This window comes from Anomaloglossus baeobatrachus, chromosome 8 (assembly GCF_048569485.1).
Source record: "Anomaloglossus baeobatrachus isolate aAnoBae1 chromosome 8, aAnoBae1.hap1, whole genome shotgun sequence".
NCBI lineage: Eukaryota > Metazoa > Chordata > Amphibia > Anura > Aromobatidae > Anomaloglossus > Anomaloglossus baeobatrachus.
The window spans coordinates 255,261,728-255,333,816 of record NC_134360.1 but is presented as its reverse complement, the minus strand read 5'-3'; the positions used below and the strand labels follow the sequence as shown (position 1 = coordinate 255,333,816).

The window sequence follows — 72,089 nt, the reverse complement described above, 5'->3', positions numbered from 1 at the left end:
ATATATATTTACTTAGAAAATTGTTTAATATTTTTTTCACCCACTGTATGTAAATCTCTGCCTTTGTTTATAAGGCTCATTGGTGGCATTGTATGATATAAATTGTCATCAGAATTTAACCAGAGATTGTGCGATTTCCCTATTTAGTGCAGCAGAAAACTTTGTTGATTTTGCAATAGGGCCTTTTTCTTTAGAGACCCGGATTGTTCCTAAGAGGTTCATTGCCTGCACTGCTTATATTCCTGCTGCTTAACGCTAGCTATTTCTAGTCACTGGAGGAGTGCTCCGGCTTTGTGACCTCGTTGTTATTGCCATTCTGTCCCGAGGTGAGGCCACTCCACCCATTAGGTGTTTTGATGCTTGTCCTGTTGGCCATATTGCTGACACTTCCATGGTTTATTAGGAAACTGGACAAAAAAAGGAAAACATCACAATAATCACTCTACAATATCCGCATAAAGTGCAGACAATTAGCAATTAAGGAATAAAACATAATCAAGTATGAAGGATAACAGCAAATAAATATAAACACATATTGTGTAACTCGTGTTGAGTGACGATACAAGTATTACCGGCATGATTTCCACTTTTCTGCATTACATAAGAGAAGATGAACACAATTGCTTGCGTAAAGTGAATATCCCCTTAGGGATAAGCCACCATGTTACCGGGAGCGGTTCTATCCAGCGTAAAATCAACAATTCAGTGTTTCACTGCACAGTCCGTCCTTCCTTGTGTGAGTAAGAAGAGGATGAGCAAATACAATTAGAAACATTAAACGAAGTGTAAGACGGTCAATGGTAAAATCGTGATGATTAGATATTAGCTTCAGTGATGTGAAACCCTGGAATGTAAACCCAGCATGCCAGGTGCAGTGAGGGTTAGGCTATGTGCGCACTGAGCGTTTTTCGCGGCGTTTTTCGGGTGCATTTTTGGGCTCAAAACTGCATGACTTTGCTTCCCCAGCAAAGTCTATGACTTTTCAATTTTGCTGTCCGCACACAACTGTTTTTTTTAGCTGCATTTTTAAGCTAAAAAAAAAAAATAAAAATGAACATGTCAATTGTTTCCTGCGTTTTACTGCGATTTTCACCCATGCAATGCATTGGAAAAACGCAGAAAAACACAGAGATCAAAAACACACCAAAACGCAGCCAAAAACACACCGAAACGCGATAAAAACGCATTAGTTTTACAGTTGGGTGTTTGACGCGGGTGTGTTTTTGTTCGTTTTTTGAGGCCAAAAATGCAGTGTTTTTGAAAAGTGCAAAAACGTCATAGTGCGCACATAGCCTTAATCAGCCATAATAAGGGCTGGTTTTTTTGTGAACAGTCAAAGAGATGGGGGGATGGCTGTTCACATATCTCCACATCAGGGAGTGGTACAGAACCTAAAATGGAGACCAGTAGTCTCATATGCTGTGTGTGTGTTTGGAGGTGTGCAGGTCTCCAGCAGTCTGACTGTCCTGAGTGGGTGAATCCTGCACAAATTTGTTATTTTGTTTTCCTTTTTGTTACATTGCACCGTAAAAAGGCGTTCTTTAACATTGTTTTGTGGAGCCGTTTATAAAGACCGCTAAAAAACACAGTTAAATAGAAACTGTTCCTGTCTCTACCTCTACAAGCAGCCGAGAGAGTGTTGTTTAATGATGAGCGGACTCGCAGAGAACCAGGACTGGCGGGTCTAACCGGTTTATAAAAAAAAAAAAAACCAGTTCCTGCCCGGGATTGGTCCCAAATATCTGGACGGACAGCGGTCCCCACATAAGTCTATGGGGACCAGAATCTCGGCAATTAAAATTGGTGGTAGAAGGGAAGGGGGATAGGAGCAAGCAGGCTGTACTTACCAAGGCTCCTGTGCGGCTGTACACTGCTTCCAGGTCGCTCATTCACTTCCAGGGCCGCTCATTATCTTCATTGAATATGCACTGCTTTCCCCGCCCACCGGCATCTGTGAATGGTTACAGTCAGAAGCACCCCCACCCTGAGTGACAGCGTGTCAGCTCACTGCTCCCAATCACAGACGCTATGTGCACGTGGTATAAAAAATAAATAAATAAAATAAATTGGAGTAAGCATTTTTAAGATGATTGTGTTTATTTACTTTCACTTACAGATTAGTAATGGGGGGTCTCAAAGATGCCTCCCAATACTAATCTAGGGTTTAGTGGCAGCTGTGAGCTGAGATTAACCCCTTATTACCTTGATTGCCACCGCAATCAGGGCATTTGGGAAAAGCCGGGTAAAGTGCTGGGATTGCCACATCTAAAGGATGTGACCATCTTGGGTGGCTGCAGGCTGCTATTTTTAGGCTAGGGGGCCTAATAACCATGAGTCTCCCCAGCCTGAGAATACCAGTCCCCAGCTGTGGGACTATCATGGCTGGGTATCAAAATTGGGGGAGATCGCACACTGTTTTTTTTTTAATTATTTAAATAATTACAAAGAAAAAATAATACATGCAGTCCCTCTTATTTTGATACACAGGCAAGATAAGTGCAGGACTGGGGGCTGCAGCCTGTAGCCGTGGGCTTTTTCTGTGCTGGGTATCATAATATGGGGGGACTCCAAGCCAATTTTTTGTATTTATTTTTATTGAACGATATAAACCCGCAAACAGGGTCTGTGATTGGAAGCGTCAAACATGCTGTCACTCAGCGTGGGGGGCATCTGACTGCAACCAATCACAGATGACGGTGGGCGGGGAAAGCAGTGCATATCCAATGAAGGTAATGAGCAGCCCTGGAAGTGAATGAGCGGCCAGGCAGCAGTAACAGCCACACCAGTGATTCGGTAAGTACACCCCGCTTGCGTTATTATTTTCCTCTTTATTTCTCCTTTATTATTTTGTGTTACCCGAGTGCTGGATCTGGTTCAATACCCGGAAATCCCCGAGAATTTCGGGCCCGGTACTATGTGCAGGTCCAGACTTTTACAGTCCAGGTCCGCCCATCACTAGTAGTGTTATCACAATAGTTTCATATTCCTACTTACCTCAGTTTCTTGGAAAATATCTTGGAAAATTAACTCACTCAAAGACCATGAATAGATGATGAAACCTATTGGACGTCACTCCTCAATTTATTCATTACTTATCCCAAAAAAAGGTCAGCAATAAAAGGGCATTACTGCCTAGTAAAAGCTGTGACAGCAAAACAGTGCTATCAGCAACCTGTTACAGTAGATGTAATCCTCATATTCTTCTGGAAGACATGTAGACATGTAGACATGGGTTCAGACCTCATTTTGACATTGATTTGTATTTCTGCATATTGGAAAATTAGACCCTAGATCCATGACACCCTGGGTACAATAGAAAAGGATGGGGTCATTACTACATAATGGGGGAGGGCAACTTGTATGTCTTTATAGGATTGAGAACACTACAAGGGCCCATACATCTGACCAACATGCGGGGGGGCTAGGTCCAAATTTTGCACCAGGGGCTATCGAACTCTAGTTACACCTCTGACTGTAATATATTATATTTTTTAGACATAGTTTTATTGTTAGGGGAACAAAACAGAAGCACTGAACTATACATCACAGTGTCCCTATAGCACCTGGTAGTAGCTAGTTTATGGTGAAATTATGTTCTTTTTACTTCCAGATTATGGCCCCAACAGTGCCCACTGGAACCTTCAATAGTTTAGATTTTCTTCTGTAACCAAAGCCATCAGTGTGTTTTACAACAATAAGGTTGCAAAGTTCTGGAGACAACTCATTAGCTTTACCCATCATGAGATGTTTCTTGTGTGGCACCTTGGTAATGAGACACCTTTTCATAGGCCATCAGTTGAAGCAGATTATATTCTTTTTTGCTAGGTGGCAGTATTGATTTCTAATTACTGATAGGTTTCTGCTGGTGTCATGACTTCCCATGCCTTTTTGTACCTCTCTTTCTTCACGTGTTCAATACTTTTTCTGTATGACATTTTTTGTTATTACAAATAACTTAATTTATGGACAGCTATGGTTTTATTTCTTTGCCTGCGTGGATTGGATGGATTGTTACCTACATCTAGTGAGAAATACATGTCAATAGCACCTTAAGTAATATATTAAGTTAGAAAATTGGTGACATGTTCAATACTGTCACGCTTCCCGGTCCCCTGGCCCCGTTCTCCGGTTCCCGTGGCCCGCTCCCCGCTCCCCGGCGGCGTTCCATACTTACCACTCCGGTCCCGGTCTCCTCTCCCCCGCCTGCAGCCTCCATGTGTCCGGCTCCCCGCTCCCGGCGCTCCTCTGTGACAAGGGACTCCCAGCCGGGCGCTCCTGCTTCCTCCTCACCGCTTCCTGGACTGGCTTCTGGCACACAGGCCTCGCGCATGCGCATTAGGGCGCGCGCGCGGTCATTGACCCTTTCTTAAAGGGCCAGCACCCAGAAACAGGATATTGCATAGACAGGTTCAGGGTATATAAGGTTTCTCTTTCCTGGTGGGCGGGGCCTGTTCTACGTGTTTAGCAAGCTAGTGTTCAGGTCCCCGTATTGCTTTGCTCAGTGCTTTGCCGTGTATTAACCCTGTCCTGTCTCGTAGAGCCTATCCTGCCACGTCAGTTACTCCGAACCAACTCCATCCCTGGACCCTGCCGGTGACTTCGGCGGATGTTCCACCACCTCTGCAGCTCCGCCAGTCTCCAGTCTCTGGCTCCGCTCGGTGACCCGTTCCATCGCTCAGCAGGTTCCGGATCCCGCCTGACCCTATCACCCGGCCTCAGACCCTGAGCCTCATCACCCGGACTACCATCCCGAACTCCGTGGGTTCAGCATCATCCACCTCTCCTGCTTCTCTACGGACTGTCCAGCTACCTATAGTGCTCCGGCTGCCGTGCATCAAGACCCTCTGGCGGGGTGACCAGCTTGGCTGCCTTCTCAGGGGACATCGGTGTACGGTCCAGTGCTTCCACCACCCGGACGTAACAAATACTTAATTCACCCACTGTATGTAACGCTCTCCCTTTGTTTTTCAAGGCTCATTGGTGGCATGGTATGATGTAAATCACTGTTAGAATTTACCCGAGATTGCCTGATTTCCCGATTTAGTGCAGCAGAGAACTATGTTGATTTTGCAATAAGGCCCTTTTCTTTATTTCTTTGGTGACCTGGATTGTTCCTAAGAGGTTCATTGCCTGCGCTGCTCATATTCCTGCTGCTTAATGCTAGCCACTTCAAGTCACTGGAGGAGCGCTCTGGCTCTGTGACCTCTGAGGTTCCAAGGGTAAGGAGTCACACAAGGCTGAGCTTTCTTATGGCCTTCAGCTCTATCAAAGAAGGCAAAGAGTGTCAAAGAGTAGTCTTTAAAAAGCCACTTTAATTTTTCCATGCTGAGGTTTAAAAGTGGGATCTGAGCGTTGTATTGCCATTCTGTCCCGAGGTTAGGCCGCTCCACCCGTTGGGTGTTTTTTGATGCTTGTTCTGTTGGCCGTATTCCTTGAACACATCTATGGTTCATCAGGAAACGGGTTAAAAAAAAGGGATACAGTAAAGTAATCGCTCTACAATATCTGCATAAGGTGCAGACAAGTAGCAATTAAGGAGTAATACATAATCAAGTATGAAGGATAACAGAAAATCGTAATATACTCATATTGTGTTACTCATGTTCGGGTGACCTCATGCTCGGGTGGCCTCATGCTCGGGTGACCTCATGCTCGGGTTACCTCATGCTTGGGTGACCTCATGCTCGGGTGACTTCATGTTCGGGTGACCTCATGTTCGGGTGACCTCATGTTCGGGTGACCTCATGTTCGGGTGACCTCATGTTCGGGTGACCTCATGTTCGGGTGACCTCATGTTTGGGTGACCTCATGTTTGGGTGACCTCATGTTCGGGTGGCCTCATGCTCGGGTGACCTCATGCTCGGGTGACCTCATGCTCGGGTGACCTCATGTTCGGGTGACCTCATGTTCGGGTGGCCTCATGTTCGGGTGACCTCATGTTCGGGTGACCTCATGTTCGGGTGACCTCATGTTCGGGTGGTGTAACTACAAAAGAACATAAAGACAGAATTTCTTACGTAAAATGAATATAGCCTTAGGAGAAAGCCACCATATTACTGGGAGCTGTTCTCTCCAGCGTTTGAGCAACAATTCTATATATAATTGAACAATCTGTCCTTCCTCGTATGCGGAAAAACAAGATGAGCAAATATAATTTGGAACATTAAACATACTTTCATCTTCCAATTTACCTGTCTTTCTTGGAAAAGATCTTGGAATATAAATTCACTATATCTTGGAAAATAAACTTCCTCTAAGATTTTGCATGGGATGATGAAGCCTATTGAACAGCACTCCTCAATTTATTCCTTACTTCTTCACAAAAAAAGTCAGATAAAAGGGCATTACTGTATAATAAAAGCTGTGAAGGCAAAACAATACTATCAGGAACCTGTCACAGGAGATGTAATCCTAATATTCTTCTGGAAGACATGGAGACATGGGTTCAGGCCTCATCTTGACATCGACTTTAATTTTTGCATATGGGAAAATTAGACCCTGGATCCATTAGACCCTTGCTACATTAGAACAGGAGGGAGGACATTATTACATAATTGGGAAAGGGCAACGTGTATGTCTTTATTTGATTTAGAACACTACAAGGCCCCATACATATGACCAACATGCGGGTATGTGCGCTAGGTCCAAGTTCTGCACCGGGGCCCATTGAACTCTAGTTGCACCACTGACTGTAATATATTATATTTTTTGGACATTGTTTTATTGTTGGGGAAACAAAAGAAAGGTACTGTACTGCACATCACAGTGTCGCTATAGCACCTGGTGGGGGCTAGTTTATGGTGAAATTATGTTCTTTCTACTTCCAGATTATGGCCCCAACAGTGCCCACTGGAACCTTCAATAGTTTAGATATTCTTCCGTAACCAAAGCCATCAGTATGTTTTGCAACAATAAGGTTGCAAAGTTTTGGTGGAATTCATTAGTTTTACCCATCATGAGATGTTTCTTGTGTGGCACCTTGGTAATGGAAAATCGACAGGGTATATAAACCTGGAGATTACATGGTGGCATGAGCCCCCCTCTCTTAGGGTAGTTTTTAATGCTTTAGGTTGCTCAGTTCTGTTAGAATCGTAGTAGGTGTTTTTTGGTGGTTAATTTTGTTTGACCCTAAAGGGTTAACGTTGGCTTTACAGCTGGTAACGCGGACAGGCTGGAACTGGTTTTGTTCAGCCTGTTGCGCGCCCAAATTTGTAAATTCTGATTGGGTAGTGATGGTTTTGAGCGGGAGTAATTTTGTATAAATAACAGCTGTTTTTGGTCAGCTGTGTCAGAATCATCTGTGAAGCAAGAAGAATCAGATGGACTCCCTGCTTCAACAGCTGCTCCGGAGAGCCGGCGAAGAAGGCTGGCTGCGGTCTTGCCTGAAGTCCGGGGTGTCGGCGCCTGAATCGGTTCCAGCGGAGATGTCGGCAGCGGAGCCAGCGGCGGCGGATGAAGTCTTCCAGGTGGAGGGCGTCGGCGAGAATCGGCTGATCCTGAGGAAGAAGAGGAGAAGGGATGAAGCTGACTTACCGCCGGCGGCGTCCAGGAGGTCGGATGGAAGAGCAAGGAAGGAGTCATCATCGCGCGGAAGCCGAGGCCGGAGTAAGCAGCCGGCTGAAGTATCGCGAGAGGGCGGAGTCGCGGTGGGCGGTCGGTCGGCAGCATCGCGAGAGCCGAGACGGGGCCGGTGTGATCAAGCCGGCGAATCAGCTCGCGACTCCCAGCATCCTCGGCCGCCGGTGTCATCAGGCGGCGCTGTGTCAGCGTCATCGGCAGCAGCGATCTCCTCTGCAATGGCGGCGGAGCCGGCGCCGGGTCAGTGTGCTTTACCGCTCCCCTTGCAAAAGAGCCTATCTGGGGATGCGGTGGAGCTGCTGGCCTGGAGCGCTTCGGAGGGATCCGAAGATGGAAGAGAACCTGCTGGACGGTCGTCTGGAGAAGATATCGTGGGAAGACGGACTGATCGTGTTGGTGAGAATTGTAACTCATTTATTTGTGATAGGGATGTGGTGAAAGATGTTGTCTTGCAGACAATGTCTGAGTTTTTTACGCATAGTGGACGGCTACCTGGGGGTCCTATGCCTGGGTTGTCTCGGGATGGGATCCCTGGGGTGGCTGAGCCGCACTTAAAGGAGGCACTGGTGTGTGAGGTCTCCCCTTTGGGATTTCACCTCAGTGCGTCCGTTAAGGAGAAAATATGGAAGTTAGAATTTGTGGATGTGTTTTCCCTTCTTCCTGTTGCTAGAGAGCCGCAGCATAAACTCGAGAAGGCTGATGTTAAACAGGAAGCAGAGAGTGAGAGGAAGAAAAATATTAGATCCTTTCATTCCTGGCTTCAAGCCTTTGGTATTTATGCTGCGGTTCTTGGGGAAAAATTCCCTCATATGTGTAGTGGGTTATTTCAACACCAGGATAGTATATTGGAAGCATATCGTAATTTTGGTGGGCTTGCCTGGCTTAATTACGATGAATCTTTTAGACAAAAGCTGTCTGTGCATTCCTCGTTAAAGTGGGGTATTAAAGATGTAGGCCTTTGGCTGAATTTAATGCTGCCACAGAGGAGCACTTTTTCTAGACAGCCAGCAAGTCAAACAGTTAAGCGTGGGGTGTGCTTTGCTTTCAATGAATCTTCGTGCAAATGGCAGAACAATTGCCGTTTTCGGCACGAATGTTCATTCTGTGGCGGGGTGCACCCCTTGTTTAAGTGCTTCAGGAAGCATGGTCAGCCCGGTGTATCGGCGTCTGGAGGCAGGGAGCATTTTTTCAAGGGCCCCGACGCCGGTGAGCCTGGAAAGAATGCTTCCATGGCTAGGACGCTTCCCAGACCGTCAGAAAGCGGAAATCATTTGTAATGGTTTTAAGGAAGGTTTTTATGTTCCTTCTTTTTCAGGTGTAGGTTGTACTGTTACTAGAAATCTCAAATCTATCAATGTGCAACTGGATGCTGTTAGGTTGCACATTGATAAGGAGAAAGGGTTGGGTAGGGTAGCAGGCCCTTTTCAGTCTCCCCCTTTTGTTAATTTTAGAATTTCACCATTGGGGATTGTCCCTAAGAAGGAACCGAATTCATTCAGGGTAATTCATCATTTATCCTATCCCAAGGGTGGTTCGTTAAATGATGAAATTGATTCTAGTGCAGCGTCAGTCAGCTATGCATCTTTTGATTTAGCTGTGGATTTGTTAAGGAGGTCTGGTAGGGGTGCATTACTGGCTAAAGCTGATATAAAATCTGCCTTCAGGTTACTGCCGATTTGTCCTTCAGGTTTTAATTCTTTGGGTTTTTATTTTGATTTTGGTTATTATTTTGACAAATGCTTGCCCATGGGATTTTCTCTTTCTTGTTTTTATTTTGAATCTTTTTCCACTTTTTTACATTGGGTAGTTCAGGATTCAGTTGGAGAGGGTGGGATTTTGCACTACCTGGACGATTTTTTGTTTGTTGGGGATCGGCTGTCGGGGAGTTGTGCAAAATTGTTGTTTAATTTTATTCGAATTATGGAATTTTTTGGGGTGCCGTTGGCGGAAGATAAAACAGTTTTTGCTTGTACTAGGTTAGAGTTTTTGGGCATTGTCATTGATTCGGACAAAATGGAGTTGAGTCTTCCCCAGGAGAAAATTGTCAAATTAAAGGGTTTGATTGTGGTTTTGTTGGGTAGGGAGAAGGCTACTTTACGAGAGTTTCAATCTCTGTTAGGTAGTCTGAATTTCGCCTTGAAGATCATGCCAATGGGTAGGGTTTTTTCTAGGAGGCTTTATGATGCTACAAAAGGGGTGACGTCGGCAAATGCACATATCAGAGTTTCTAAAGAAGTGAAGGCAGACTTGTGTGTTTGGTTTGAATTTTTGGATTCTTTTAATGGGTTTTGTTGTGTTCAGAGTGAGTTTGTTTCATCTGGGGATGTAGATTTGTTCTTTAGTGTAGCGAGCGGTTTTGGTTATGGTATTGTTTTTCGTTCTCACTGGTGTTATGGGAGATGGCCTGTGGAATGGAGGGAAAAAGGGATATTAGGTAGGAAGGTGGTGCTTGACCTATTTTTGGTCCTTGTAGCGGTCTTTTTATGGGGTGAATTGCTGGCCAATAGGCGTATTTTGTTGCTTTCTGATAGTCAGGGTTTGGTTTTTACGGTAAATTGTTTTTCTTCAAAGTGTCCAATATTGTGTAGTCTTTTAAGGAAATTGGTTTTCTTTTGTCTTAAATATAACATTTTTCTTAAGGCGTCTTTTGCTTTGTCTGATTCTAACCGTGCGGTTGATCATCTCTCGTTTCAGAGATTGGAGGAATTTCGGGTATGCCTACCAGGGGCAGATTTGCAGGCAACACTTTGCCCGTCCCAGCTATGGGGGGCAATTTGGAGTTAATTCCATTTTATATCAGAAATTCTGTAGCAGAATCTACTTGGAAATCTTATTCTGCTGCGTGGTTGAAGTGGGTCCAATTTTGTGGTGTCAATGGTTTTGAGATCTTTTCTGGCGAGGTGCAGCCAATTTTGTTTTTTATTAATACTTATGTTGCTGATGGGTCTGGCTATGCTGCTATTCATAAATTGTTATCGGGTGTTTCTTTCTTTTTTAAGTTGAATGGAAGGGAATCTTTGTTAAAAAATTTTGCAGTGGGTCAGTGTTTAAAGGGTTTGAGGAAGCTGTCGTTTGCGCCGGATAAGAGACGGCCGATTTCTTTTGAGATATTAAGGAGATTATGGGATATTCTTTCTGAGGTATGTTTTGATCGTTTTGAGCTTATCTTGTTTAGGGCTATTTTTGCTGTTTCCTTTTTTGCAGCTTTAAGAGTGGGTGAAGTGGTTTCTAGTAGCAAAAATAGCACATCTGGTTTATTACGGGAGGATATAGTCATAAAACGTTTGGTTGTTTTTATTTTTATTAAAAAATCAAAAACAGATCAACTCGGGAAAGGTGTGTCTTTAAAGTTGAAAGCTATACCGGGTTGTTCTGTTTGTCCGGTCAAAAATTTATCTGATTGGATTTCCATTCGCCCGGACATTTCAGGGGTTTTATTTTTACACAAAGATGGTTCGTCAGTTTCTCGGTTCCAGTTCTCTGCAGTCTTAAAGAAATGTTTGTTGAGGCTTGAATTGGATGGTAAGGCTTATTCGTCTCATTCTTTTAGAATTGGGGCTGCAACTGAGGCTGCGGGTGCGGGGTTGGGGGTAAAAAAGATTCGCAGCATTGGAAGGTGGACTTCCAATAGGTACAGATTGTATATACGTCCTAACCTATTGTAATGCATGTATTTTTTCTTCAACTATCCTAGGCCCTTTAGTCATCTGGCTGTTCGGGCATTCATTCATCCATTGGGCCCAGATGAGAGCTTCAAGTAGAAACTATTCTGAGAATCTTTCCTTTAATCTGGACTCTGTGAATGTTTTTTGGTTCGGTATTAGAGGTTTAAGAATTGAAAGTTTGGTTTCTAGTGTAAAAAAATTCATAGGTCGTTATCCGAATCCGGATTTATTGGTTTTTCACATAGGGGGAAATGATCTGGGTAGGATTAAAACGTTAGAATTGTTGGGTCAATTGAAGAGGGATTTTTCTCTAATACAGTCAATTTTTCCAGCTTCTTCGTTGATTTTTTCAGAAATTGTTCCTCGACTTATTTGGAGCAGTAAAAAGTTAGTTTTTATGGAGAAAATTCGGAAAAGGGTTAATCGCTCAATGAGCAGGTGTTTCCAGCAAATGGGTGGTTTTTCCTATAGACACATAGATTTAGAGGGTTATATTCAAGGTTTGTATAGGAGTGATGGGATACATTTGTCGGATGTTGGTTTAGATATTTATAATGTGGGAATCCAGAATGCAATTGAGCAGTGGCTGTGTTGTTTTGGGGGGCCTGCTCATCTTTGATTCTCAGGCCGGTTGGGAAAAAATCACCCAATTCTTATTGGGTGGATTTTTGGTATGTTATGTATATTTGGATTTTTTGGAGTAATTCTTGGTATTTTGGTATATTTATTTATTTGAAGAGATTATCTTATTTATTATAAAGTTATGTAACCATTAATAAAACAGCACGGCCATTTGCCAATTTATTCTGTAGTCATGTGTATTTATTCATTGTTGTGAATGAGCTTGAATGTGGGCTTTATGCTACCATGGAAAATCGACAGGGTATATAAACCTGGAGATTACATGGTGGCATGAGCCCCCCTCTCTTAGGGTAGTTTTTAATGCTTTAGGTTGCTCAGTTCTGTTAGAATCGTAGTAGGTGTTTTTTGGTGGTTAATTTTGTTTGACCCTAAAGGGTTAACGTTGGCTTTACAGCTGGTAACGCGGACAGGCTGGAACTGGTTTTGTTCAGCCTGTTGCGCGCCCAAATTTGTAAATTCTGATTGGGTAGTGATGGTTTTGAGCGGGAGTAATTTTGTATAAATAACAGCTGTTTTTGGTCAGCTGTGTCAGAATCATCTGTGAAGCAAGAAGAATCACCCACCCGCCCTCCCTCTTTTTTGTTAGTCGTGTTTTTGTCGTGTTTGTTTTATTAGATGGGAAAAAATCACCCAATTCTTATTGGGTGGATTTTTGGTATGTTATGTATATTTGGATTTTTTGGAGTAATTCTTGGTATTTTGGTATATTTATTTATTTGAAGAGATTATCTTATTTATTATAAAGTTATGTAACCATTAATAAAACAACACGGCCATTTGCCAATTTATTCTGTAGTCATGTGTATTTATTCATTGTTGTGAATGAGCTTGAATGTGGGCTTTATGCTACCATGAGACCCCTTTTCATAGGCCATCAGTTGAAGCAGATGATATTCTTTTTTGTTAAGTGACAGTATTGCTTTCTAATTACTGATAGGTTTCTGCTGGTGTCATGACTTTCCATGCCTTTTTGTAACTGTCTTTCTTCACGTGTTCAATACTTTTTCTGTATGTCATTTCTTGCTTTTAGAAAGAACTTAATTTATGGACATCTATGGTTTTATTTCTTTGAATGTGTGGATTGGATGGATTGTTACCGACATCTGGTGAGAAATTCATGTCAATAGCACCTTAAGAAATATATTAACTTAGAAAATTGGTGATGTTCAATACTTAATTCACCCACTGTATGTAACACTCTGCCTTTGTTTTTGGGCTTATTGGTGGCATTGTATGATGTAAATCGCTGTCAGAATTAACCCGAGATTGTCTGATTTCCTGATTTAGTGCAGCAGAGAACTATGTTGATTTTGCAATAAGGCCCTTTTATTTATTTCCTTGGTGACCCGGATTCTTCTATGAGGTTCATTGCCTGCGCTGCTAATGTGGCGCCCTGGACAAGCCAGGGACCACAGGTAACAACACCCCCACACCCCCACCCCCAGCAGTTCACAGCAGCCATCCCCAGTGAGACCTGATTTCTTCCTTGGGTTCAGGCAGACCCACCAGGTGGGCGGAGTCAGGCAGATGGGCACGCCCACCGAGGAGTTTAGCTGGCCTGAGGCAGGAAACAAGTTCAGACAAGTCCAGGCAGAGGAAGAGAGAGGAGGTCTGCAGGGAGGCAGACGCAGACTGGGGCCTAGGTTGGAGCCTAGGTCCCTCGTGTAGCCAGTGAGGCAGACGGTAGTGGCCGTCTGCAGGAGTTGGGAAGACAGTCTTGGTGGAACCGTAGGTAGCCGGGGCTGGGCGGTGGCCCACCGGTACTGAATCGGGGAGCCAGCTGGAAACCGGAGGGCAGGAGGAGCGTACACGAAGGGGCAGGAAAGGACTTACACAAACCAATCTGGGGTCAGGAGAAACACCGCGGCCATCTGTGGGACCCGTCCATCCAGCCGTTTGTTTGACCAGAGACTCTGTGTGAATTACTGGCTGAGTGAGTACCACCGTGCCGTGCGGCACAGCGCTGCCCCCGCGACCCTGCACCTCACCAGGCCCCGCAACCCGCCTGCCATCCATTCCCTACCCCTCACCGGGCCCCGGGACAACCAACACCCTACCCACGGAGGGGAGAACCAACATCCAAGCTGCTCCCTGTCATCGCTCCCGGGATCCCTGTCCAGAGCAGCGGTGGTGTCACAACCTCACCACAACCGTGGGTGGCGTCACGGACAATATCCAATCCCCACAATCAACCCCCCTTTTCACTCACGGGCGAGGAGCGCCGCTCGAGGCCCCAGGATCCAGCACACCGCTCGAGCCACCACCGAGCAGCAGCAGCAGTAGCCGTGCCGGACCCGAGCAGTGGGTGAGCGCAGCGCACCTCCTCCGCCCGCGACAACTTGGCGTCACGAACAGGATCTTACCGCTCTGCCGTCTGGTAGAGGTGCGCCTTGTGACCGCCGGAGGTGTCCGGCCGAAAATTTGGAGAAGCCGCCATCTTGGGCGCGAAAATTCCCGCTCGAGCGTCTCCTCGAGCATTGGAGGCGCGAAGGCCTAAACCCCGCCCCTATAAAGGAGGGGCTGGAGAAAGACTAAGGGGGACGGAATGGCGCCTAGCCGCATGTGAACCGCGGCTGTGGAAGCAGGGACGCCAGGACTCTGCCAGTATTTGGTTCCTGGAGCACCGCTGCACGAGATGTCCCGTCCGTCCGGCACCGCTGATGACGACGGAACCGGTAGTCCGCCCGGCCGCGACGGAGATGACGACGGCCCCGGCAGTCCGCCCGGCCGCAACGGCAGCGAAGTACCCATCCCGTTAACGAATCTGGGCAGCCTGGTTCTGGACTGGGGTCAAGGGGTGCTGCCCATTTCTTAAGGGGCAGCATCAGGGCCAGGTTGTTTGGGTGGGTGACTGAAGGACCCGTTCCGTTGCTATTATTAAAAGTGTTTATTGTTGTTGCAATGGTTGAAGTGATGTGCCTCCCGTTGTGGGAAGATTGAAAAAAAAAAAATGCATGTGTGAAAATGTTTAAAAATGTTTTATTCTTTTTCAGTTCGTGAAAAATAAAACCGGTGATGGACGGGCAGCCCACGGACGGTCTGCATTTTACTAAGGGGGAATGTGGCGCCCTGGACAACCCAGGGGCCACAGGTAACAACACACACACATCCCCACCCCCAGCAGTTCACAACAGTCATGCCCAGTGAGACCTGATTTCTTCCTTGGGTTCAGACAGACACACCAGGTGGGCGGAGTCAGGCAGTTGGTCTCCGCCCATCGAGGAGTTCACAATCCTGGAGGCGGGAAAACAGATAGATAGATAGAGTTTGGAGGTGAAAGTGAGCAGAAGTGAAGTGGCAAGTGAGCACACTGAAGTCGGTCCGGGTGTGTGGCCCGGACGGATCAGCAGGTTGGCAGACGGTGGTGACCGTCTGCAGGAGTGGCCTATCCGAGTTTACCGCAAGGACCATGAACGGGCGGTGGCCCGGCGGTACCGGACCGGTATACAAAGAGAAGTCAGCACCATCTGGCAGGGGTTTACGGACCCTGACAAGGTTTTGAGTCGCCGTGAATTTGTCAAATCCGTTAGCGAAGGGAACCTCCTGGGTCTCCCAGCAGCCAAGTCCCGACAGAAGGCAACAGTCCAACCAAGAGGGGGAAACACAGCCACCGCCAAGGCTACCGTTCCCAGGGCCAGAGCCTGCGGGCAAAAGGGGCTCCTCCGGCCCATATCCAAGCCGGGGAGCGGGTTACCGGTGGGAACCCATTGGAACCGTTACACGACTTAGGTGCAGGGAAAGGCAGTCACCATCAACCTGCCGGGAGAAACAACACCGCAGCCGTCTGTGGGACCCATCCATCCAGCCGTGTGTTTTACCGAGAACTGTGTCCTCATCATTGGCTGAGTGAGTACCACAGTGCCGCGCGGCACAGCGCTGCCCCCGTGACCCTGCACCTCACCAGGCCCCGCAACCCGCCTGCCATCCATCCCTACCTACCCCATCACCGGGCCCCGGGACAACCAACCCCCCTACCCACGGAGGGGAGAACTAACATCAAAGCTGCTCCCTGTCACCGCTCCCGGGATCCCCGTCCAGAGCAGCGGTGGTGTCACCAATATCATAGTATCATAGTATCATAGTTTTTAAGGTTGAAGGGAGACTCTAAGGCGGGCTTTGCACACTACGACATCGCAGGCCGATGCTGCGATGCCGAGTGCGATAGTGCCCTCCCCCGTCGCAGCAGCGATATGTGGTGATAGCTGGCGTAGCGAAAGTTATCGCTACGCCAGCTTCACACACACACTCACCTGCCGTGCGACGTCCCTGTGGCCGGCGACCCGCCTCCTTGTTAAGGGGGCGGGTCGTGCGGCGTCACTGCGACGTCACACGGCAGGCGGCCAATCAGAGCGGAGGGGCGGAGATGAGCAGGATGTAAACATCCTGCCCACCTCCTTCCTTCCGCATATCCTACGGAAGCCGCAGTGAGGCCGGTAGGAGACGTTCCTCGCTCCTGCGACTTCACACACAGCGATGTGTGCTGCCGCAGGAGCGAGGAACAACATCGGACCGTCGCGTCAGCGTAATCATGGATTACGCCGACGCTGCACCGATGATACGATTACGACGCTTTTGCGCTCGTTAATCGTATCATCCAGCCTTTACACACTGCGATGTCGCATGCGATGCCGGAAGTGCGTCATTTTCAATTTGACCCCACCGACATCGCACCTGCGATGTCGCAGTGTGCAAAGTGCCCCTAAGTCCATCTAGTTCAACCCGTAGCCTAACATGTTGATCCAGAGGAAGGCAGAAAAACCCCAATGTGGCAAACAAGTTCCAATGGGGAAAAAATTTCCTTCCTGACTCCACATCCGGCAATCAGACTAGTTCCCTGGATCAATACCCTGTCATAAAATCTAATATACATAACTGGTAATATTACATTTTTCAAGAAAGGCGTCCAGGCTCTGCTTAATGTTAGTAGTGAATCACTCATTACAACATCATACGGCAGAGAGTTCCATAGTCTCACTGCTCGTACAGTAAAGAATCCTCGTCTGTGGTTATGATTAAACCTTCTTTCCTCAAGACGTAGCGGATGCCCCCGTGTTCCAGTCGCAGGCCTAGGTGTAAAAAGGTCTTTGGAAAGGTCTCTGTACTGTCCCCTCATATATTTATACATTGTGATTAGATCCCCCCTAAGCCTTCGTTTTTCCTGTCTTGGTATTGCAGCCCCCCCATTCCTCTAATAATCTTGGTCGCTCTTCTCTGCACCCTCTCCAGTTCAGCTATGTCCTTCTTATATATCGGTGACCAGAATTGTACACAGTATTCTAAGTGCGGTCGCACTAGTGACTTGTACAGAGGTAGAACTATATTTTTTTCATGAACACTTCTACCTCTTTTAATACATCCCATTATTTTATTAGCCCTGGCAGCAGCTGCCTGACACTGGCTTTACCATCCCCCCATACACCCAAGTCTTTTTCTGTGCCTATTTTACCAAGTGTTCTACAATTAAGTACATAATCATAAATGTTATTTCCTCTACCCAAGTGCATGACCTTACATTTATCTACATTAAACTTCAATTGCCACTTCTCAGCCCAATCCTCCAATTTACATAAATCTCCCTGTAAAATATCACCACAACCGTGGGTGGCGTCACGGACAATCTCTAAAATCCCCACAATCAACCCCCCTTTTCACTCACGGGCGAGGAACGCCGCTCGAGTCCCCGGGATCCGGCCCACCACTCGAGCCACCACCGAGCAGCAGCCGGACCCGAGCAGTGGGAGAGCGCAGCGTCACCTCCTCCGCCCGCGACAACTTGGCGTCACGAACAGGATCTTACCGCTCTACCGTCTGGTAGAGGGGCGCCTTGTGACCGCCGGAGGTGTCCGGCCGAAAATTTGGAGAAGCCGCCATCTTGGGCCCGAAAAATTCCCGCTCGAGCGTCTCCTCGAGCAGTGGAGGCGCGAAAGCCGAAACACCCGCCCCTGTAAAGGAGGGGCCAGAAAGAAACTAATGGGGACGAGATGGCGGCTGGCCGCATGTGAACGCGGCTATAAAAGCAGGGACGCCAGGACCCTGCGGCCATCTTGTTGCTAGTTCCTGGAAAGCACCATTGCTGAGATGTCCGTTCCAACTAACAACAGCGAGACCCCCGCGCCCAGCACAGCGGCGTGGGTGGAGGACCGGACCACCCCGCTGAGTCATCGTCTGCAGGCCCGCATGCAGCTCCTCTTGGAGGAGTGGGAGGCCGACATGGTGGACGTGGTGGCTGCTATGCGGAGACGCGAGGTGGAGGAAGATTTGGAGGAACGGGTAAGAGACCCACACCCCTGTATTCCCGAGGGATCGGCCACTGCGGCTGAGGGGCCCGGCCTACACCCGCTCACCCTGCTGCCTCCCCGCCACTAGGCCCGCTACCTGTCCAACCGGTAGCGGTACCCTGCCCGTCCGCCCAAGCGGACCGACCGGCTGCAGACGCCCGGGGCAGCCCTGAACTGCTTCCCCAGGGGCCACCGGAGCCGAGGCCCCTTAACGAAAATGTGTTGGAGGCCCCGGCAGTGATTGTACCGGGTTCCGTGCCCAAGCTCGGGACCGTGGCGTGGATGAGGGCCAGACTAGTTGAATTCAACCAACGTCAACAGAGTCAGATCTTCCGGATGATGGAGCAGTGGACCAGCGAGGTGGAAGCGCTGGTTGCGACTGTCCCGATGTATGCGATGGGAGCCGGCATGATGGAGCCGACGGGCGGCCCACGCTTCCATGTCCCACAGGGACCGGCCACTGCGGCTGGGAGGCCCGGTCCAGTTTCGACTCTTGCATCGTCCCTGCCATTGCCTTTGGGGCGCCCCAGTGTTGACCGACCTGATCTGCTGCACCGTGCTACGGTAGTGGAGCCTGATGTGCCGAGGCCCGAGGCCCGAGGACCCGGAGACTGCGGCAGCTGGCGGCAACCCGCCTGACGCAGGCGCCGAGCCCACCTTTGAGTTTGAGGGGGCGAGTGAGCGTCCCCGCTATGAAGGAGACCCAGTGGTTTTCTACACCCCGCGCACCGATGGGAATGGATATCGGGCACCCCTGTCACAGCAGGCATGTCACTGCATGTTTGATATGCTGGTGGCGGAGGATGGGGCTGCCTCAGCCGAAGAATCAGAGTAATGGCAGCGGAGTACCGTTGTCGTTGTCCCCGTTGGGACCAACTTTGTGTTGAAAGTGCCGTTTGCAAGTTTTGAAAATGATAAGTGAATGAAACCGAGAAAGTTACCTGATTTGCTGCTGATTGAAACCGGTCGTTGCCGGCAACTGGTCCCCGTTAGGACCCCCTTTACAATTATGCATAGGAATTACTACGAACAGGCCCGAGAACTAGCAGGGCAACCACAAACTTGTGACATGTAAATAATTATGTTTTTGTTGGATAAACCGTAACCGCCTCCGGAGAGGCAGATTGAAGGAATGGCCCGCAGTGGAGCAGGCTGGGGCCCAGCCACCACCGGAACCGGTGGCGATCCTCTGGAGGGGTTCAGGGGTCCCCATGGACGTGGGTCCCCTGAAAAGGACAGATTCCGCTCGGGCAGCTTGGTGCAGGACTGGGGTCAAGGGGTGCTGCCCATTTGCTTAGGGGCAGCATCAGGGCCAGGTTACTTGGGTGGTAGAGAGCGGAAGCCATTACCGTTTCGCAACGTTTAAAGTAAGAGTACCTCCCGATGTGGGAAGATGTTATTATAATTGTAACCTGTTTTACCGTTTTTTCTATTTTTCCAGTTTGTGAACATAAAACTGGTGATGGACGGGCAGCCCGCGGATGGTCTGCATTTTACTAAGGGGGAATGTGGTGCCCTGGACAAGCCAGGGGCCACAGAGAACAACACCAACACACCCCACACTCCCGGTAGGTACATCAAAGTCAGACACAAAACCCTTGTTGCCTTCCTCCAGGGGCTGATGTCCACACCAGGGGGTGGAGCCAGGCGGTTGGTCTCCGCCCATCGAGGAGTTCACAGTCCTGGAGGCGGGAAAACAGATAGAGTTTGGACGTGAAAGTGAGCAGAAGTGAAGTGGCAAGTGAGCAGACTGAAGTCGGTCCAGGTGTGTGGCCTGGACGGATCAGCAAGGTTGGCAGACGGTGGTGACCGTCTGCAGGAGTGGCCTATCGGAGTTTACCGCAAGGACCGTGGACGGGCGGTGGCCCGGCGGTACCGGACCGGTATACAAAGAGAAGTCAGCACCATCTGGAAGGGGTTTACGGACCCTGACAAGGCTTGGAGTCGCCGTGAATTTGTCAAATTCGTTAGCGAAGGGAACCTCCTGGGTTTCCCAGCAGCCAAGTCCCGACAGAAGGCAACAGTCCAACCAAGAGAGGGAAACACAGCCACCGCCAAGGCTACCGTTCTCAGGGCCAGAGCCTGCGAGCAAAAGGGGCTCCTCCGGCCCATATCCAAGCCGGGGAGCGGGTTACCGGTGGGAACCCATTAGAACCGTTACACTACTTAGGTGCAGGGAAAGGCAGTCACCATCAACCTGCCGGGAGAAACAACACCGCAGCCGTCTGTGGGACCCGTCCATCCAGCCGTGTATTTTACCGAGAACTGTGTCCTCATTATTGGCTGAGTGAGTACCACCGTGCCGCGCGGCACAGCGCTGCCCCCGCGACCCTGCACCTCACCAGGCCCCGCAACCCGCCTGCCATCCATCCCTACCTACCCAATCACCGGGCCCCGGGACAACCAACCTCCCTACCCACGGAGGGGAGAACTAACATCAAAGCTGCTCCCTGTCACCGCTCCCGGGATCCCCGTCTAGAGCAGCGGTGGTGTCACCAATATCACCACAACCGTGGGTGGCGTCACGGACAATATCAAAAATCCCCACAATCAACCCCCCTTTTCACTCACGGGCGAGGAACGCCGCTCGAGTCCCCGGGATCCGGCCCACCGCTCGAGCCACCACCGAGCAGCAGCAGCTGGACCCGAGCAGTGGGAGAGCGCAGCGTCACCTCCTCCGCCCGCGACACTTATATTCCTGCAGCTTAATGCTAGCCATTTCTACTCACTGGAGGAGTCACTGGAGGAGCGCTCTGGCTCTGTGACCTCTGAGGTTCCAAGGGTAAGGAGTCACACAAGACTGAGCTTTCTTATGGCCTTCAGCTTTATCAAAGATGGCAAAGAGTGTCAAAAAGTAGTCTTTAAAAAGCCACTCTAATTTTTCCATGCCGAGATTTAAAGGATCTGAGCGTTCTATTGCCATTCTGTCCCGAGGTTAGGCCACTCCACCCGTTGGGTATTTTTGATGCTTGTTCTGTTGGCCGTATTCATTGGACACGTCTATGGTTCATCATGAAACAGGGGGGAAAAAAGGGAGACAGTAAAGTAATCGCTCTACAATATCTGCATAAGGTGCAGACAAGTAGCAATTAAGGAATAATACATAATCAAGTATGAAGGATAACAGAAAATCGTAATAGACTCATATTGTGTTACTCATGTTTAGGTGACCTCATGTTCGGGTGACCTCATGGTCGGGTGTCCTCATGTTCGGGTGACCTCATATTCGGGTGACCTCATGCTCGGGTGACCTCATGTTCGGGTGACCTCATATTCGGGTGACCTCATGCTCGGGTGACCTCATGCTCGGGTGACCTCATGTTCGGGTGACCTCATGTTCAGGTGACCTCATGGTCGGGTGACCTCATGTTTGGGTGGTGTAACTACAAAAGAACAGAAAGACAGAATTTCTTACGTAAAATGAATATAGCCTTAGGAGAAAGCCACCATATTACTGGGAGCTGTTCTATCCAGCGTTTGAGCAACAATTCTATATGTAATTGAACAATCTGTCCTTCCTCGTATGCGGAAAAACAAGATGAGCAAATACAATTTGGAACATTAAACATACTTTCATCTTCAAATTTACCTGTCTTCTTGGAAAAGATCTTGGAATATAAACTCATTATGATGAAGCCTATTGAACAGCACTCCTCAATTTATTCCTTACTTCTCCCAAAAAAGTAAAAAAAAGGTCATTTCTACCTAATAAAAGCTGTGAAGCCAAAACAAGGGTATCAGGAACCTGTCACAGTAGATGTAATACTAATATTCTTCTGGAAGACATGGAGACATGGGATCAGGCCTCATTTTAACATTGATTTTTATTTTTGTATATGGGAAAATTGGACACAGGATCTAATTTTTAATTTTTGTTCCATGTGTTCCATTTTACCATCAGTGTGTCCTCTGTTTTTCATGTGGGTCACTGGGGAGGAGCTGTTGTATTTGGGCACAATGATGGACACTATTTTTGTATTGGGACGCAAAAGAAAATGTCACTATTCTATGGGGGCCATAGAGGGGGAAACATTTCTACTGTGAGGGAGTCCCAACAAGAGACGTCACTACTGTAAAATATCATGTTTTTGGGCATACGTTTACTGTGCGGAATCACTCGCTTGAGGATCACTCTCACTTTAAATGTCCTGCAAGTTTATTAAACACCCATAAACTTACACTAAAGCAACATAACATGAATCTTCTTGCGGCTTCCAAGGAACACAAACGCAGGTTGCAGACTCTTCCTGTGTAGCGATGATCGAGGGACCATGTGCATGGTGCAATTACGGTACACAAGACGAGGTTGCAGAAACAAGGGTGCAGCTTTATTTATGTGCTGCCCCCATGCCAGCAGCCGGTCACTGCTCGGGCCCGGACCTTCAGGGGTGGTGGCTTGAGGGTCTCCAGACCCGGGGACTCGCGGACACGCCGAATAAATGAGGGGATGTAGATGTACGTGCTAGGCGGTAGTAAGTTCGTGACGCCACCCACGGTGTGCGGTGAGGTGGGACACCACTGCTGCTGTAACAGGGCACCCAGGGAAGATGTTGTGCAGCAAGTTGTTAACCCCTCCGTGGGCAGGGATGTTAGCCCCGGGACCCGGTTGGTGCGTGCAGGGGAGATGGCGACCGCAGGGTGTGCTGGTGTACTCACTGTTAGTAAAACACACAAGTCGCTGGTAAACCAAGGTGGCGGTGGCCAGTGCCACGGCCGGTTGCGTTCGGGATCCCCCACCCGGCTGGTGGTCTCTATACTTTTCCTGCACTGTTGTGTAAGATGGACTTTCCCAGTATAAAACTCAGGAGTACGCTCCCGGCTGGATGTGGCCTAAGGAGCCGCGCCCGCAGATGCTGGACCGTGGGATCTATGGGCCCTGGCAGTGACCTCTTATCCCTAATCGGTGGGCTGTTGTCTTCTATGAGGGACTTTGGGTGGGACAGGACCTCTAGTCCTTGCCTCAATCGGTTAATTAACCACTTCCACTTGTTTCTGGATCTTGGCTTAAGGGTCCGAATACCCCCCTTTGTGCTACGGTTTCTGGGTCGGTTCCTTGTGTCAGTACCGGCGGGCTACAACCCTGGCCCGGTCCACCACGGTTCCACCGAGCAGTCTTCCCATCTCCTGCTGATGGAGACCACCGTCTGCCTCCTAGCCAAGGCATCAGGGCTCCTACCCTGGTACCGTTCAACTTGAACTTCACTGCTGGAGCTACCCCTAGCTCCAGCCCACACTCCTCTCCAAACTGAACTCTAGACAAATCTGTTTACTTTCCCGCCCCGGGCTGTCTGGACCCCTGGGTGGGCGTGTCTCAACCGCCTGGTCATGCCCACTGGTGTGTCTATCTTTCCCTAAGGGGGGTGACTAGAGTTTACTGGCTGGCTGTGTATTTCTTAGTGAGGGAAGGTGTTATGCGGGGGCCTATTTGTGACTACCTGGTTTTGCCAGGGCATCACATTTACAAGCAGGAGGTAAACAGTTATGCAAGCAAACGGGGGTATGCAATGCAGCAACAGTAAAATGTAACAAGCTTCAAACCCACTGTGGGACAGAAGTGATCCAATCATCCAGAACCGGCCGGCCTTATTGGAAACATTCTACAAAGTGTTCGACAAGCCAGGGAGAGTTTCTTCAGCCGCTTCCTCGCTGCTCAGACTCTGCCAAGGGAGTCTCACTGTATGCCAAACGATCCAGAGAGAAGAACCGGGAGAACAGTTTGCTGCACCTGGCTCCTTCATTCCGGAGGTCCATCAAACTGCTACCAGTAACCTCCGCTGCTTCCTCTGAGCCCATGGATGTAGATCAAGTGCGTCCGGCTAGTCATTGCCGTGAGATCCATTGCACCAGTGAGAGGTGCTTCTTCTGCGGAGGTTCTACGCACCTGATCTGATTCTGTCCTTAGAAGCGGGCAAACGGCCCAGCCTAAGGTCGTAATCCTCCAGTGCATACATCGCAGCATTCAGCATTGAGTGTTGTGTGTCGAGTTTAAAGGGCCGATAGCCAGCAAGACGCGAATGCCACCCGTGCACTGCAGTCCATGGGAATCTGTCCAGGGGCCATAGAAAAAGTAACCGTGGGCCGCATACCGCCCACAGGTGAGAGGTTCCTCCCCCAGAAATGAGATGGAGGTAGGTTGTTTTTCAACCTATATAACTATATGCGAACCCTACGGCTAATCAGCGTCTTCATCATTCTCTCTACCTTTTAACATATTCCTGACATTCGGGGAAAGTAAGGGCGCAGCAGTTCTCACTTCTCCCAGATGTAAGTGATTTGTCTGTTTTTTTCGCATTAGTAATCTTGCCATTTCCACACTGGTCACTTAGACTATTTTAGGCCCCCTTCACACGTCCGTGATACACGTGCGTGTTTGGTCCGTTTCCGTATATACCGGAGACACGGCCAAACGTGCACCAATGTTATTTAATGTTTGAGGACACATGTGCGTTTTTCATTAAGGTCCGTGGGTCCATGTGCGTGCTACATTTGTGTCTCCGTTTTGCACGGAAGCATGTCCGTTTTCAGCACGCAACACGCAGCACGGACCCAATGAAAGTCAATGGGTCTGTGCGCACGTCCGAGTGACACGGACGCATCTCTGTTTGCTCCCTGTACGTTTTTTGCTTTTTTCATGTGATGTCGGTCTTTTTTCTTTTTCTGTTTCATTCTCTCCCTCAGTCCGTCGGTCTCTCTCTATGTCTGTCGGTCGGTCTCTCTGTCTTATCTGTCCCTCTCACAGTCTGTCGGTCAGTTCCCCCCCCTCTCTCATACTCACTGTTCCCCGATCTCCGGCGCGGTGCTGCACTGCTGTTCTCTAAACTCCGGCGGCTTTTCCTTTTTTGAAAAAGCCGGCCGCTCATTAAACAATCTCGTATTCCCTGCTTTCCCCGCCCACCGGCAAATATGATTGGTTGCAGTGAGACACGCCCACACGCTGAGTGACAGCTGTCTAACTGCAACCAATCACAGCCGCCGGTGGGCGTGTCACTATGGAGCAGAGAAATAAATAAATAAATAATTTAAAAAAACGGCGTGCGGTACCCCCCAATTTTAATACCAGCCAGATAAAGCCATACGGCTGCAGGCTGGTATTCTCAGGATGGGGAGCCCCACGTTATGGGGAGCCCCCCAGCCTAACAATATAAGTCAGCAGCCGCCCAGAATTGCCGCATACATTAGATGCGACAGTTCTGGAACTGTACCCGGCTCTTCCCGATTTGCCCTGGTGCGTTGGCAAATCGGGGTAATAAGGAGTTATTGGCAGCCCATAGCTGCCAATAAGTCCTAGATTAATCATGTCAGGCGTCTCCCCGAGATACCTTCCATGATTAATCTGTAAGTTACAGTAAATAAACACACACACCCGAAAAAATCCTTTATTAGAAATAAAAAACACTAACAAATTCCCTGGTTCAACAATTTAATAAGCCCCAAAAAGCCCTCCATGTCCGGCGTAATCCAAGATGCTGCAGCGTCGCTTCCAGCGCTGCTGCATGGAGGTGACCGGAGCTGCAGAAGACACCGCCGCTCCTGTTACCTCCACGCAGCAAATGAAGACAGCCGCGCGATCAGCTGAGCTGTCAATGAGGTTACCTGGATCCAGCAGTGGATGCAGCGGTGGCCGCGGGTAACCTCAGTGACAGCTCAGCTGATCGCGCTACTCACCTCATTTGCTGCGTGAAGCTGACCGGAGCGGCGGTGAGTAGCGTGATCAGCTGAGCTGTCACTGAGGTTACCCGCGGCCACCGCTGCATCCACCGCTGGATCCAGGTAACCTCAGTGACAGCTCAGCTGATCGCGCGGCTGTCTTCATTTGCTGCGTGGAGGTGACAGGAGCGGCGGTGTCTGCTGCAGCTCCGGTCACCTCCATGCAGCAGAGCTGGTAGCGACGCTGCAGCATCCTTGATTACGCCGGACATGGAGGGCTTTTTGGGGCTTATTAAATTGTTGAACCAGGAAATGTGTTTGTGTTTTTTATTTCTAATAAATGATTTTTTCGGGTGTGTGTGTTTATTTACTGTAATTTACAGATTAATCATGGAAGGAATCTCGGGGAGACGCCTGACATGATTAATCTAAGATTTAGTGGCAGCTATGGGCTGCCAATAACTCCTTATTACCCCGATTTGCCAACGCAAAAGGGCAAATCGGGAAGAGCCAGGTACAGTTCCAGAACTGTCGCATCTAATGTATGCGGCAATTCTGGGCGGCTGCTGACTGATATTGTTAGGCTGGGGGGCTCCCCATAACGTGGGGCTCCCCATCCTGAGAATACCAGCCTTCAGCCTTATGGCTTTATCTGGCTGGTATTAAAATTGGGGGGGAACCGCACGCCGTTTTTTTAATTATTTATTTATTTCTCTGCTCCATAGTGACACGCCCACCGGCGGCTGTGATTGGTTGCAGTTAGAAAGCTGTCACTCAGCATGTGGGCGTGTCTCACTGCAACCAATCATATTTGCCGGTGGGCGGGTAAAGCAGGGAATACGAGATTGTTTAATGAGCGGCCGGCTTTTTCAAAATAGTAAAAGCCGCCGGAGTTTAGAGAACAGCAGTGCAGCGCCGCGCCGGAGATCGGGGAACGGTGAGTATGAGAGAGGGGTACTCCATTCAGTCACTCAGGGGATTAGCGGTCACCGGTGAGTCCATCACGGGTGACCGCTAATCAGGACACGGCACAGACAGAGCCGCGGTATGAGGATGAAGTCGGGTGAAGTTCACCCGAGTTCATTCTCAGCGCGCGACTCTGCTGTCATCCGGCATGTATCAACGACATTGTGCATCACACACGGACATTTCACACGGACAACACACACACACGTCAGTTAAGTTTCACGTGCACACACAGCCATTCCACACGCACACACGGCTAGCATACGCAGTTCACACAGATGCCACACGGACCATAAAAACGGACACAAAAACGGAAAACGGACCCGAAAAACGGACGTAACACACGTGCGTGTTTTTTCACGGACGTGTGAAGGGGGCCTTAGACTCATTCTTCCTGTCTTTTCAGTAAGGGTATGTGCACATGCTGCAGATTAGGTGCAGGCATTTTCTGAACAAAAAATTGCACCTTGTGGAAGAAAAACGCATGTGCTTTGATTTTTTTTTGGGGTGCATTTTTGCACCATGCATTTTTTTTGGGAAATCAATGGCTGGAAGGGATATAAAATGCAGGGGGAAGAAAAGCACCAACAAATGACATGCTGCTTCTTTTTTCTGCACCCAAAACTGCAAGGAAAAAAGAAGAAAAGGGCGCACGTTGCTCTTTTTTCCTTGCCGTTTTGGGTACATACACCACCATCGGGCTTTATGCACACAGCCACAGCCATGTAAAAAACACAGCACAATTTGACACTTTGTGCCAAGGTGTAAGAGCTGTGCTACTAAAGTTTCCTACTTGTTCTTGGAATTCAGTGTAGCTTTGTTTGAGGACTGAACATCTTCCAGGAACTGCAATTTTAATCCTTCAAGCTGACAGATTCCAAAAACAAATCTGGCCGCAATTTCATCTAAGGACCGGTACATTTTCTTTCAGAATTTCGTTTTTAATTAACATCACATGAAATACTTCATCATAGAATAAACATCTAGCCTGTACATTTAGAATGAAATGATCACATCCAAATTTTAATTTTGTGAATAATGTTAACCTAAGGTGCATTTCATAGTCTCAATATTTTGCAAATAGAAATATAAAAATGTTTGTAAAGGGAAAATCTGTCAGGAGGTTTTTGCTATGTAAGCTGAAGCCAGTGTGCTGCAAGGGTTAATACAGAAAGTTCAGGCACGCTTGTGTTGTCACAGTCCGATCTTTTGTTTATTTGCTATTATTGTTTAAGCAGCAGGAGTTATAATTACAGGACTAGAAAGTCAAATCCAAGGCAGTCCTGCACGCCCCATGCTGTGATTGACATCTCCCGGTCAATGTACAATCTCTATTGAGAGCCTGGTGTGGGTGGAACAGCCCTCTGGACTCTGGTACATGACTAAACCTAAAAATTAAGATTGTACCAGAACAGCTGCACCCAGTAATCTAAGTGTTATATCATTGGATTCACAATCTCCTTGCCTACATCATGCTGCTCTCAGATGCATGGGATATATACTCTTACATAAAATCCACAATGGAATTTTGCTTTATTTATCTATTTAATCATTCATTTATTGTGCATGTCTTCACTCGCTCATGTATCCATTCTGTTTGGCTGCTTAGAAGGGCCGGGACAAGACACTTTGGTGCCCTAGGCAGATAAAGTCAATGGCTCCCCTCCCCTCTACCCCCTGCTCTTTAATGAGCCCCCAAGCAAAGGAATGGGTCAGAGACTAAAGTAACAGGACCACTAAACCACAAACGCTCCCACCCTCCTCCTTCGATGGATCAGGTAACAAGCTCTGACAACAACTTACACTAGAATTGTTACCATTTTCACCAAAAATACCAAAAGAAAAGTGTATAAAGGGAGTTGTTGATAATGTATCAGTCATTATCAGACTGTGGACGATACAAGATCCACTGTACTGATGAGACACAGGCAGGATCACAAAATATAACATTTACATCCAGGTACCTTAGAGATGAAATGTTTTCTGATTGGACTTGTTCATTCTTTTTGCTTCCGTCTTGTCCAGGCTCCATAATGACTCTTCACATCCTCAGCTCAACTCTACAGACTTCCATCTTCTCCTGTTTTCTGCAAGACCTTATAATCCCTCCACCGAGTGTAGGCATATAACCCGTGGAGAGAAGAAGTGACCGGAAGAAACAAAAAATAAAATATAAAATTATTTTATTGAATTAATAGGTTAAAAAATATATAACAATACAATAGTAATAAAAGGCAGGGAGATTCCAAGATTGTAGCAGCGGAAACAAATCTAAAGTGACAGTGCGTTATAGAGAACCTTAAATATTGCCATACTCCATACAACATACACATATAATGAAAGTGCAGGAAAGTGCTGTGCAAAAATACAAAAAATATGTTGATGGTCGAGGTATAAGAAAATAGTAAGCGACACCAAAATATCATGCATAGTAGCATACCTGCAAGGTGAATATATGAATGGAAGGAATGGAGTAGCCGAAAATCAGAGAGGAAGATGTCTGCTAGTAATGGCAGGCAAATCACTAGATAAAGTGGGAAGAAATATACCTCGGTATGTAGTCCTGTATGGTCCAAGTGGTCAATCTTTCCGCTGCCGACCCCGACACGTGTTTCGTGACTTCCTCAGCGGGTGCTGCACCCCCTCGGTGTAGCTTACTATTTTCTTATACCTGTAAGTGACAGTAAATAAACAAGACACACAGAAAAATCCTTAATTTGGAATAAAATACAAACATCACCTCCTTCACCTCTTTATTAAGCCCAAACACCCTGTAGCTCCGACGTAATCCACAGGAGAAGGTCCACGCCGCTTCAGCTCTGCTACATCTGAATATCACAGAGAGCAGCACGACCGACCGCTCTCTGTGAGCTCCAGAGAATGAATGAGCTGCGCATTGAGCGGTGATGTCACTTAGGTCATTTGCGGTCACAGCTGGAGGTTCCCACGGTCCTTCATCTGTGATCGCAGGTAACCTGACCTCAGGTGGAGGTCACTGAGTTCACAGACCTGCATCTCCTAGCAGAAAAATCGCAGTTTCTTTGGCCAAGAGATGCAGATTTTGTGCTAAAATTTTTATACCATATTCCTGAATCCAATCTACAACTCCTGGCAAAAAAGCGGTATTTTGACGCAATTTTTTTGCCGCAGTTATTTTTCCGCGATTTTTGCCTCGTTTTTTTGCTAGGAGGTGCACATTTGGTGCTTAAATCGTCTGCACCAGCTTTCAGCACCAAATTTCCACCTGTGGCAGAATTTTTTAATTTTTTTTTTATTTTTGGGGGCCAAGAGATGCAAATTTGATGCTGTGATTTTTACACCATATTCCTGCATCCAATCTATACCTCCTGGCAAAAAAATGCGGTGTTTTGACGCAATTTTTATGCCGCGGTTTTTGCCGCGGTTATTTTTACCAGGAGGTACCTAGAAACGCATGCACGCTCCTGTCAGAAGTGTGAAGCAGTGCCGGTGATGCGCTGTCAGACTTGTGCGGGTCTGACATCACCCGGCACAGCCTGCTGCTGTCTGAACATGAACGTGCATGTACCTAGAAACACATGCACGCTCCTGTCAGAAGTGTGCAGCACTTTTATTACTATTGTATTGTTGGTATATGTTTTTTAACCTATTAATTCAATAAAATAATTTTATATTTTATTTTTTGGCTCTTCCGGTCACTTCTGCTCTCCATGGGTTATATGCCTATACTCGGTGGAGGGATTATAAGGTCTTGCATGATATTGTAGTGACTTATAACAGAGTTTTTGATCATACTTTCTCCTGTTTTCTGTAGCACATCCCCAGATGGTGCCTTAAAAATAATTATTAAAATGCCCTCTGCATAAAAATATCTATCGATACTATGGCCTAAAAAATGCCTCTAAAGGTATATGGCCTCCAAACTGTCTGCCTTTAAGAGCCACGCCCTTGACACTGTCTGCCATTGGAGGTATAACCACCACAGTGTCTGCCATTATTAGCTATAACCACTAGTGTTGAGTGGACCCGGACTATAAACGTCCGGATCCGCGCAGTTTCAGCGCTATCTCCGGGCCGGACCCGAGTGCGGGATTCCGGGTGCACAATCCAGAATCGGCAATTAAAAAAAATGAAAAAAACAGTAAATAAATGAGAGTTTCATACTTACCAGACTCTGTCATGGCGGCACACTGCTTCCGGGTCGTGCTTTCACTTCCTGTGCTGTGCACGCAATCACACAGCTTTCCGTGTTTTCCCCGCCCACCGGCTGTCCTCTCAGCTGTGATTGGTTGCAGGCTGATGCGCCCCCCAGCCTGTGACAGTCTCTGCCGCGGTCATCGCTTATCGCGGCTCAGTAATAGGCTGCACTCAGAGCGGGCAGCCGTGCTCTATAGCTGCTTGCTCTGAGATGTAGCAGCGCCGGATGTGACGGCGTGGGACTACTCCTGTGGATTACGTCGGAGCTGCAGGGTGTTGGGGTAAATAAAGAGGTGATGCAGGGTGTGTTTTGTACTTTATTTCAAATAAAGGATTGTTCTCTGTGTCTATGTTTATTTACTGGCACTTACAGGTTTGTGTGATGCAGGTATCTGATAGACGCCTGTGCCATCACACAAAGCTAGGGTTTAGTAGCAGCTGTGCACCACTATTAACCCCTGCTATTACCCCGATGGTATCGCACACCGGTATGGTCACATCTAATAGATGCGGCAATACTGGGCGGCTGGGGGCTGGTATATCCTCAGCCCGCAGCCGGCGTTATCATGGCTGGGGATGAAAACTGGGGGAACCGCACGTCGTTTTTGTTTTTATTTATTAAAAAAAAAACCAAAGCAAACTTTTTTTTTTCTACGCCGCAGTCACACTTGTGAGGAACTCCCGCGAGTCTGACATCGCAGAACAGCTGCAAACGTCTGACAGGAGCGTGCATGTGTTTCTAGGTACATGCACGCTCATGTTCAGACAGCAGCAGGCTGTGCCGGGTGATGTCAGACCCGCACGAGTCCGACAGCACATCACCGGCACTGCTGCACGCTTCTCACAGAAGCGTGCATGTGTTTCATGGTAAAAATAACGGTGGCAAAAAACGCGGCATAAAAATTGCATCAAAACACCGGGTTTTTTTGCCAGGAGGTGTAGATTGGATGCAGGAATATGGTGTAAAAAAAAAATTGTTTAAAAGAACTGAGAGTCCTCAGTGGTTGATACCTTTTAATGGCTAACTGAAAAGATGGTAATAATTGCAAGCTTTCGAGACTACTCAGGTCTCTTCATCAGGCATGGTATAACACAAAATCTGAAGAGTCACATATTTATATACAACAGGACATAGAAAAGTGCAGTAAAAAAAAAAAAAAAAAAAAAACAAAAACAAGTTATATAAAACAGAACTATCACTATGGCAGGGGGGCAAACTGTTGTGGCCATAAATTTTGCTGCAGCAAAATTTATGGCCACAACAGTTTGCCCCCCTGCCATAGTGATAGTTCTGTTTTATATAACTTGTTTTTTTTTTTTTTTTTTTTTTTTTACTGCACTTTTCTATGTCCTGTTGTATATAAATATGTGACTCTTCAGATTTTGTGTTATACCATGCCTGATGAAGAGACCTGAGTAGTCTCGAAAGCTTGCAATTATTACCATCTTTTCAGTTAGCCATTAAAAGGTATCAACCACTGAGGACTCTCAGTTCTTTTAAACAATTTTTTTTTATCTCTACTGGCTAACACGGTACAAAGATATATTTTACTTGTATCGGAATATGGTGTAAAAAGCACAACATCAAATTTGCATCCCTTGGCCCCCAAAAATAAAAAAAAATCTGCTACAGGTGGAAATTTGGTGCTGAAAGCTGGTGCAGACGATTTCAGCACCAAATGTGCACCTCCTAGCAAAAAAACACGGCAAAAATCGCGGAAAAATAACCGCGGCAAAAACTGCGGCAAAAAATTGCGTCAAAACACCGCTTTTTTTGCCAGGAGGTGTAGATTGGATGCAGGAATATGGTATAAGAATATTTTAGCACAAAATATGTATCTCTTGGCCAAAAAACTGCGCTTTTTCTGCTAGGAGATGCAGGTCTGTGAACTCAGTGACCTCCACCTGAGGTCAGGCTACCTGCGATCACAGATGAAGGACCGTGGGAACCTCCAGCTGTGACCGCAAATGACCTGAGTGACGTCACCGCTCAATGCGCAGCTCATTCATTCTCTGGAGCTCACAGAGAGCGGTCGGTCGTGCCTCCCTCTGTGATATTCAGATGTAGCAGAGCTGAAGCGGCGTGGGACTTCTCCTGTGGATTACGTCGGAGCTGCAGGGTGTTTGGGCTTAATAAAGAGGTGAAGGAGGGGCGTTTGTATTTTATTCCAAATTAAGGATTGTTCTGTGTGTCTTGTTTATTTACTGTCACTTACAGGTTTGTGTGATGCAGGTATCTCATAGACGCCTGTGCCATCACACAAACCTAGGGTTTAGCAGCAGCCGTGCGCCGCTATTAACCCCTGCTATTACCCTGACTGGCACCGCATCACGCCTGCAGGAAGAGCCAGTAGCGCACACCGGTATGGTCACATCTAATATATGCGGCAATACTGGGCAGCTGCGGGCTGAGGATATACCAGCCCCCAGCCGGCGTTATCTTGGCTGGGGATGAAAATAGGGGGAACCGCACATCAGGGTTTTTTTTACTTTCACCGGAATCACACATGTGAGGGGCTCACGCGAGTCTGTCATGGCAGCACCCGGCAGCCTCGCACGTGTGACTCCGGGCACTGGATACACAGCACAGATATAGCACGACAGCTGGGGCTGCAGCTGCGCGCTGAGACTGTGCTGCCGAGTGTTTATTTTTACCACCATGAACTGACTGACAGTGCACTGCTTTCCCTGCCCACCGGCCGTCCTGGCGCCTGTGATTGGTTGCAGTTAGCTGACAGGCTGCCACTCAGGGTGGTGGCGCGTCTAGCTGCAACCAACATGCGCCGGTGGGCGTGGAAAACAATGAATATTGAATTGTCAGCTCCGGAAGGTAACAGCGTGACCCGGAAGTAGTGTGCCGCCATGACAGCGCCTCGGTGAGTATGCCGCGCTCTAGCCCCTCCACAAACGTTTTTAACCTGCGGATTCCCTGTCCCCATTGACTTATATGGGCACCGGATTCCAGAGCGGATTGGACTCTTTTTTAAATCTGGCAGTAATCCGCCGGTACCGGATTATTGGCCTTCCGATCAATGCTAATTACCACCACAGTCCTTTTGAAACACAGTCTATACCATAACTGTTCCCTCTCCATTGTTTTCATTTACACTCTCTACATCTCATATATCAGAGTGCATGACACGGTGGCAGAGCAGTCCGGCAATCCAGCATCGAGTTCAGCTGAGATCAGAGAAGGTAGGTATGGGAATCTCCAGCTGTGACCTCAGGTGATCTCATTGCAGGACAGTTCTGCCGCCATGCCATGAAATCCGATAGTCCAGCAAACTGGCAGCTAGTTCAACTGAGGTCACAGCTGGTGGTTCCCACAGTACACTCTGTGCAGTGTGAGCCGACAACTGTGACCTCAGCTGAACAGCAGTCCAGCAATCCTGCAACTAAATCAGCTGAGGTCACAGAAGCTAGAGTGGGAACACCCAGCAGTTACCTCAGCTGAACTCACTGCAGATTGCCAGACTGCTCTGCCGCCGTGTCACACAATCCACAGTCCGGCAATCCGAGAGCGAGTTCAACTGAGGTCACAGTTGGTGGCTCACACTGCACAGAGGATAGCGTAGGGATCACCAGCTGTGACCTCACTTGAACTAGATGCCAGATTGCCAGACTGTCAGATTGCATGACACAGCCACAGAGTTGGCAATCCGGCAGTGAGTTTACCAGCGGTCACAGCTGGCACCATGGGAATCCCCAGCTGTGAACTCATGGCTTCTCACAGTAGGGGGCTCCCGCACTGCCCTCAGTGGCTGCAGTGAGCAGTCACGTTTTCTGTCACTGCAGCCTCTGGATGTAACAGAGCCAAGGATTGTTGTAGGCTAGTTTATAAACCTTAAAATACCTATAGAATAAGATATCGTATGGTAATTGCTCATCTCTCAACAATATCCTAATCATCATCTTCCATTTACAAGGGCCCACAAAGAAAAATAAGGGAATATATTGAGGTTCTCAAAATACAAACTGGAGATCATCCGCGTGTATAATTTAGGATAGGAGCGAGGATGCTCAGATTTTACCAACATGTTTTTGAGAAACTGAAAGAAATAAGGTCACGTTTGAAAATTACAAAATGAAAATTGTTTTGCGCATGAATGTTTGCACATAATGAGGAGTAGAACAAATAATTGGCAGATTCTAATTGTTTTGTTGCCAAATCTTTCAATACCTTTCCAAATTTAAGTTGCCAGAGGCTAGAACCTGTTTGAAGCCATCCTGGGGTGTTACTGATGTCACTGGTCATTACACTATAAAAGGTAAAGGAGCAAGTGGGTGAGTCACAATTGTGCAGAACGCAACCATCTGAACAATGAAGATCATTGTGTTCCTTGCACTGGCTTTTGTCAGTGTCTGCTCGGGTATGTATATTTATCACATTTTAGCTACTATTCATGATTTAAGATTTGTATAAAATTAACAGATTATTTTGTGTTTTTTTATTATGATATTCCTGCATTACCACCACCAGAGTCAAGCGGTCAGGCTTCAAATGGTGGAAATACCCAACCAAATTCTCCTACTTTTCGATGCGATTCACCATACATAAATAATTATGCAAATGACAAAAGCTGTTTGAAACACGCACTGGAGGTAAAATTTATTTTCTTTATCAATACCTAAAAGACAATCTATTATCTAGCGTTTTCTGAACTAAAGGCAAATATAGCAATGAAGTGTTTAGCAGGATATCCATATTATATAGTATGAATTTTCTTAAATGAATTATAATAAGTAATACAAAAACCTATAGGATATATTGTATATACAAAATTGAGATCTTCAAGGTATTGTATGAGTGACAAGTCTCGGCTATGGAAGAGACCTCTCAATCATCTACAGCGGCGCTGGGAGAAGCCAGCCGGGGACTTGTCTTCTATCTATAGCATTCTCTGAAAACCCGGAGCGTTTTACACAAAAATATAACTGGCCACAGCCATGAAACCAGCTCTGATTCATGGTTCCCATGGTTTGGGCAGCATGAACTAGGTTATGGGTTCTCATCAAGCATTGCAACACCTTCTACTAATTGATTGCAGCGATGTCATGAGTACAAACCTGTAAGGAGATGGACATATTGTCACATTCCCCTTGAAGACACCAATGTGGTTGTTGTAGTGTAAAGTGTGTTGTGCCATGTGTTATTGTGAAGGTAATGTGCTGTGTGAATTGTAATGTTTACCTGTATAATGTTCTGCGTTGTGCTATGATGAAGCTGTGTTCTGCCCAGTAACAGGCAGTGAATGGCGTAAGCGTTAAGGTTTGGGGGTCTAGCCCACGGTGGGTGCGGCTAGTGTAGGGACAGTGTGGCGTTTTCTGTTAGGAGGTCAGATAGGTCCCAGCATGAGACACAGACAGACCTAAGGTCTACTTAGTTGCATCATGACCCCCTAAAGGTACCATCAAGAGGAACAACATGACCCCCTAAAGGTAGTCAGACAGCAGTGGACCTAAGCTCCCAACGCCTAACTTCAGTCCATGGAAGCTCCAAATATTATTGTAGAATTAAAAGAACATTCGTTACACACAGGTCAGAAGTGAGGAAGAACTTATCCTAGTTTCTTCAAACTCCAGTCTCAAATGCCACCATGTCAAAAAGAATTTTCCCACCCTGTACACAACAATTTTTTTTTTAACTATTCTTCTACTATCCAATAATAGTTATAAAGCGGGATGGCAGAGATGACTGATAATCACATCTATCATCGTATCTGTTCAGCTATATATCTGTTTTTGTGTCCACCTATGTGTTGATAAGTGTCATAGTGCAAACTCTATAATAACACACTTCACACATAGCACTTACACAATCATATGCTGGACACACAAACTAAACACTCAACTTCTAACAGGGATTTGGGGGTGTTGCTTTTACAGAAGGGAGCAGTGATCCACAGAGGATCCACAGAGCAGAACTCATGAATGGAGACAAGTTTGCCTGGTTCAGATGGACTTTAGTTAAAAGCTCAATTCGGGAATCGGACTTGAGCCGAGCCTGACCCCAGACCACTAATGGGGACTCAAACTGCAGTGCTCTAAAATGGTCATAGTAAGGTCTAGGGGTCTGCAAAAAGAAGCAATTGCCCTGCAAACAAATGTGGATAGGGAATAAATAAAAATGACATGGGGTTCTACCTATTTTTCATAACCAACAGAAGGTAAAGCAGACAACTGCGGGCTGCAACCCTCAGCTTAGAGCTTAAGCTTGGCTGGTTATCAAAAATAAAGGGGATCTCACGCCTCTTTTTTTATTTAAATAATTAAAAAAAAAAACAACGGTGTGGGCTCTGTTCTATTTTTGATAACCAGCCAAGGTAAACCAGGCAGCTGGGGGCTGGTATTATTGGGCTGGGAAAGTTCATGGTTATTTGGGCCCCTCGCAACTTAACAATAGCAGCCCACAGCTATCCCAGAAGTGGCACACATTCATTAGATGCGCCTATTCTGGCGTTTTGCCCAATTGCTTTTCCCAATTGCCCTGGTGCAGTGCCATTCAGGGTAATACTTTTGGGGTTGATGTCAGCTGTGAATTAACAGCTGACATGAAGCCCAGGGGTTACTAATGGAAAGGAGTCTATCAGACAAAGCTGGGGGAGCACAAGGTCTCAAACAGCCACCAGATCCGTGATGTCGTCATGGAGGATGGAAGAGGATCCAGTGGCTCCTGTGAAGCTGCAGGGAACTCCCGGACAAACAAACAGAGTTAAGGCAGTGCTTGAAAATAATGGTGGACACACATTATAGTCACACTTTCGGCACAATTTGTCCAAGCTCCCGCTATTGTTTTTGCCAAGGGTCGCTTTACTGTCCATTTGAACTTGTATAAGAGACATCCTAGATCATTGAACTCAAAATGTTATACAAATTTTAACATTGCTTAAAATGTATTTTTTTCTAGGAATTTTGTGAGTGTTCTGTATATACTTTTTGTACTTAAAAGGCTGAGAACTATTTGTAAGTAATAACTGAACTAGATGCTGAGTGCCATGTACCAGTAATCTCTATGACATCGTTTTGTGTTCACAGGCTGTCTCAAAACTTGAGATAAGTGGAAACAGACTGATCTGTAAACACTATTTCGGTCAGGTATGGAAAATTAAGTTAAATAAATTACTCGAAAACATTAATCTTAAACACGTATACAGATGTAGCAAACATTAACTAGACACTTAGCACCCTATGATATGATGCAGCAAACAGTAACATTGGCTTGTCTCTTGATCGTTGTGATTGTACCAGTTTTCACAGGTGAGGATGATGATAGCAACATACTACTTGATAATAGAAAATAATGTTCTAGTAGAGATGGATGGATGGATTCGCGGAACTCCAGTCCACCAGGCATGTCAGTAGCCTTCTTACTGAAGGAAAGCTTGTGAATCTCTTACCTTCCAGGATCCTTAGCGGCACTTTTGACCGGCTGGACTGGCACGACGTCATGCCGCAATAATGTTGTGCTAGCCTGGCTAATCAAAAGCCACACTGGCTAACCCAGAAGGTAAGAGATTTGTAAGTCTCCCATAGAGCAGCCAGAGACTACTGATCTAGCGGATGGACCGGAATCCCACGAATTGATCTGCCCATTTAACTTTTTAGCTATATTATGTGACCACCCCAGCTGGTGGCTTTCCACGTACACCTTAGCGAATTATGAAAGTAGTGTTATTGTGTCATATTTGGTAAAGTGTTACAACCTAAAACCAGTACAGATCGAAGACCATGGAATGTGCATGCTATCATTAGACTGCAGAGGTCTAAAAAGTAAAAAGGAGTAAAAAGGGGGTCCCTATTCAGGGCCCTTATCTGTTAAAGTAGAGAGTGGCTGCAAAGATCATCTGTCACTCCGGAGGACCGAAGAGGTCTGTACATAACACAGTCAACTACTTTCACGAAAAAATACTTCCCTTTCACTATGGAGCTAGATGCTTGCTGCTACATGACCACCTCTGAATCATTTATCATCAAGGAACCCTTCTAAAACTAAATAATCAACCAAAGAAAATGTTTTCTCCTTATGGAGAGATACTGTGCTCCCTACTTGATTTATATGGTTAATTATGCGATATTTCCATTCCTTCGGCTTATTGAGATGATTTATTACTTCATTTTTGACTCTGCAGATGAACCAGAGATTTGAATTCTATCAAGATTTTACTGCTGAAACAACGGCGTTTATGGTGAGAATAACATTTCATTATTGGTAATCACGAGCTTGCACTAAGTTGCACCTGAAACATTTTAAAGGAATTTTCCCAAATTACGCAGTACATGTCTAACAAAATTTGACAAGTGTCTGATCTACGAAGTTCCTAAAGCTGAGACCTGAACCAGCCACAAGACAGATTTATGACTGCCTGTGCTATACTTTCTTCTGTATATAGTCAGCTCTAAGATAACAGCTTGGATGTAGCATTGTTAAAACTTGGAGCTGTGCATGCGCGATCACCGCTGGAAGTTTGGCTATTGTGATAGCCGAACGCCTCCCGTCATCATAGAATCTAATCAGTAGCAACTGCCATAACCCAGTAATGGGAAAGTCTTCACTGTTCTGACTGGGTAACAGCTAACCTTTGGCCTGAGGACTTGCTGCGTCTCGGTGCTATGGGAGAACAGTTGCCCTCCTACTTCTGTCACCCCACTGACTCTTCATGCCTGTTGCAGTGCTGTGAATCCTTATTCCTCTGCACTGCTGTCCTCGATCTGCTTGGCACCTTCCCAGGCTGGGTCAGTAACTTCATCATCCCCCACCTCGTCTTCCACTTCTGCACTCTGGTCCTCCTGACTCGTTGACTTAACAACCTCACTGGTTAGCAACTGTGTCTCATCATCTTCTACCTCCTGAGACACTAATTGCCGTTCCCCATCATTGTCTTCTTTTGACCATGGCTGATCAAATATTTGAGCATCACTACACACAATATCCTCATGTATATTTTGAAATGTGCATGGCAAGAGGCCAGAATCAATAAATTGAAATGTAAATAGCTCCTCGGAGCGTACCAGTGTGGGATCACTTGTCCCCTAAGACTCGCCATGGTGGGAAAAAGTAGGATCAGAGTGAGGATTATGTGGTCCAGACTCTTGGCTAGTGAGACTGTCCCATGTGGAAGACAGGGTGGTGCTGGGAAACATGCTGGAAACATTATTTGCCATCCAACCGACCACCTATTTGCACTATTCTGGCTTCAAGAGTGGTGTCCTGTGCCTCCCTGCAAAGTCGGATAGGAAGCTAGGTTTCGTGGATGAGCGTGCTTGTTGTGCTCCAGCAGCAGGCACAGTTTCCCCTGGCCCACGGCCTTGGTCTCTGCGTGCACTACCAGCAGCACTTCCACTTCTCTGTCCCTTACCGCACACATTGAGCATTTCAAATTAGGTATAGAATATATGTCTGCAAACTTTCCGGTATTAATTGGGAAAAGACAATCTGTAACCCTGAAAATGACTTTTGAGATTGCAGCAGCAGTAGTATACCTATGAAAGAACTGGCAATAAACCCTGCCTATATGCCTCTAATCCAAAACGGTCCCTACTCCACCAGCTATCCCTACACTAAAAGCAGGTAACAGCAGTTTTACTATTCTTCATACCGGGATCCAGGATTTGGTTACACTAGTATGGCCAGTATGTGAGCAGTATAGGCACCAACAACTCCCATTCTCTGCCATCCCGGGATCCAGGATTTGGTTACACTAGTATGGCCAGTATGTGAGCAGTATAGGCACCAACAACTCCCATTCTCTGCCATCCCGGGATCCAGGATTTGGTTACACTAGTATGGCCAGTATGTGAGCAGTATAGGCACCAACAACTCCCATTCTCTGCCATCCCGGGATCCAGGATTTGGTTACACTAGTATGGCCAGTATGTGAGCAGTATAGGCACCAACAACTCCCATTCTCTGCCATCCCGGGATCCAGGATTTGGTTACACTAGTATGGCCAGTATGTGAGCAGTATAGGCACCAACTCCTCCCATTCTCTGCCATCCCAGGCTTTTATATTTAGTAACTGTGCCACAACTGTTACCTGACCAGGCATGTCTTCTAATCTCCTCCTTCAAAAGAAACATCTATTTTGCTACTTAGTTCCTGCTTGTTCTTCTTGGCCACCAGATGGCGATGTTCTCCAGCAGACACTGCAAGATATTAGCTGAGTGCATCTTCTGCTGCTCCTACTCCCTTACAAGAACATAGCCTAATGTGTACAGGGTGTAACTTGTAGCGTGAATTAGTTCTGAACACTAGGACTAGTGCTCTTTTGAATGTAATATAATAAGATATATTGCCATTTATTATATATTGCTGTATAGTAATGTATGTTTAGGTGATGTACTGTTTTTTTTATTTGGCAGAAATGCGCTGGTTGTGTTGGCGGTGGAATGCTCGGTTTAGAAAACCTAGCAGTAAGTTTATACAGATTAATATATACAGCTCATCAATATAAGTGATGCTATTATATATGGCGTTATAAATTCTGGATATTCCTAATGCTGGGTACATGAAACACGCTATAATGATAACATCTAAGACTATATTACAGTCAGTCTCCTATCCTAATGCCTTGTAAAAGAGATACATGTAAAGTTGTAATCAAGTAAGTCCTATGCGTTTATGTCTAGGAATAATAATAAGAAAATGAGTGGTCGCCGTACACAAATCGCACAGATAGTGTAATTAAGTGGGAGGGTTTTTACAGACGTTACATTAGCACATACTGCTTCTTGACTCTTCAGATTTCATAGTGGCTTGACTATAAATTAACAAAAAGGAGACAGTTGCACTCTGTAGTGGAACAATGAATATGGGAGTATAAACATGCATTACTGCTATAAAAAACATGTAAAAATTGAGATACTTAGCACACAAAATTGGCCAGTTTTATGTGAGCCCAACAGCCAGCGACAAGGCATCCTCATTTTTGTTGGGTCCCTACCAAATTACCACCTCTCTTTGGGTTAAAAACCTACAATTTATGGGCGGACAGGAACCTGCAAATGGAGAATTAAAAGTGCCTCACGCTAAAGAGCAGGAGCTCAATCAGAAGGCATGACCCTGTAATCTAAGAAAAAGGCTGATGGTACATCCTATCTTTCTAATGTGAACAGGTGCAAACTGAACAAGAAATATAGAAACAAAAAAGAGACAGCTGCACTCTGTAGAGCTAAGACATGTGGAACAATGAATACGGGAATATAGACATGCATTATTACTATGAAAAACATGTAAAATTTGAGATTCTTAGCACACAAAAGTGGCCAGGTTTATGTGAGCCCAACAGCCAGTGGCAAGGCAATCTCATTTTTGTTTGGTACATATCAAACTAAAGCCTTTGGGTTAAAAAAAACAACACACTCCAATTTATGGGAGGACAGGAACCTGCAAATGGAGAATTAAAATCGCCTGAGGCTGAAGAGCAGGAGCTCAATCAGAAGGCATAACACATTATCACATTAGTTCCATATTCCCAGATTATAAGAACAGTCTAAATCTATATTCCCTTAGTTAAAAATGTAACTAATCCTTATTTCCCAATCCTACTTGACAAATACAACTCCAGAATGATCTCTGGAACCATAATGACCCCGCAAAATTGATATTGGAAAATAACAGTTGCCACAAAATGAAATTTTGCTTCTTCTTTTATAATAGGGTGCTTATCATTTTATTTTGCATTTAATATCTATCCCTGAAGGTGCAGAATATAGGTAGGGATCATAGTCCTAATCGCTCACAAACCCGCTCTATGGCTGCCCACTGAGCTCCGGCTGGAGTATGTCCACGGTGCAAACTTGTGGGACCCGATTCATGAAGACCGGCGATCTTCAAGCTAGCCTCGATGAAGGTGCGGGGTGGAGCGCGAGGTTCCTGATTTATTAGGAAGCTCACGCCATATAATGAATCAGGCGTGTTTGACAAGTGACAGGCGCTTCCATGTGCACCTCGCAACGAATCGTACTCTAGTATCTGCTGGACTAAAATTTGTGCCGTAGAAAACGTCACCACTGGCCATAAATTTAAGCAACAGTCACCATGCCGCAGTCCCTCACCAGCACCGCCCCTTTGTCAGAGCCGGGCAAAAATGGCATGAGACTGACAAAAGTTACAACATTTTAGTGCAACCTCAAAGTGCGCAAAACGTTTGTGACTTCTCAAAGCTTTTTACGCTGGAATACTGTCATAAAAGCTGTGATGATTAGGCACAAACTTTCTATTGAGCTCTTACACTACTTTGTGTGCGCTCTCATGTAGAAACCCAGCTTCTGTCTGCTGAACAAAATGCAACAGAGAATTCTGGGCTGTTTTTTAGCATTTGCTGGAGGTTTAAGGCCCAGGACTCCCTCTGATCTGCTGCACGTGTTAGTGTGACGCTACTCACTAGTCATGAACAAGCCGCGAATTAGAGTAGTCAAATGTTTCGGGGTCAGATAAGATAGAAAGCGCGTCGTAAACTAAGACGTAAGACAGACGTAGTAAGGTCACTGTCCAGAGTCAGAGTACTAGGAGGATAGCGAATCAAAGCAAAATGGCAAGACAAACAGATGGTCAAAGGAGGTGGAAGATCTGGCAACAATACATCAAAGCACAAATAAAGGAGGCGAACATGCACCAATTAGCATATGGCATGACTGGCAGTGATCTGGGACAGACTGCTCAGCTAAGTAGTTGGGCAATCACTCAGAACATGGAACACTGGAAAAACCCCAGCACCTTCCAGTCTCAGATTGGACGCCTGAGCTGTCCATCAACATACCGGACAGATCAGTACACCCATGCATGGATCGGACAAATGAGCTGTCACTCACCAAACTGACAGCTCAGCACACCCTAATTCCATGGGGCACAAAATTGTATCCAAGACACACTGAGTGAACATATTGTGACAGTTGTAAAGTAACTAGTAACTAGATATTGAATAAAAAAAAATACAACGTTACTCATTAAATGAAAATAGTATCGTGATGTATGACTTTGATATTTATTCTAGGGAGCGACAGGAGCTGCGGCTGGAGCTGCTTTTGCTGAAATATTTCCGATCATTGCAGAGACAATAGTAAGTTTTTTATTTATGTTTTACTGCCTCATATGAGATAAAGGACAGTCTTTGAATATTCTAAAGTGTTATTCCTAAAAAAAAAAAATCCATTTATTCTCTATTCACTGGTTGGGGAGTGGAATATCTTGCGGATTGCTTACAACCGCTGAGACCTCTAGTGGTTCGAAGCAGGGGAGGTCTTAGCATTGGCGCAACGAACTACCAAAGAGGTTAGGCGGCTATTACCACCTCCAAGACAAGTGGAATTGTCCATTTTTTATGTTTTATTGGACTGAAACGGGCCCATATATTGTTCTTGCACAAGGGCCCTATTCTGTCTGCGTCCGCCAGTGGCTGGGAGCTGGGCCTGAGAATTCAGTTTTGCAGCCCTGTCCTGCATAGATCCAATCATTGCCTATGGGACTACTTGACAGTTCCAAAGACAAGGAATGGAATTGACGACAAGCGATGCGCACCCAGCTCCTTTCAGGAAAGGGTTACATAGCTGCAAGCTTCAATTTCCAGAACACCCAGGGGGGATAAGCAAGTTATCCTCCATCATAGTTAGGAGATAAGCTGATTGTGAACAACCCTATAATAATGAGGCCTGCTTCAAGAAAAATGAATTATCCAAGGGAAGCTCAGTTGCATTATAGAGCGATACGTTCTTCCCGAGTTCAATTTCTCAAATAACAGTGGTATTTCTATGTTGCCTACTTATTGATATGACTTGTAGTTTACCTTTGCTATCTATGTGCACACTCAAAGATGATTATACACTGAAAAAGCACAACGATCAGTGTTCCCTCCAGATAGGATCTTTTCTCCAAAGTCTTTCAGGATTTGAGCAGAGATTTAAAGGGGTTGTCTAGGTGTTTTCCATTGATGGCCTATCCATAGGATCAGTCATCAATTTCTATCCGGTTGATGAGGGTGCAGCTACATTATTATTATTTATTTATAGAGCACCATTGATCCCATGGTGCTGTACATGAAAAGGGGGTTACATACAGAACACATATACAAGTTACAATAGACAGACTAGTACAGAGGGAAGAGGACCCTACCCTTGCGGGCTTACATTCTAAAGGATTTTGGGGAGGAGACAGTAGGTGGGGTGGGGGGTCGGGCGGCAGCTCCGCACGGTGGTCGGGCGCCAATACAACTGTTTTGTGGCCGCAGCTGGATACTGCATATCTGCCCTCTATTTCAATCAATACAGGAGGCGCATATGCTGTACCTGGTCATGGCTACTATAACTCCTCTACTTGGTGCTGCTCCACTGGATCGTTTATTTTCTGTGCCTTGTTGTTGCAAAAATATGCACCCTGGAAAAAAAAATGCAATATTTCCCTTCAACCAACTGTGTGAATACCACAGAACTTCTCTATTGGCATGGTTTTTTTTTTCTCCTGAGGCTGGCCAACCAAAAAATCAGCCAAATCCACAGGGACGTTCTGTGGGTTATGCCCAATTAGTGAAGGGGAAGATCAGGGGGCCATAACTTTGGAACACATGAGCACAGAAGAAAAAGAAAAACTAAAGAAAAACTACCAAAATCAGTGGAGCAGCGGCAATCAGAGGCGATAGTCTAAATTAAAAAAATCCAATGAAGGGTCCTCCTAAACCTCAGTGTTATGTTCATACTAAACAAAGACTTTATAAAAAAAACAAAACCCCAAAAAACAGAGTTCGGGAGCTTTACATATGCAAACCACTTTCGCGAGCATCGCTGTGCTTGGGTACGCTCAGTGCTCGGGTACGCTCGGTGCTCGGGTACGCTCGGTGCTCGGGTACGCTTGGTGCTTGGGTACACTCGGTGCGAGCCTCTTGCAGTGTTTGAATGGCTCACAATGGGGGTAATTGGTAATAATAATAATCTTTATTTCTATAGCGCCAACATATTCTGCAGCGCCTTACAATTCAGGAGGATCATATACAAACAAGTAACAGTAATAGAAAATACAATATTTAGGGGGAAAAAAAAGACAACCCTGCTCGCGGGAGCTTACAATGACAATCCAGCCATCTCAAGGAAATGGGGGATAGATAATGGCTTCTTGGACCAGTTGGCCAGAACCTTGAGATGCATTTGGGTGCCATGGTAATGGCGTGATTGGATGTAGTGTGCACCAAACAAAAAAAATGGAAAAACCCCAAACACCCTCTTCCAGAAGTGACCTGTTTATGGCTGGCTGTATGTGAGTGGAGACCCGAACTGTCCAATTAGTGACTTCCATTGGGGTTCACGTCAAGTCCAGGTCTCAAACAATACTCAAGGCTCTGGCCAACTGGTCCAGGACGCCATTATCTATCCCCCATGAGATGGCTGGATTGTCATTGTAAATAAGCACTTGTACCTTGCCCCTCCCCCCACCTCATTGTAGAGTGTAAGCTCTCACGAGCAGGGTTGCTATTTTTCCCTTTAAATATTGTATCTTCTATAATTGTAACTTGTTTGTATATGTTTATGTATATGATATGTATATGTATATGAGCCTCCTGAATTGTAAAGCGCTGCGGAATATGTTGGCGCTATAGAAATAAAGATTATTGTTATTATTATTATCGATACTTTTTGTAAAAGTCCGGCTGAACCCGCCGAACCGAACTTCCATGGGTCCGCTCATCTCTACTTGTAACAGTTAGGGTTGTGATGACCAAATGGAATATTTTGCAAATTACGGATAACATACCCAATCTGTAAGGGAAAACTTACAAGACTGCAGCGCAAATGTCCATGGTAAGAAACCAAGTATCAGTCATAAATCAGAAAGGTATTGTAAATGGAGATCTCTGCTCAGATCTCATTCCTGCCCATTACCGCGCCAAAACCATCAGTTGTTGTTACCATTACCAATGTGGCAAATAGAAAGAGCCTTTGTGCACCATTATTATTAATGTTATTACTTCTATAAAACATCTGCATCTTCTGATTATTATTCTACGCTTTGTTTTTTAGCATGGCATAAAGCTTGCCGAACCAGTGCTAGACTTTATGTGCATTTTGGTAAGGACAGACCTTTTCTTCAATACACAAGTATTTATTTACACTTTTGTATATATTATATACAGTATATATACACATACATACAGTATATATATACACAGGGTGGTCCAAAAGTAGGTGGACAGCATGTGTATAGGGTTATCAAACACGGTGTAAAGTGAAACTGACTCAGTTGCCCTTAGCAACCAATCAGATTCCACCTTTCATTTTCCAAAGAGTCTGAAGAATGAAAGGTGGAATCTGATTGGTTGCTAAGGGCAACTGAGTCAGTTTCACTCTACACCATGTTTGATAACCCTATACACATGCTGTCCACTTACTTTTGGACCACCCTGTGTATATATATATATATGTTTGACCCTATCACTAAATATACTGTATTGCAACAGAAGACAGTGTGTGGTGTGAAAACAGAGCTCAGTAAATTCCTCGTAGGGTGGTAATTTTAGTGGCACCGGCAGAAACATAAGAAATATAATGTAGATTTATAGAGTAATATTCTGAGGTTGAAAATCTAAACCAATGGTTGTTAAAGTAATAAAACATTCTGCACAGTCATTTTATTAAACTTGCTTCCATTTATACATCCATTTATTTCTACCTTAGAATTTAGTTTTACCAGTGATTGTAGGCAGCTATAAAAAATTCCAGATCATCTTCTTAAAGGGGTTGTCCACTACTTGGAAACCTCTTCTCACTCCCATGTTCACCCCTATAAAAATTAAATAAAAGCTTATACTTAGCTGCCTGCGCAGTTCAAGCGGTGTCGGAACTGGCATTCGCGGGGCCCGCACATTGCTATGACACGCGATCACGCAATCAATCAGCGCAGGCTTCTCTGTCCCCATCTTCAGACAATTGCCGCTCACTTTCGGTTGATCACTTAAGCACCTAAAGGTGGGGAGAGAAGCCTGCGCTGATTGGTTGCGAGCCTCATGTGTCATAACAATGTGGCGCAGGCCCCGCGAACGCGAGTTTTGACACCGCTGGAACAGCGCAGACACCTGAGTGGAGGCTTTTTTAGTTTTTGTTGGGGAGAACATATGGAATGAGAAGAGGTTGTCCAAGTAGTAGACAACCCCTTTAAAGGATTAGCCTCAACATCACTAATCATTAAAATTGCAAAGTGCTAATAAAAACAGCAACTTTTATATTTACTTTTTAAAGGGAACTTGTTATGTAAAAAAAAAATGCTATTGACCTGAAGATATGTGTTTAGTCTACGGGTGAATAGCGTTCTGAACCTGCCCGGCGCCTGCACATAGAGCCCCGCTGCCGGGAGGAAATTAACTTTATTTTATACCAAATGACTCTGTTCATAAATATAATAAATCATTGAATAAAGGCTACGTGCCAAAACGTTTTACAAAAGTACAAAATATATTTTATTTTAGCAATGTGACACAGGAACACACAAATGGTGCAAAGTAGTGAAGATAAAATCAATACACACAAACAAAAAACAGGGCAGCCATGCATGTCGGGACTATATTCAATATCAAGATCTTAGCTCCATATAGAATCTAATTGCTGAAGGACCAAAAGTGTTGAAAATGGCATGCTGCAAAGTTGCATAAATATTAGTGTATAGAAATAGAGTATACCAAATGCAACCACTAGAGGTCTCACATGCCTGGGTCACGAAATTAGTACAGTAGTAAGTAAAGGGAGATCATGCTGCACATTAGAAAAACAATGCTCCAGCCAGATAGTGACCCACCAAGGAGCGGCCTGACTAAACACGCTGCCCTGCACCTCAACACGTGTTTCGCTTCCGCTTCATCGGGAGGTCACTGCAAGGTTTGTCCTATTGATAGCAAATTTTGACAGCAGGATACACCATTCTCTGGTTATTATCAATGTATTAGGCTGGAGTCACACTTGCGCGTATCTCACGAGAGTCTCGCATTGTATCACCCGGCACGGCCGCACACTCTCCTGACAGGAGCGGGTCGGTTGCATGTATTTCTATGCAGCTGAGACGCTCCTGTCCGGAGACCATCAGGCCATGCCAGGTGATGCAATGCGAGATTCTCACGAGATACGCGCAAGTGTGACTTCAGCCTTATTGTGATTCTTATACCCATTGACTTGACCACATATACTTGCTACATTGTTGCTAATCTAGTCAGCTGTTTTTTTGTATCGCCTTGTACTAATTTCGTGACCCAGGCATGTGAGACCTCTAGTGGTTGAATTTGGTATACTCTATTTCTATACACTAATATTTATGCAACTTTGCAGCATGCCATTTTCAATCACTTTTGGTCCTTCAGCAATTAGATTCTATATGGAGCTAAGATCTTGATATTGAGTATAGTCCCGACACGCATGGCTGCCCTGTTTCTGGTTTGTGTGTATTGATTTTATCTTCACTACTTTGCACCATTGGAGTGTTCCTGTGTCGCATTGCTAAAATAAAATATATTTTGTACTTTTGTAAAACTTTTTGGCACATAGCCTTTATTCAATGAGTTATTATATTTATGAACAGAGTCATTTGGTATAAATTAATTCCTGCTTTGGTGACTTTTGTCAAGCTATATGCATCTTTGATTTGGATCAGAGTATTCTTTTGTGGTTAATTAACTTTATTCCTTCTGGCAGCATTCGGGGTTCAGTGATTGGTGGCTGTAACTGTGCCCCCTGGATTGACTGACAGCTCACTCAGCATTAAGGTTGGCTGTCAGTCAGTTTTGGAGGCATGGTTACAGTTAACGCCCAGTATACACTGAGTGGTGACTGAAAATGTGCTGGAGCCTTTTCTATGACTGACAGCCTGAGGCTGCCAGGAGGAATAAAGTTTAAATCCTCCCAGCAGTGGGGCTCTCGGTGCAGGTACCACATTTTCAGGTTAGTAGCATTTTTTAACATGACAGATTCCCTTTAATAAAAAAGACCCTCTCCGTTCTCAAAAACGGAAGGATTTATTTCAATTCTCTAGGTAACAGAAGTGGTTTAGCATCTGCAGCGCTTACAAGCTCTTTTTAAAACAGCTTGTAAGTGTTGATCTATATATGGCCAGATTACTGTATCCGTAATCTGGCGAGCTTTAGTACCCTTTCCCTCCTGCTATGTTGCAGTGGAAATTTGTTTTTGCATGCAGCATCAAAGAACTCACAAATCAGATCAGCAGCTTAACGCTGCCGCTAGTCCGGACCGTCAAGCAGGATGTCAGGAGGCAGTGCGGCAGTGATGGGGATACGTGAACACCACCCTGTAAAGCAGTGACAGCCTTGTTTTATTGCTTAATATTATCTATTTTATCCAACAGTTAAACAATTCTTTAACAGCAGAATGTTTGAAAGCGATCACCGATGTAAGTATATTCCATAGATTCCACAGATTTCTCCATGCCCCTTCCAGAAATTTCTGCAACAAATCTCCCGCGTTTCTATCCCCTGGAAAACATATAATGGGATATTAGCCTCGCTGACCCGCCAGATCTTAATGACGAGTATACAAGGTCCAATCACTATTAGGGGCACAGATTTAATGGCCGCTCAATTTTATCCTAACGCGGTGTTTTTACTTTAGAATGTGAATCTTCTGCTTGATGACCTGAAAGACCTCTCCTGCCAGGTAAAGAGCGCTACACTATTTACTAACAGAACGGATTTTATTTTTAACCCCTTCCAGGTCACTTTATTTTTAGTTTTTCCGCCTTCCTTTTTTCCTCTTCTTATTCCAAGAGCCATAACTTTTACAAATGAACTGGAAAACAGGATAAAAACATACCGGTGGGGTAAAATTGTGCAACATTGTGGTTCAGACTCGTTCACTTTAAGTCAATGGGGGTTAAAAAATGGATGATCATCCGTATGGCACGCGTTTATCATGGATCCTTTATAATTATTAAAAAGAATCTATCAGCAAGTTTTTGTTATGTAATCTGAGTGCAGCATGATAGAGACCCTGATTCCAGTGATGGGCCAGTTACTGGATTGCTTCCTCCAGTTCTGATAGAGTACCTGTTTTCTCTGCTGTAGATCTAGAAGTAGTCAGAATGCGGAGCCCTTTATAACTCCGCCCACATCTCTGATTGGGCAATCAGTGGTGAGGGCGGGGTTACACAGATTAGCTGGACTGGCCTGCACATGACTTAGTCCTACATTGATAACCTCCTAATGATAAAACATTGATTGTATTAAAACAACACACAGGCTAATAAGTGACGTATTACTGGAATCAGGGATCTCTTGCTCTATATTGTGCTGCTCTCAAATTAAGGCTGTAGTCACACTTACATGTAACTCGAGCGAAGATCGCATCGAGCTGCCATGACTGGCAGCTGGCTCTCCAGACAGGAGTGTGTCACCTTCATGTATTTCTATGCAGCTGACACACTCTTGTCAGGAGAGCCGCCGGACGATCCGGACGATGCCATGCTCGCGCGAGTCAGACTCAAGTGTTACTCCAGCCTAATTAGCAAAAACCTGCTGACAGGTTCCCTTTAATATAGGAAACTGTATATGGCCTTTAAATTATTTCTTAAATTCTTCATGCAATAAACAAATGCCATAAAGTTGTATAAAATGGACATACAGTTTACATACAAATGAAATTCTGGATGAAAAATTAACCATTTTTTTTTCAGGCTGAAAAATGCATAATTTTGCATACAATCCTCTGAACCCGATATAAGTCTTACAATTTCTCATTCAGAACTATGAAAGAATTTTTTAAGGCGTTGACCCATAAATTGTATTCTGCCCAAAAACAAGTAAAAACCATAAAAAATACACTTAGAAAGATCAGGCTACCAAATACATAATATCACATTATACAAAGACCTGACACCCATATAATATATGAGAAATATACAAATCCATTAATGTTTCAAAATAGTCCGAAGAGCAAAAATAAATTCCACACAAATAGAAAAAATGTGCACCAATAAAATAGTATTGCTGAGATACACCATTGGTAGTACATAGAGAGAAAATCACTGGAAGGTGCTAAATATTCTCCTGATAACTAGAAGGTGTTACACAAATGCCATTATATATGTACAATAAGATATCATTGACGCAGTGTATAAAAACTAAAGAATAATAGATATTTGCCTTGCTTGTAAATAATACCAGCAAAAAAGCAGACCTATGCCTGCCATTAAAGTCAATGAACATCATCTTCCACCTGAGACCTTGACACACGTTTCGCCCTTGCTTCATCTGGGGTTCTATATTTTTGTTAGTTTCTTTTAGCTTTAGTCTCATATATTTTATGCAGCTTAATAAAATAATATCTAAAGCGATTGTACTTTCAATGCTGTGCTGTCTATATGGCCTAAGGGCACATTGACCTTATGTCGCTAGGAGGTTTGCACAAGACTCATGAATTGTCACGGCAGCATCAGATGCTGTTCACAATATAGATCTTGACACTATGGTTTCTCTTGGTGATTCTGAGATACAAATGCAGGTTCGGACGTTGACCAGCTGCAGGCACATTCATGATCAGGCTAGCAAGAGTTCACCTCTGCTAGCCTGCTTGTTACCTCTGGAATCACATGTTGTTGGAAGAATATCACAGTGGCTCCCTTCATATTTAAGATGGTGGAGTCTGTCCTCTCATGCTGACTATAGGTTATTGCTGTGCTGGTCTGTGTGCTGTTGTGTCCCAGCCCTGCTGGTGATTGTATTGCTTTGTGCGTGTAGTTTCCTCCCTGCTCTTATTTTCATCCTCATTTCTTATTGTCTTATACTTCAGTTTGTGTGTGCCGTGAGATAGAGATTTGGTGTCCCTTTTTTGTCTATTTCTGTTGACTTTATTATTCCCGCCTCGGCCCTCCCCAGGGGTTGGAGGGAGGGTGTGTAAAATCAGGAGCAGGGCTAGAAAGGTGGCTCAGACATCCTGACCTTCAGAAGTAACTCTGAGATTAGGGATAGCTAAGGGCCCAGTCTAGGAGCCCCTATCCCCTGCTTTCTCCTCACTCACCGTGACACCTGACAGAGGGAAGTCTGACATTAGGGACTCCTCTTCATGAGCCAGAACAGAGAGCAGTCCAGTAAGAGGGTCCAGATTTTACAAATGATGGATGTACATTCATCTGAATGGCGCCATATAATAGTACAGTTCCTCTACTGTGGTATCGAAAGTACAACATTTATGTTTCATATTTTAGTGTCAACCAAGGATCCTACAGCAACCAAACTAGATCACGAGCTTCCATGTAGATCATCTGAAGGAATGGAGCATGTTGTGAAATTACCAATGTTATTTCTCTACAGCTGATCCCCGTTTTGTTTTTTTTTATTTCTAGAAAAGGCTAAATAAAATAAATCCAAAAACCCTTTTTGCGATTGTGGTAAGAAAACATTTTTTTTTAGATTTTCTTTGTTACGCAATGTTACCAATATGTGCTACAAATGAAAGGATACAGATTCCAAATGATCTTTATGAGAATTTTGATTTACATAAAAGGTGACCTCATTAAAGCAGCTGCCCCTTTCAGAAAACTTTTGTCAAATCATTGAAAGCAAAAAAAACTATTTACCCTTCGTGTGTCCAGCAATGCTCCGGTGATTGTGTGTAGGCTGCAGCGGTGACGTGACTTTAACATCGCTGCAGCCAATCACTGAGATGAGCAGCTGTGTTGATGTAGACACCACAATCCGCTGGGCTCAGTAATTGGCTGCAGCACTGTTTACATGACTTAAAGGGGTTGTCCACTTTATTGACATTGATGGCTTATCCTTAGGATAGGTCATCAATGTCTCATCGGCTGGGTCCGACACGCCCCACCCCCACGATCAGCTGTTCTCTGTCCCGGTGGCGGCATCAGGCGGCTGGAAATGCTCAGTTCCGGAGCTGCTCAGTCTTCTGATAGCGGCCGGGTACTGCACATCCGCCTCCCATTCATATCAATAAGAGGCGGATGTGCAGTACCTCGACGCGGCCGCTATGATAAGACGGAGCAGCTCCGGAACTGAGCATTTCCAGACACCTGCTGCCACCGGCAGCACCGAGAACAGCTGATCGGTGGGTGTGCCGGGTGTCGGACCCCAACTGATCAGACCTTGATGACATATCCTAAGGATAGACGATCAAAGTCAAAGTAGTGGATAAACCCTTTAAATGCTGCAGATAAACAACAGAGACGGGGAGAACACTGGAGACACCGCTCTGGTATTGTAGAGTATGTAAAGCCCCCTTTTTTCACAAAGACTAGAGCCAACAATCTAAGGAGTTTTGTAAAAGGGGACAACCATTTAATAACTCATACTAGATTGTCAATGACAATGATGAGCCCAGTGAATTTATGTGTCTGCACACTTCTGAATCCTGACAGCGCACAGTGTGCACACTGTTATTATTTTCCCGGCATTGCTGAAGAGAGCGACGGGTCACGGCCCCACGGGATCATATCTATGCGATTTGCATACCTGTGGTCTTGCACAGACTAAACATATCCAGCGTCTCACTGCAAGAGATCAGGCACATCTAATATTCAAATCACATACACGTGGCTACGTGATCATTCGCTGGCACCAGCAATGCCGTGAAATCCTGACAGTGAGTGTACTGCACGTACTGTCACAATTCAGAAAATGGCAATCAAATGGCGGATTATAATAAGGGCAATCTGGGCTAGTGCGGTACATAAGAAATAAATTGGGCACTGCAGTCTTTCTAATTTTGCATCTGCTGATGTGCACCTGTGTGCTAATCACGTGACCTATTGTGCGAACTATCAAAAGGGGATCATGTGCCATTAAACGTGATATATCGGGGGCTGGCGGGGGCCCACGCCTTCTAAACTGCCCAGGGCCACGGCCACTCCTAATTCACCCCTGATTGCAGACATTTGGTTCAAGCCTGGACAACCTCTTTAAAGAGGTGGTTCACTACTCAGCATTAGTGTTCACATCGCTGTAAAACTCATAGGCAAGGCTTTTCTCAAATACCTTGTATAGTACATTCTGACTGAGTGGCGCTATTGTGGTCCGCTCATCCCCATCACATGACCCCCCACCCCCCCAGGCTCCGTGACCTCTGAGATCCGGTGAGGTCACATCAACTTCCAGGCGACCCAACATCACAAAATCGGGCCTTAGTCTCCGTGAGTGACTGCGCTGTTGGCGGAGTTTCATCGCTCATCACAACCCGCCATCGCTTCTGAGTGCGGCGCTCTGCAGCGAAGGAGAGAGTTTGAGATGCTGGGCTGTGACGAGCGGGGAAACTGCGCGCACAACGCAACTGCACTCACGGAGACTGGGCCCGGCCATGGTGATCTCGGGTCAAGTGGAAATTGATGTGGCCTCTCCGGAGCTCAGGGGTCACAGAGCCTGGGGGTCAATTGATGGGGATGAGCGGACAGCAATCGCACCACTCCCAGGCAGAATGTACTACACAAGGTATTTGAGAGAAGCCTTCCCTATGAGGTTTACATCGATGTGGCCACTATGCTGTGTAATGAACCACCCCTTTAAGAAAGCTTGTAGAGTCCTGACTCTAGTAACCCAGTGCTGTAGATAGATGCTGTTGTGAACTGAACCTAGTTAGACTGAGACATAATAAAACATTACATAATTGTCGACTTTCCATCTGTCTTTAATAGAACAATTCTGCCTGCATGGGTGATAAATTGCTGAACACTGACGGAATATTGGTAAGAGTCTTAGTCTATAACATATAGAATATCAGTAGATAAAATTGTGATTAAAAAAAAAAGAAAAAAAAAGCCATGATAAAACGCCATATTCTCAGCTGTTTGACAACATCGAAATTGAAATTTACTTTTGAAGGTGTTACAACAAGTCGTGAGTGAGCACTAAAACGCTCGGGCGCTTGTTACTCCAATGGAGCAGGTCGGACGCTCCGACTGCCTACACCAGAGTATAATGGAAGACAAGGGGAAACTTCAGCGTTACTTAGCAGACCCCCCAGGAGGTCTGAGGGGGCAAGAAAACCCTGAAATTGATGAAACCAGCACTCAAATTGAGTGGGAACAGCATGGGAAAGACGCCTGGACGCATCTGACTCCCAGGCCGCTGCTGGGAACAATGTTATCAGAGTATTACTCCACTGACAAAACATTCACAACCGAAGATAAAATGGATTTTACAGGAAAAAATACTAGCAAACATTCTTTCCTATGTCATGAAGAAAAAAAACAAAACACCTCGTCCTCCCCTTAGACGCAGTTCACACGTAGCGTTTTTGCACTTTCATTGCATTCAATGTTGAAAAAAATGATAAAAGAATTTACATGCGCCATCTTTCACAAACGCAGCAGTTTTCTATGTCAAGAAAAAAAACAATTGTGCATTAGGTTTATGAAATCTCCTAGCTTTTGCTGCTACTGTAAAAATCAGCTTTTAATTGGCATAAAACTCATGAAAAAATTCTGCAAAAAACAGAGTGGGATTCCTACACTGGTAAAGCCTATGCACGAAGTGAAAGGCCGAGCAAAAATGTAAAGGAGGGATTGTTAGTAATGTGGCCCATTCTTGTCCTGTACGGTAGTAATGTGCCCCATCCTTGTCTCTTCTAGTAATGTGCCTCATCCTTGTCTCTTCTAGTAATGTGCCTCATCCTTGTCCTGTACGGTAGTAATGTGTCTCATCCTTGTCTCTTCTAGTAATGTGCCTCATCCTTGTCCTGTACGGTAGTAATGTGCCTCATCCTTGTCCTGTACGGTAGTAATGTGCCTCATCCTTGTCCTGTACGATAGTAATGTGCCTCATCCTTGTCCTGTACGATAGTAATGTGCCTCATCCTTGTCCTGTACGGTAGTAATGTGCCTCATCCTTGTCCTGTACGGTAGTAATGTGCCTCATCCTTGTCCTGTACGATAGTAATGTGCCTCATCCTTGTCCTGTACGGTAGTAATGTGCCTCATCCTTGTCCTGTACGGTAGTAATGTGCCTCATCCTTGTCCTGTACGGTAGTAATGTGCCTCATCCTTGTCCTGTACGGTAGTAATGTGCCTCATCCTTGTCCTGTACGGTAGTAATGTGCCTCATCCTTGTCCTGTACGGTAGTAATGTGCCTCATCCTTGTCCTGTACGGTAGTAATGTGCCTCATCCTTGTCCTGTACGGTAGTAATGTGCCTCATCCTTGTCCTGTACGGTAGTAATGTGCCTCATCCTTGTCTCCTCTAGTAATGTGGCACATCCTTGTCCTGTACGGTAGTAATGTGCCTCATCCTTGTCTCTTCTAGTAATGTGGCACATCCTTGTCCTGTACAGTAGTAATGTGCCTCATCCTTGTCTCTTCTAGTAATGTGGCCCATCCTTGTCCTGTACGGTAGTGATGTGCCTCATCCTTGTCCTGTACGGTAGTAATGTGCCTCATCCTTGTCCTGTACGGTAGTAATGTGCCTCATCCTTGTCTCTTCTAGTAATGTGCCTCATCCTTGTCCTGTACGGTAGTAATGTGCCTCATCCTTGTCCTGTACGGTAGTAATGTGCCTCATCCTTGTCCTGTACGGTAGTAATGTGCCTCATCCTTGTCTCCTCTAGTAATGTGGCACATCCTTGTCCTGTACAGTAGTAATGTGCCTCATCCTTGTCTCTTCTAGTAATGTGGCCCATCCTTGTCCTGTACGGTAGTGATGTGCCTCATCCTTGTCCTGTACGGTAGTAATGTGCCTCATCCTTGTCCTGTACGGTAGTAATGTGCCTCATCCTTGTCTCTTCTAGTAATGTGGCACATCCTTGTCCTGTACGGTAGTAATGTGCCTCATCCTTGTCCTGTACGATAGTAATGTGCCTCATCCTTGTCCTGTACGGTAGTAATGTGCCTCATCCTTGTCCTGTACGGTAGTAATGTGCCTCATCCTTGTCCTGTACGGTAGTAATGTGCCTCATCCTTGTCCTGTACGGTAGTAATGTGCCTCATCCTTGTCCTGTACGGTAGTAATGTGCCTCATCCTTGTCCTGTACGGTAGTAATGTGCCTCATCCTTGTCTCCTCTAGTAATGTGGCACATCCTTGTCCTGTACAGTAGTAATGTGCCTCATCCTTGTCTCTTCTAGTAATGTGGCCCATCCTTGTCCTGTACGGTAGTGATGTGCCTCATCCTTGTCCTGTACGGTAGTAATGTGCCTCATCCTTGTCCTGTACGGTAGTAATGTGCCTCATCCTTGTCTCTTCTAGTAATGTGGCACATCCTTGTCCTGTACGGTAGTAATGTGCCTCATCCTTGTCCTGTACGATAGTAATGTGCCTCATCCTTGTCCTGTACGGTAGTAATGTGCCTCATCCTTGTCCTGTACGGTAGTAATGTGCCTCATCCTTGTCCTGTACGGTAGTAATGTGCCTCATCCTTGTCCTGTACGGTAGTAATGTGCCTCATCCTTGTCCTGTACGGTAGTAATGTGCCTCATCCTTGTCCTGTACGGTAGTAATGTGCCTCATCCTTGTCCTGTACGGTAGTAATGTGCCTCATCCTTGTCCTGTACGGTAGTAATGTGCCTCATCCTTGTCCTGTACGGTAGTAATGTGCCTCATCCTTGTCTCCTCTAGTAATGTGGCACATCCTTGTCCTGTACGGTAGTAATGTGCCTCATCCTTGTCTCTTCTAGTAATGTGGCACATCCTTGTCCTGTACAGTAGTAATGTGCCTCATCCTTGTCTCTTCTAGTAATGTGGCCCATCCTTGTCCTGTACGGTAGTGATGTGCCTCATCCTTGTCCTGTACGGTAGTAATGTGCCTCATCCTTGTCCTGTACGGTAGTAATGTGCCTCATCCTTGTCTCTTCTAGTAATGTGCCTCATCCTTGTCCTGTACGGTAGTAATGTGCCTCATCCTTGTCCTGTACGGTAGTAATGTGCCTCATCCTTGTCCTGTACGGTAGTAATGTGCCTCATCCTTGTCTCCTCTAGTAATGTGGCACATCCTTGTCCTGTACAGTAGTAATGTGCCTCATCCTTGTCTCTTCTAGTAATGTGGCCCATCCTTGTCCTGTACGGTAGTGATGTGCCTCATCCTTGTCCTGTACGGTAGTAATGTGCCTCATCCTTGTCCTGTACGGTAGTAATGTGCCTCATCCTTGTCTCTTCTAGTAATGTGGCACATCCTTGTCCTGTACGGTAGTAATGTGCCTCATCCTTGTCTCTTCTAGTAATGTGGCCCATCCTTGTCCTGTACGGTAGTAATGTGCCTCATCCTTGTCTCTTCTAGTAATGTGGCCCATCCTTGTCCTGTACGGTAGTAATGTGCCTCATTCTTGTCTCTTCTAGTAATGTGGCACATCCTTGTCCTGTACGGTAGTAATGTGCCCCATCCTTGTCTCTTCTAGTAATGTGGCCCATCCTTGTCTCCTCTAGTAATGTGCCTCATCCTTGTCTCTTCTAGTAATGTGGCACATCCTTGTCCTGTACGGTAGTAATGTGCCCCATCCTTGTCTCTTCTAGTAATGTGGCCCATCCTTGTCCTGTACGGTAGTAATGTGTCCCATCCTTGTCTCCTCTAGTAATGTGGCCCATCCTTGTCTCCTCTAGTAATGTGGCCCATCCTTGTCTCCTCTAGTAATGTGGCCCCTCCTTGTGCCCTCTAGTAATGTGGCCCATCCTTGTCTCCTCTAGTAATGTGGCCCATCCTTGTCTCCTGTAGTAATGTGGCCCATCCTTGTCTCCTGTAGTAATGTGGCACATCCTTGTCTCCTCTAGTAATGTGGCCCATCCTTGTCTCCTCTAGTAATGTGTCCCATCCTTGTCTCCTCTAGTAATGTGGCCCATCCTTGTCTCCTCTAGTAATGTGGCCCATCCTTGTCTCCTCTAGTAATGTGGCCCATCCTTGTCTCCTCTAGTAATGTGGCCCATCCTTGTCTCCTCTAGTAATGTGGCCCATCCTTATCTCCTCTAGTAATGTGGCACATCCTTATCTCTAGTAATGTGGCCCATCCTTGTCTCCTCTAGTAATGTGGCCCATCCTTATCTCCTCTAGTAATGTGGCCCATCCTTGTCTCCTCTAGTAATGTGGCCCATCCTTATCTCCTCTAGTAATGTGGCACATCCTTATCTCCTCTAGTAATGTGGCCCATCCTTGTCTCCTCTAGTAATGTGGCACATCCTTGTCTCCTCTAGTAATGTGGCCCATCCTTGTCTCCTCTAGTAATGTGGCCCATCCTTATCTCCTCTAGTAATGTGGCACATCCTTATCTCCTCTAGTAATGTGGCACATCCTTATCTCTAGTAATGTGGCCCATCCTTGTCTCCTCTAGTAATGTGGCCCATCCTTGTCTCCTCTAGTAATGTGGCACATCCTTATCTCCTCTAGTAATGTGGCACATCCTTATCTCCTCTAGTAATGTGGCCCATCCTTATCTCCTCTAGTAATGTGGCCCATCCTTGTCTCCTCTAGTAATGTGGCACATCCTTGTCTCCTCTAGTAATGTGGCCCATCCTTGTCTCCTCTAGTAATGTGGCACATCCTTGTCTCCTCTAGTAATGTGGCACATCCTTATCTCCTCTGGTAATGTGGCCCCTCCTTGTCTTCTCTAGTAATGTGGCACATCCTTGTCTCCTGTAGTAATGTGGCCCCTCCTTGTCTCCTCTAGTAATGTGGCCCCTCCTGGTCTCCTCTAGTAATGTGGCCCCTCCTGGTCTCCTCTAGTAATGTGGCCCCTCCTTGTCTTCTCTAGTAATGTGGCACATCCTTGTCTCCTGTAGTAATGTGGCCCCTCCTTGTCTTCTCTAGTAATGTGGCCCCTCCTTGTCTCCTGTAGTAATGTGCCCCATCCTTGTCTCCTCTAGTAATGTGGCCCCTCCTTGTCTCCTGTAGTAATGTGCCCCATCCTTGTCTCCTGTAGTAATGTGGCCCATCCTTGTCTCCTGTAGTAATGTGCCCCATCCTTGTCTCCTGTAGTAATGTGTCTCATCCTTGTCTCTAGTAATGTGGCCCATCCTTGTCTCCTGTAGTAATGTGCCCCATCCTTGTCTCCTGTAGTAATGTGCCCCATCCTTGTCTCCTGTAGTAATGTGCCCCATCCTTGTCTCCTCTAGTAATGTGTCCCCTCCTTGTCTCCTCTAGTAATGTGTCCCCTCCTTGTCTCCTGTAGTAATGTGCCCCATCCTTGTCTCCTGTAGTAATGTGTCTCATCCTTGTCTCTAGTAATGTGTCCCCTCCTTGTCTCCTCTAGTAATGTGCCCCATCCTTGTCTCCTGTAGTAATGTGTCTCATCCTTGTCTCCTGTAGTAATGTGCCCCATCCTTGTCTCCTGTAGTAATGTGTCTCATGTAGTAATGTGCCCATTCTTGTCTCCTGTAGTAATGTGTCTCATCCTTGTCTCCTGTAGTAATGTGTCTCATCCTTGTCTCCTGTAGTAATGTGTCTCATCCTTGTCTCCTGTAGTAATGTGTCTCATCCTTGTCTCCTGTAGTAATGTGTCTCATCCTTGTCTCCTGTAGTAATGTGCCCCATCCTTGTCTCCTGTAGTAATGTGTCCCCTCCTTGTCTCCTCTAGTAATGTGCCCCCTCCTTGTCTCCTCTAGTAATGTGGCCCATCCTTGTCTCCTCTAGTAATGTGGCACATCCTTATCTCCTCTAGTAATGTGGCACATCCTTATCTCCTCTAGTAATGTGGCCCATCCTTATCTCCTCTAGTAATGTGGCCCATCCTTGTCTCCTCTAGTAATGTGGCACATCCTTGTCTCCTCTAGTAATGTGGCCCATCCTTGTCTCCTCTAGTAATGTGGCACATCCTTGTCTCCTCTAGTAATGTGGCACATCCTTATCTCCTCTGGTAATGTGGCCCCTCCTTGTCTTCTCTAGTAATGTGGCACATCCTTGTCTCCTGTAGTAATGTGGCCCCTCCTTGTCTCCTCTAGTAATGTGGCCCCTCCTGGTCTCCTCTAGTAATGTGGCCCCTCCTGGTCTCCTCTAGTAATGTGGCCCCTCCTTGTCTTCTCTAGTAATGTGGCACATCCTTGTCTCCTGTAGTAATGTGGCCCCTCCTTGTCTTCTCTAGTAATGTGGCCCCTCCTTGTCTCCTGTAGTAATGTGCCCCATCCTTGTCTCCTCTAGTAATGTGGCCCCTCCTTGTCTCCTGTAGTAATGTGCCCCATCCTTGTCTCCTGTAGTAATGTGGCCCATCCTTGTCTCCTGTAGTAATGTGCCCCATCCTTGTCTCCTGTAGTAATGTGTCTCATCCTTGTCTCTAGTAATGTGGCCCATCCTTGTCTCCTGTAGTAATGTGCCCCATCCTTGTCTCCTGTAGTAATGTGCCCCATCCTTGTCTCCTGTAGTAATGTGCCCCATCCTTGTCTCCTCTAGTAATGTGTCCCCTCCTTGTCTCCTCTAGTAATGTGTCCCCTCCTTGTCTCCTGTAGTAATGTGCCCCCTCCTTGTCTCCTGTAGTAATGTGTCTCATCCTTGTCTCTAGTAATGTGTCCCCTCCTTGTCTCCTCTAGTAATGTGCCCCATCCTTGTCTCCTGTAGTAATGTGTCTCATCCTTGTCTCCTGTAGTAATGTGCCCCATCCTTGTCTCCTGTAGTAATGTGTCTCATGTAGTAATGTGCCCATTCTTGTCTCCTGTAGTAATGTGTCTCATCCTTCTCTCCTGTAGTAATGTGTCTCATCCTTGTCTCCTGTAGTAATGTGTCTCATCCTTGTCTCCTGTAGTAATGTGTCTCATCCTTGTCTCCTGTAGTAATGTGCCCCATCCTTGTCTCCTGTAGTAATGTGTCTCATCCTTGTCTCCTGTAGTAATGTGTCTCATCCTTGTCTCCTGTAGTAATGTGTCTCATCCTTGTCTCCTGTAGTAATGTGCCCCATCCTTGTCTCCTGTAGTAATGTGTCCCCTCCTTGTCTCCTCTAGTAATGTGCCCCCTCCTTGTCTCCTCTAGTAATGTGCCCCATCCTTGTATCCTGTAGTAATGTGTCTCATCCTTGTCTCTAGTAATGTGGCCCCTCCTTGTCTCCTGTAGTAATGTGTCTCATCCTTGTCTCTAGTAATGTGTCTCATCCTTGTCTCCTGTAGTAATGTGCCCCATCCTTGTCTCCTGTAGTAATGTGTCTCATCCTTGTCTCTAGTAATGTGGCCCCTCCTTGTCTCCTGTAGTAATGTGCCCCATCCTTGTCTCCTGTAGTAATGTGTCTCATCCTTGTCTCCTCTAGTAATGTGCCCCATCCTTGTCTCCTGTAGTAATGTGCCCCATCCTTGTCTCCTGTAGTAATGTGCCCCATCCTTGTCTCCTCTAGTAATGTGGCACATCCTTGTCTCCTCTAGTAATGTGCCCCATCCTTGTCTCCTGTAGTAATGTGTCTCATCCTTGTCTCTAGTAATGTGTCTCATCCTTGTCTCTAGTAATGTGGCCCCTCCTTGTCTCCTGTAGTAATGTGCCTATGCTTTAGTAATGTCCTCCTACTGGTCCCCTTCTTGTCACATTATGTCATTGTTCACACACACAAAATTATCACCTGTCCTCCGTTCCCATGGTGTTCTCTTACCTGCTTCTTGCGAACCGCAGGCACATAGATCCCTTGATGATTGCGGCCGCACACGGGACCACCGCTGTTGTCATCAGTTGAATGCTTTACTTGAGTATAAGCCGAGGGGAGCGTTTTCAACATTAAAAAAAAATGTCCTGAAAAACTCGGCTTATACTCGAGTATATACAGTAATTGAATTTTTGAAGTGCTGTCCATGATGGAAATTCTGCATAGGGACTAATTAATATAGTTACTCCCAGTAGCACATACTATATATAGATTGTATTATACATTTGTCCATATATATCTGCTGATATTGTTCCAGGATATGATGTTATTTTTTCATCTAAATTACACATTTTAGGAACAGCTCACTGATGCAGTTGGTAAAGCAATCGCTCCAGTTCTGTCGTTAGTTGCAGACACCGTGCTGGTAAGGTTTACTAATCTATATATTTATACCATAGCTTATTATTGAGCGATAATTATTTATGTACTGTATATATTTTCTTCATTGTAACACGGATAAGACACATGAGTCAGAAGGTTTCAGTAATAGGAATTGTCTGTGCGTCTCTATGTGGGCGCTCGATGCTTCTTCTGGTCAAAATATAAAGTGATTGAATGAGACAGTTAACAATAAGCCAGGAACGCTGCCACTGGTGACCATAGGACATATCGTAAAAATACTAATCACAGATTAATTTATATATTTTATAGCAATTATGAAAAGCTCTCAGCAATAATTTATATGTAGCCTCCTGATTTCTAATATTTTATTATTTATACATATATTACAGAATGTCCCCTTAGTCAGGAGCCTTCTGGGAACCGTAAATTGCATATTGGTGAGTATGGTTTATATAATAGTTTTGTTTCCAAAATATCTGTCTTATTGAGATATTTGTATCAATAGCATGTAAAGAAAAATTAAAGGGGTTGTCCATTACTTGGATAACCCCTTTCTCATTCCACATGTGTACCCCATTAAAATAAAGCCTATACTCACCTCTAGTGCCATCGCGGTTCCAGTGATGTCAGACTCGCATTCCAGGGGATTTTTTTGACACGCGAGCCCCGCGACCAATCAGCACCAGCTTCCTTCTCCCCGCCTTCAGACATTTAAGTAATTAACAGGAAGTGAGCGCTGCGGCTGCCACTCACTTCCTGTTATTTAAACCCTCGAAAGCGGGAAGAAGGACGCCAGCGCTGATTGTTCTCGGGGCTCACGGGTCATAACAATGTCATGTGGACCCCAGGAACGCGAGTCTGACATCACTGGAACCGCGACTGCACCGGAGGGGAGTATAGGCTTTTTTTACTTTTATGGGGGTGCACATGCGGAATGAGAAGGGGTTGTCCAAGTAGTAGATAACACCTTTAAGACGATGAGCACAACAGGTTTACTCTGGATATGAACATGTTTCTCCATTTACTAGAAGAAACAAAGAGCTTGTGAGCCCTAGGAATAAGTATATTAGAACGTGCCATAGATTTCATCAAGTAACATTGAGTTATCGTCATGTGTTAATGTCCCCATTTAATTCAGATATTTATTTTCTAAACAGAACACTCTTTTGGGAGGAATTCTTGGCGTCAAAATCTAAGTCTTAATGTTCAGCACAAACAAAAACAAATCAGTGGAGGTAAGTATAAAACAGATGCTGCAACGTCATGCCGCTCTCAGAGATGCTGCAACGTCATGCCGCTCTCAGAGATGCTGTAACGTCATGCCGCTCTCAGAGATGCTGCAACGTCATGCCGCTCTCAGAGATGCTGCAACGTCATGCCTCTCTCAGAGATGCTGCAACGTCATGCCTCTCTCAGAGATGCTGCAACGTCATGCCGCTCTCAGAGATGCTGTAACGTCATGCCTCTCTCAGAGATGCTGCAATGTCATGCCTCTCTCAGAGATGCTGCAACGTCATGCCGCTCTCAGAGATGCTGTAACGTCATGCCTCTCTCAGAGATGCTGCAACGTCATGCCTCTCTCAGAGATGCTGCAACGTCATGCCTCTCTCAGAGATGCTGCAACGTCATGCCGCTCTCAGAGATGCTGCAACGTCATGCCGCTCTCAGAGATGCTGTAACGTCATGCCTCTCTCAGAGATGCTGCAATGTCATGCCTCTCTCAGAGATGCTGCAATGTCATGCCTCTCTCAGAGATGCTGTAACGTCATGCCGCTCTCAGAGATGCTGTAACGTCATGCCTCTCTCAGAGATGCTGCAACGTCATGCCTCTCTCAGAGATGCTGCAACGTCATGCCGCTCTCAGAGATGCTGTAACGTCATGCCTCTCTCAGAGATGCTGTAACGTCATGCCTCTCTCAGAGATGCTGCAATGTCATGCCTCTCTCAGAGATGCTGTAACGTCATGCCGCTCTCAGAGATGCTGTAACGTCATGCCGCTCTCAGAGATGCTGTAACGTCATGCCGCTCTCAGAGATGCTGCAACGTCATGCCTCTCTCAGAGATGCTGCAACGTCATGCCTCTCTCAGAGATGCTGCAATGTCATGCCTCTCTCAGAGATGCTGCAATGTCATGCCTCTCTCAGAGATGCTGCAACGTCATGCCGCTCTCTGAGATGCTGCAACGTCATGCCTCTCTCAGAGATGCTGCAACGTCATGCCTCTCTCAGAGATGCTGCAACGTCATGCCTCTCTCAGAGATGCTGCAATGTCATGCCTCTCTCAGAGATGCTGCAATGTCATGCCTCTCTCAGAGATGCTGTAACGTCATGCCGCTCTCAGAGATGCTGTAACGTCATGCCTCTCTCAGAGATGCTGCAACGTCATGCCTCTCTCAGAGATGCTGCAACGTCATGCCGCTCTCAGAGATGCTGTAACGTCATGCCGCTCTCAGAGATGCTGTAACGTCATGCCGCTCTCAGAGATGCTGTAACGTCATGCCGCTCTCAGAGATGCTGTAACGTCATGCCTCTCTCAGAGATGCTGTAACGTCATGCCGCTCTCAGAGATGCTGCAACGTCATGCCTCTCTCAGAGATGCTGTAACGTCATGCCGCTCTCAGAGATGCTGTAACGTCATGCCGCTCTCAGAGATGCTGTAACGTCATGCCTCTCTCAGAGATGCTGCAACGTCATGCCTCTCTCAGAGATGCTGTAACGTCATGCCGCTCTCAGAGATGCTGTAACGTCATGCCGCTCTCAGAGATGCTGTTTGGGAATATTTATACCGGTCTCACAAATCATATGATCCAATTGTGGAGAGAAAAAAAAGTTTTGTTTTGTTTTTATTTCATACGAAATTTTGGGTTTTTTGTTTCTCGGTCCAAGTGCAACCTGCGATGTCCAGCCCGCCCGGCTGTGGGTCTCTTTACCAAACACCTCAAATATATCTAGGCCACTAATGACTGTGAAAAATGGATGTGTGAATCCGGCTTTACAATGTCTTAAAAACGTATTCTTAAGTTTGAAAGTTATCCGCTATCCACTGCATAGCTTTCTGATCACGATGGCCTCCAGAGATCCGGAGCTCTGAAGACCCCGGGTGAATAGGCCAGTGGTCAATCATCCGCACTGCTCCATTCACCCTTAGGCCAGGGTCACACTTGCCTCTGACTCGTGCGAAAATTGGATTGAACTGCCCGGACCGGCCGCGGCTCTCCTGACAGGAGCGGCTCCGCTGTATGTATTTCTATGATGCTGACCCGCTCCGGTCAGGAGAGCTACGGCCGATCCGGGCAGTGCAATCCAATTCAAGTGTGACCCTGGCCTTAACTCCTTCACGACCGGCCAATTTTTCGCTTTCCGTTTTTTTTTTTCGCCATTCTTTTTCTGAGACGTAACTTTTTTTATTTTTCAGTCAATATGGTCATGTGAGGGCTCATTTTTTGCGGAACGAGCTGTACTTTTAAATGAAACCATCAGTTTTACCATATAGTGTACTGGAAAACGGCAAATAAATTCCAAATGCAGAAAAATTGCAAAAAAAGTGCGACAGCACTATGGTTTTTGAGATATTTTATTCACTGTGTTCACTATATGGTAAAACTGATGTGTCGCTGTGATGCCTCAGGTCAGTGCGAGTTCGTAGACACCAAACATGTATAGGTTTACTTTTATATAAGGGGTTAAAAAAAAATCGGAAGTTTGTCCGAAAAAAGTGGTGCACGTTTTACGCCATATTCCGTGACCCGTAGCGTTCTCATTTTTCGGGATCTATGGCTCAGTGACGGCTTTTTTTTTGCGTCTCGAGCTGACGTTTTTAACGGTACCATTTTTACGCAGATGCTACGTTTTGATCGCCTCTTATTGCATTTTGCGCAAAAGTTGTGACGACAAAAAAAAGTCATTTTGGCGTTTGGAATTTTTTTTACCGCTACGCCGTATACTGATCAGATTAATTGATTTTATATTTTGATAGATCGGGCGTTTCTGAACGCGGTGATACCAAACGTGTGTATATTTTTTATTTTTTTTAACCCTTTAATTTTCAATGGGGCGAATGGGGGTGATTTAAACTTTTAGGGTTTTTTTTAATTTTTTAAAACTTTTTTTTAACTTATTTTTTTTATTTTACTAGCCCCCCTAGGGGGCTATTGCGAGCAGCAATCCGATCGCTCTGCACTATCTGCTGATCACAGCTACAAGGCTGTAAACAGCAGATATGCTCACTTTCTTTTTCACTGTGCCGCGGGCACAGCGAAAGTGAAAGCAAGTCAGGGGTAGTACAGGAGTCATCACATGACCCTGTGCTACCATGACAACTATCGGAAGTCACGTGATCGCGTCACGTGACTTCCGGTATTGGGCGGTAAGTAAAGGTTTACCGCGATCGCGCTTATAATGGCGCTGTCACATATTGACAGCGCCATATAAGGGGTTAAACGGCACGAGCAGATAACGATTCTGCTCGTGCCTAGCAGGCACACATCTCAGCTGTGAAAATCAGCTGAGATGTGCGCCGATCGCGGCATGCTGCCGCCGGCAGACCGCGGGCAGTAACGTTATGACCGCTAGGACGTAATTTTACTGCCCGCGGTCGTTAAGAGATAAATGGGAGCATCGGAGATAGCGGTGCTTGGTGGGTCTTCGGCACTCTCATTAGAATAAATAAGACGGAACTACGCATGATCAATTTACAGACAGGGGCGTAAACAGATAGCAAGACCTGACCCACATATTCCCTTCCTGTTGCACCTGTCAATCAAATAGCAGTGCGTTGCTGGAACTTGCACATATTTCTGATATAAAACATCCAATCTCTGAACAGAAGCTCTGCTTACACTCAGCATCCCAGGGCCAGTATAGCACTGGCTTTACTTTATATGTGAAAATCCTGCGGGTAGGTTCCCTTTAAACGCAGCAAATAGATGATGCAGCATGTATCAGCTTTCAAGTTCCCTTTTAAAATATTGTAATTTCATTTTATAAGAGGTCCCTTGTGGGACTTTCAAAAGAAAAAAAAAATAGTAAATGTTCTCAAAATATATATTTACAGTAATTATATATTTATTATTTTTTATTAAAATCACCTTTTTCTCCTCTTACGCATTACTTTGTTACATAAAAAAAATAAAATCAAAAAAGCTACACGTATTTGGCATTTCCACGTCCATCATAAATGCACAAGTTATAGCATTATCTTATTTATTCTGTATGGTGAACATCATCCCCATAAAAATGACAAAAATTGCTGCTTTTTATATCCGGCTTCCCAAAATAAATAGGGATCAAAAAGTTGTATGTTCCAGAAAACAGTTTATACAAAAGCATCAACTCTTCCCCCTCCAAAAAAACATGGTGTGATGGTCACCACAGCCGCCCATATAGTATGATATATACAGCAGCCCCCCTAATATATACAGGGATGTCTACCAAACACCCCCATGCAGTTTTATGTCCACCACAGCCCCCTTTACAGTATTATATATCCACAGCCTCGAGTATAATGTCCCCCAAAGTGCCCTATACATTTTGATGTCTCCCAGTCCCCTATACAGTATGATCTCCCCACAGCCCAGGTATAATGTCCCCCACAGCTCCCGGTATAGTGTTCCCAATGATTTCCCATATAACATGATGTCCCCACAGCCTGCCCCTCGTGTAATGTCCCCACAGCCTGCCCCTCGTGTAATGTCCCCACAGCCTGCCCCTCGTGTAATGTCCCCACAGCCTGCCCCTCGTGTAATGTCCCCACAGCCTGCCCCTCGTGTAATGTCCCCACAGCCTGCCCCTCGTGTAATGTCCCCACAGCCTGCCCCTCGTGTAATGTCCCCATAGCCTGCCCCTCGTGTAATGTCCCCACAGCCTGCCCCTCGTGTAATGTCCCCACAGCCTGCCCCTCGTGTAATGTCCCCACAGCCTGCCCCTCGTGTAATGTCCCCACAGCCTGCCCCTCGTGTAATGTCCCCACAGCCTGCCTCTCGTGTAATGTCCCCACAGCCTGCCCCTTGTGTAATGTCCCCACAGCCTGCCCCTCGTGTAATGTCCCCACAGCCTGCCTCTCGTGTAATGTCCCCACAGCCTGTCCCTTGTGTAATGTCCCCACAGCCTGCCCCTCGTGTAATATCCCCAATTCATTGCTAAACTAATAACAGGATAAAAAAAAAATCTTCTACTCCCCTAATCCCGGCTCCCTGTTCAGCGCAGCCTCCATCACCTCTTCTATCCTGGAGTGCTGGATGACGCGATGACGTCACTGCATCGCGTCATCCCCTGCATGCGCCAACTCAAACAGAATCCAGGCTGAAAGGAGCCTGCCATCTACTGGACTTTCTGGCAGGGAGCCGACTACTGCAGATTACTGCTCCTCTGCTCCTGTCGCGGGCGACAATCGCAGCAATTGAATTTTTGTCTTACAGATGAAAATACGATTAAGTGCAGGGAGGGAGCAACGCCCGGGGCACAGGCAGAGCGAGGGGGTGCGATGTCAGTGACACTGCTCACTGTACCCGCGCCCTGGCCGTCAGCGTGGTCAATGCCTATGGCAGGAGGAAGGAGCCGGTTGGCAGCAGGCAATCAACAATGTCCCCCCCCAAAGTGCAGCACCCTCAGGGAAGCAATGCCCTAGGCGGGTGCCTACCTTACCTGCCCTTGTCCCGCCACTGCAGTCTGGTGATATGTGACCCAGCAATGAATGGAAAAATCCTATGAGCTGAAGAAACCGGGATAATAGCTGGTTTTACCTTTTCAGACATACACTAGTTTTCCAAAAGTACAGAAAAGTTATATTTTTAAAGAGATATTCCATTCCTGTACTTTGTTGTATTTATGACAGAATATCATATCTAATATATATTCCTTTTACATTTTCCACAGTGACTCAAGACTCCAACATGTCAAATGGGAGAAATTAATCCTTACTCAATATTGTCATTTTTTCAGAAATTTCTCTCTCACTGATTTGTAAAAAAAAAATTGTTGACATTTATTTTACTTTTATCATACCTTAAACCATTAAAGCGTGAACATATAAACTTGTGAGCGCTGTTATTTCTTGAGATCCAAGGTCCTGTTTCGACATTTGCTTTTTCTAAGTGCTTTTCTACAATTTGCACTGGTGAACTTTGGGGCAAATTTATAAAAAAAATGCGCAAACACATAATTAATTTTTTTTTTTTACCTATCATGCAAATTTTTTTTTTACATTAAAGAAACAAAAATTATGCAGTCTATGAAAAAAATGTAATGTGTTAATTTTCAAATGCAACACAAAATACCCCAAGGGGCAGAGGTGCAGATTTGTGCATCAAATGTGAGACGTTTTTCAAAAGTCTCAAATGATGAGATAGGCAAAAATATTGGGAATTGGCCAACCTCACCCACATTGAGGAACAAAAAAAGAAAAGTGGCACAAAGGTTAAGAGGCTCTAAGAAGATAATTAGGAGATGTGGTTACACTCAGGTGCTGAGCAGACATGCTGAAGTGGAGCTCCTACTATCCGGACTGCCATTATGACGGTTTTTCGTCTCTTTAGCCCTCCTCTTGACCTGGAAATTGCCTGGGGAGAGAGGCTTCTGCTGGACAACAAAGGAGACTTCCAGTACAGACCCACTGCGCACCGTGGAGCCCTGGCTGCACACATGTGAGGGTACAGCGGTGGCCATCTTGAAGCTTCGTCCAGGGCAGGGGCGTGAGGATGAGCGCGTGGAAGCAGGTTCCTCCGGTATAGCTTTCCCAAGCTGCCGTCACCCTGTCAGTGCTGCTTGTACGCTGGAGCCAACCAGTCAGAAGAGACGGACTTATCTTCTAGTGAGGTGTCGGTCACGGATGACAAAACCTTGGCCACTCAACAATTTAATTGGTCCGTTGAACATGGGCAGGATATTTGGAAGCGAGTCAGCGGGGATTTGGCCACGTTATCACCGCAGGTGAACACATTTAATAGAGATCCATTTAGGATCCAAAAGATCTGGCTCTTCTTGGTGAGCGAAACCAAGGGAGCTGGATCACCAAAATAAAAGCCAGACTGCCCATCACTTATCTCCACTGATGAAGATCTGCCGGGCTGGGAGGTAATCACTGGGGGTTACAGCTACTGCTGCAGACTCCATCTGTGCAACGTCTGCAAAATAAGTCCCCTGAATAGATTCCAGCTAGGAAAGTGAGGGACAGTGATCTGGACATAAAGGTCCCCATACACCATTTTCTCAGAGGCAGCGACGCTAGCCCCATGCTGCCCTCCCTCCATACCCTATGCTGTTGTTACAGGTCTGCTATACTCCCTTCCTCAAACC

At 45.9% G+C, this 72,089-nt stretch overlaps 1 protein-coding gene across 1 annotated transcript; it reads left to right on the top strand.

The window, feature by feature from the left end:
- The first annotated feature begins 35,220 nt into the window (after nucleotides 1–35,220).
- On the top strand, nucleotides 35,221–70,828 carry LOC142249543 (uncharacterized). The gene is made up of 15 exons (XM_075321210.1): nucleotides 35,221–35,322; nucleotides 35,433–35,554; nucleotides 37,988–38,047; nucleotides 39,082–39,138; nucleotides 41,312–41,362; nucleotides 43,945–44,010; nucleotides 46,955–47,002; nucleotides 50,277–50,321; nucleotides 50,540–50,584; nucleotides 53,268–53,312; nucleotides 55,566–55,616; nucleotides 63,752–63,820; nucleotides 64,188–64,235; nucleotides 64,956–65,033; nucleotides 70,671–70,828. The coding sequence occupies exons 1-14, from the start codon at nucleotides 35,274–35,276 to the stop codon at nucleotides 64,992–64,994; spliced, it is 795 nt and encodes a 264-aa protein (XP_075177325.1). The 5' UTR covers nucleotides 35,221–35,273; the 3' UTR covers nucleotides 64,995–65,033; nucleotides 70,671–70,828.
- Nucleotides 70,829–72,089: the final 1,261 nt, after the last annotated feature.

Bases quoted from the DNA above. Each gene is read 5' to 3' on its own strand.
- LOC142249543 (XM_075321210.1), top strand. From the start codon at position 35,274: ATGAAGATCATTGTGTTCCTTGCACTGGCTTTTGTCAGTGTCTGCTCG. The intron at 53,313-55,565 runs GTAAGAAAACAT...TGTCTTTAATAG, and splicing joins AAACCCTTTTTGCGATTGTG to AACAATTCTGCCTGCATGGG. The intron at 64,236-64,955 runs GTGAGTATGGTT...TTTTCTAAACAG, and splicing joins GAACCGTAAATTGCATATTG to AACACTCTTTTGGGAGGAAT.